Here is a 72,089-nt window from a genome sequence, read left to right as displayed (position 1 = left end):
AACTTCAATAAAAGCAAAATAATGGTTTTCAGGAATTCTCGTAAGAGCTATAGTTGGGGTTTTGGTGGGAAACACACCCAGCAGGTATTTGAATTCAACTATTTGGGGATCACTTTCCATTACAGGCTCCGGTGGTCTTCACACTGCGCAGCGGCGGTAAATGCCAGCAAGCTGTCTATGCAGGCCATAATGTGCTTCTTTGCAACAAGAAGTAACCAACACATCCCTTCTGCCCTTAAGGGTTTTAATGCCAAAGTTAGAGCTCAACTGCTCTATGGAATTCCAATCTGGATGTCAGGGTTTACCCAGTCAGTGGAACAAGTGCAGGCAGCCTTTCTATTTAAGATTTTCACTGTCCCACGCTGTGTACCCTATGCAGCCCTGTGTCTAGAGCAGCCTTTCTCAACCTGTGGGTTCCCAGATGTCGTTGAACTACAACTCCCATCACCCCTAGCTAGCAAGGTCAAAGCTCAGGGATGATGGGAGTTGTAGTCCAACAACATCTTGGGATTCACAGGTTGAGAACTGCTGGTCTAGAGGTGGACCAATATAAGCTAGAGACAGTTGCCTGGACGAGTTTTCTTTTATGCTGGCTAAACATTTGTTTTTCAGCAGACAAAAATACTTTACTTAGCAAAGTTCTGTCAGACTCCTTCTCTTCCCCAGAGCTACAACTGTTTTGCACAAAGATACAGCAACTTGGACTTTCAGAGGATCTCCTGGGTGCTGTGGCTTTTCCAGTCACCAATGCCATGTTAAAAACTAGGCTGTGGGACATAGACTGCCAGGAACAAATTTCAGCTGCGGAAAAATCATGTTCCCCTCTTTATTTTTTACTCTCTTGGGCACAGGAATTTAACCTCAATTATCTACAATGTTTGTTTAACCCACAAGAAGGGCTCTTTCGCTGGCTAGGTTCAGTTCTAATCCTTCTAACCTCCTTTGGGGTAGGTTCACAGGTATGGCAGAAGGATTTGCCCATGTGATGCCGACCTGGTGAAAACTCTAGCTCACATGGTCCTTAAACATAAAATGTATGATGATCTCCATCAATAATTCTTAGAGCAACTATGTATCCCAATATGGAAACCAGAGACAGAGGTCATATGCTTATTATTACAGGGGAGAAACCAGGAGCTCACCAAGACAGTAGCTAAGTTCCACTATTTGATTTTTTGCCGCCAAAGTATGCTACCTCTCTCCCCTAATAATGAAGTTTCTTTGTCTTATCATTTGGATACCCTTAAAATTCCTTGCTTCTTTTGCCTAAGGAGGAGTGCTAATGGGACTGAACAGAAGAAGAGCCCTGCTGGATCAGGCCAAAGATAAATCAGCCTCATACAGTCAATGTGTTTAACTCTAATTAATGCATGAAGGGGTTAAGTCAGTGATGGCCAAACTTGGCCCTCCAGTTGTTTTTGGACAACAACTCCCACCATCCCTGGCTAACAGGACAGATGGTCAGGCATGGTGGGGATTGTAGTCCCAAAACAGCTGGAGAGCCAAGTTGGCCATCAGTAGGTTAAGTCCATAGAGTAAGCTGTCTTGCCAAGCTTAGCTAGGTCTCATCTCTTCACCTTGGAAGGGTTATCAAACTCCTTGTTCTGTCTGTCTTCCAACACGTGAACACTACCTGGAAGGGGGATCCATGTTTGGACTGTGTAGCTTAAGCAAGCCGTCTTTATGTTTGTATACAAATAATTTAGAAACATTTGCCACTTTTGGAACGTAAATTAAACTGTCCATTTTAACCTGCTGCTGCATGTAAAAGCACATGAATCTGACGTTTGAAGAGTTTGTAAGGAAACCATTTTAAACTTGCCGAACATATGGTCTCTTTCTATGCTAAGGAAAGTGGGGACATTTGGAAGCAAACTAGAAGGGGATCTTTTAAAGCTCTAACAGCTTATATTTCCACACTTTACTTTGTTGTGTGATTTGTGATTGGAAATCTCTGCTGGCACTCTCTCAGCAAAGATTAGTAGCCCCAAACTTGGATTTAAGAATCCAGGGAATCACCTTTTTAATAGAACTAAAAGATTTATTCATTTAACCAAATACGAAACAAAAACCAACAAAAGACCCAACTTTTCCAGCATCTTGTTCTCAAAGTGGCCAACCAGATACCTCTCCTGGAAACCTGCAAGCAGGACCTGAGTACAGCAGCAACTTTCCCTGCAGGTGATTCTTAGAAACCAGATATTCAGAGGCAATAACATAACTAGAGTGTCTAGAAGCCAATGATAGGCTTATCCTCTATGAATTCAATCTATATTTTCCCTCATATTCACTTTACCCAAGAATGGACACAGATTCGTTCTTCTCCATGCCTCATCAAGAAAGAAACCAACTGATAAATGAATGAGAGGACAAAATATCCATGATGCATTGAAGTTTTTAATGGCGAAAGATAGAAAATGGATACAATTGGAGAGTGAAAAAGAATGGTTACAGAGTTTTAAAAAGCTAACATTGCTCATGTTTCAGTACAATCAATCACCTTCTGAGTGGAAGGGGGTAGGCACTTACAATGACAATATATGAGTAAACAGTAGCAAAAAGTAACTATAAACAGTAAACAATAGAAAAAAGGAAAAGGATGAAGGAACTATTGTGATGAGGAGGAAACTGAGAGAGTCACATCCAGGGAAGGTAGACCCAGAGGTCGAGGACCCAACAATCCCACCAAGATGGCAAGAGTGGAAGGTGCTCAACCCTCTGAGAAGACGATCTTATTTTGCCCAGTAACATTGCATGGTCTCCGTAGTGACTTAACATGGACCGCATTCACAGCATGAAGTGCTGACATTACCACAGTGGGCAGTGCTGCACAGGAATCCTGCTGGCATGATCACATCATAGCCTGGGTAGCACATATCGACTCTCATGCCTGTGCCATAGCCTCCATGACCCCCATGTCCACCCCCATAAGACCCAGAGCCACAGCAGGAGGGTGGGCAGCATTCGGAAGCGCACACACAGTGGCAGGACACTCTGGGGTCACAGTGACAGATGAGACGGGGTCCTGGAACTGTCAGGGAGCAACCACCGGGTTGGACGTGCACGATTGAGGTGTCACCAGTGTCAACCAAGACTCCGCCACTGCCGGCACCAGCTCCGCCCCCACCATATCCGCCGCGTCCGCCGCCATATCCGCCGCCATATCCGCCACAACACGATGTTCCACAGCAGGCCATCTTGAGTGAGAGAGAGGGATCTGAAACACACAACAGACGGACAGTGAACAAACAGGAGAGGATCAGATGGTTGGGCTTCGGACATACTCCCAGGCAAGCCGTGACAAGAAGCTTAGATTTGGTGTTAGATGTGGTCTAATCCAGCTCTATCAGTGTCACTAGGAGCACTTCCTAAGAGAATGTCAGTATTTCGGCCCCATAAAAATGCATTCTTCATGTGCTCCAGGATTCCTGATCCCATTTGCATCATGTTGTGAGGAGGGGAAGGACTGGTGTTCAGACTGGTAGCAAGATAGTCATGCTTGTGTGCATGAAGATATTGTGAATATCCAGATAAAGAAGCTTCTGGGTTTTGTGTGGCTGGAATGGAGCCTGTAGTACAGATGTGGGAACCTTTGGCTCTCCAGATGCTGCTGAAGTGCAACTCCCATCTTCCTTTGCCATAGGCTATGTTTACTGGAGCTGGTGGGAGTTTTAGTTCAGGAATATCTGGAGGTCCAGTGGTTGCTTTGTATTACAAAGAGATTAATCAATCCAATGTTTAATCATTTGGGGGGTGGGGTAGGTTTTCCACAATACATTTCACAATCCCTGTTATCTTGGAAATACCCCTCCTCTCATGCACAAATAATAGGTGGATGGGTGGGTCTGCAAATCAAAACTGGAAAATAAAAATACTATAAATTGTTCCATTCAATTTCCAATTTAGAGCACGGTACACCATGCTTCAGTTCTGGGGAACCTGAAACCCTCCAGCTCCCATCATCCCCCAGCATTGGCTGTGCTGGCCAGGGCTGATGGGATTTGGAGTCCACCAACTTCTCAGGGAGGGCAGAAATTCCCCATCCTTGATTTTAGATCTGTTGGGCTTTTGACATGTTAAGCTGCATGACAGAGTTCAGACATGGACAGGCAATGGATAATCTACTACAGGGATAAATAATAGAGGACATATTACCACGAGCTCCCTGTGTTGCTGGCCCCAGGTGGCGAACAACCAGAACTACAGGCAGGAGAGCACCATAGCAATACAGGAGGACTACAAAGTCATTTAGATCTGACTGGAACTGTGCCCGGAAAGCTATACCCACTGGATCTCACACCTACTTGAAAGCTCTCACTCAGTAGCTGCCTAGGTCGCTGTTCTGACCCATGACCTCCTTGAGACACTATATCATAAGAGGGGAACGTGTGGTCTTCCACATATTGCTATGGTATAACTCCCATCATGCTTCACTGTTGGCCATCCTGGCTGCTGGAGCTGCTAGGAGTTGGGATGCTGTTGGACTCCCATCACTCCCAGCCAGCTTGGTCATTGCTCAGGGATGATGGGAGTTGCCATCCAGCAATAATCTGGAGGACCATGGAGTTCCCCATTCTTGGAATGCATGAATACATGAAGATGGTTTGTGCAATATCTCTCCTATATTCTCTATCCCTGCTTGGAGACACCAGGGATTGAACCTGGGACTTTCTCCATGACCACTGAGCTATGGTCCAACCCCCATTCTAAATCAATGTCTTCCAGGCCTTTTAACATGCAAAGAAACACAATCTCTCAGGGCAAAAGTATTATAGAGATTATCCCTTTCCTCAATAAAAACCAAATAACGGTCAAGCTGGATGGATGAAGGTTTGCCTATTCATTGTTGCATTTCCAATAATGGAAGCATGAAAACAGCAGCTAGCCCTTGTTTCTCTCTCTAACACCTGGCCATTGAAAGTATAGCATCCAAGTTACACCTGGCCAATAAAGCTACACCTTTGCCAAATAGACAAAATGCAACACGTTACCTGGTTTGCTGAAGGTAAGTCTTGAGTGTGAAGTCAACTGAAGCTGATGAAAAGGCTCCTGAGCTCAGTGCTTTTATATACACCTGGTCAGCTTTGAAAAGCTGTGACCTTTTTACATCAGTTGCTAATTATTGACACCATGACACACGGCTATGTATGTCAATTCTTCAAACAGATTCCTTATTCACTGCCTGTGGTCTAGTGTCTGCTCCATATAATAAAGCATCTCTATTCCAATTCATAAATTCCTTTCTTTTTATAATTTTAATGGGGAATGGTCAGCCAGGTGATGAGGAAATTAACCTGGCTTCATTTATTCTGTGAATCACCCCAGCAACAACACTTTCCACACACAACTCCTCACATAAACTCAGCTTGACTCAAGAAATTCCAAAACAATGTTTTTATGGTTAACCATGAGAGGGGGCTTGTGAGTTCATGTCCTACCTGTTGGCTTTCTGGAGCAATTTGATTGGCCATTGAGAGAATAGGATGCTGGACTAAATGGGTCTTTTGTCTAACCCAGCAGTGTTTCTGTCACATGTTTTTGAAGTTCAATGCTTAAGACACTTGTCAGTCAAAGTAGACATTACAAAGCCTGGCAGATTGTACAGGTTACATCCAGTGTTAGTCCTACTCAGGGTAGACCCATTAAAATGAATAGGCATGCTCAGTTTAGAACTATTAATTTCAATATTTCAATGAGTCTACTCTGAAGATGAATTAATTGTATACAACCCTGTGTGTTTATTTCCCCTTTTAAAAATTCCCACCTTTTCTCCATCATGGAACCCAAGTTCTTATGTGGTTCCCAGGAGGTCTACCATCCAGCCCCCGACCAAACCTAGATCTGCTTAGGTCCAGCAAGGCAGTCACCTTGTTTGCCTTTAGACTAGGATCTGTGTACCTTCAGACAGAGATTCAGTGTTTTGCACTTCTATTTGTAGTTTGGGGACAGAATCAATGGAAGTACATGTACTCTTGCAGTACACTTGCAAAAGAGCACAGGTATTTGTGGGATGTGAAACACAAGAGCAGCTAAGTACAACATCCCTAGAGTGGACATAAAAGGGGATGTCTGGACCAGCCAGTCAGGACTTCCTGTTTCTCCTAGGCTGGGACAGAATTCCTCTGCATCTGACTAGAGGTGGGCGTGACCTCACCTGCCCAGGTAACAAAAGAACAGGACTGGTCAGCCATCTCTCTCTCTCTGACCACATTTGTTGAAGAAGCAACATCTGCTTAGCCTAAGATCCTCTCTTGGCTTCCAGCCAAGAGAGGACAAAGGGACTGTCTCATTTTGGGATAGTTTCCAGGTATATTACTTTTCTAACTTAAGTCTGCCTTCTGGGATCCATTTGTGAACAGAATGTGAGTGAGTAAACACTTTTTATACTTTTATGGAAGACTGTGTCATGTCTATCTTTTTATGGGGGACTAAATGGGGAATTACCAAAGAAACGTATTTTAGAGGCTTTAGCAAGCCTGAGCAAACGCATCTGCTGTTCAAGTTTAAAAAGATGAATGTTACTCTGCTAAATTGTAGAACTTGTTAACACAAGTTGGAAATGATATAATCAAGGAATATATCCTCTCCTGCATCCCTGAACATTCCCACATTATTGTCACCAGCATCTCCTGTTCTCAGATGCCATGCAAAAAGAACATGCTCCTTTACCTGATATATTGGATGCATGTTGCTAGTCAGAATAGAGAATATTGGTGAAGTGGAGCATGCACCATGATATTTAGAGGAACATTCTCCAGGTGTCAACATCAGGGAAAGTCAACCATGCGGTACTACAAGAGAGAGTTTTCAGTACAGTGCACTATTCATGGAATTCTCAGAACTGGGATTCTAGATGACCTCAACAGATTGGAGAACTGGGCTGAAACTAACAAAATGAATTTCAAGAAAGACAAATGTCAGGTTCTGCACTGAGACAGGAAGAAGCAGCTACACAAATACCGGCTTGCCAGTAGTACATGTGAAAAGAATCTGGGGCTCTTAGTAGACACCATGCTTAACACAAATCCACAGTGTGATGCAGCAACAATAGAAGCTAATGCTATTCTAGGCTGCATCAACAGAAGTAGAATAATAGACACTGGCTTGCCATGGAGGAGGCTGGAATTGCATTGCAGCTGTTCACATGGCTATTTAGAGGCTGAGATGGGGGTAAGCAGCCCCCAACTCCCCCAGGGTTGGGGGTGGCAGTCACAACTGCAGTTCACCCAACACCTACCACCAAATCTGGAAGGAATGAGGGGGCAGGGGACGCTGGATGGAAAGCACCGTGCGTTTCTTGGCAACTCTCCAAGGTCGCCTCCATGAGCAACAAACTTCCATTTCTTAAGATAAAAATTTGGATTTAAGTAATGGACATGCTCTGAACGAGGGGGGAGAAATGACTCTGCTAATCATTTCAGCCACTGAGGTGCTAAAGGATTTGAGTGGAAGAAGGATTATCATCTGCGTGGAGATTGTCTATCTGAACAGAAGGGGGGGTGAGCCTTTTTTGTTTCACTCTGATATTGCGTTTTGCTATGTTACTTGGCAAAATCTCCTCTGGTAGGATGGACTACCAGATTATTTATGAAGCAAGTGAGATTGGAGAGTATTGCATTTACTGACATAATATGGTTCTAACAATCAATAAAAATAATAATTAATAATCCACACAGAAACATATTGTTTTGATTTAACTCGCTTGCTGGACGAACTCAGAGGCTGTTAACAATGAAGGATTAACATCAGAATGACTTATGGGAATTATGTGAAATGACTATGAAAAGTAGCATAAATATGAGATGATTAGAACCCCCCAACCTTGGAGCATGGGAAGTCCTCCAAAATTTTATAATCTAGTACAATATTTGGATTGTTTGATTATTGGATAATTTGTATAATTTGGAATGTTTATATTGGATTGTTAAAATGGAAAACTTAATAAAATTTCATTTTTTAAAAAGAAGAAGTAGAATAATAGAATCATGGAATTATAGAGTTCATCTAGTCCAACCCCCTGCAATGCAGAAATATGTAATTGCTCCATATAGGAATTGAACCTGCAATCTAGCTGTTATTAGCCTCATGCTCTAACCACTTCTGTCCACGTTGTTATTACTTTGGTGCCAGATTAAGACGCCCTTGTTTACTATAGCATTTTAAGGATTTTAAAACAGCAAATGATACAGCCCTCCCTGTTGCGGTGGTATAGTTTGTTTGTTTTTAGCTCCCTTTATTTGTTCTCTTGGAATGGCACCGGAGAACCTTCTAACGACAACCTGGAGATGCTGGTGAGAATACCTGTGCTCTTCTGCAAGTGTACTGCAAGTGTACATGTGCTTCCATTGATTCTGTGCCTGAACTACCAATAGAAGATCAAAACACTGAGTCTCTGACTGAAGGTACACAGATCCTGGTCTAAAGGCATACAAGGTGACTGCCTAGCTGGACCTAAGCAGATCTAGCTCTGGTCAAGACCTGGATGGTAAATCTCCTAGGAACCACATAAGAACTTGGCTTCCATGTTGGAGAAAAGGTGGGATTTTTTTTAAAAAATGGGGAAAATAAACACACAGGGTTGTATACAATCAATTCATCTTCAGAGTAGGCTCATTGAAATTAAGAGATCTAAGTTGGTCATGCCTATTCATTTCAATGGGTCTACCCTGAGTAGGGCTAACACTGGATGTAACCCGCAGATTCTGCCAGGCTTTGTAATGTCTACATTGACTGACAAGTGTCTTAAGCATTGAACTTCCTAAAAATGTGACAGAAAGACTGCTGGATCAGACAAAAGACCCATTTAGTCCAGAATCCTATACTCACAATGGCCAATCAAATTGCTCCAGAAAGCCAACAGGTAGGTCATGAACACACAAGCCCCCTCTCACTGTAAATCATAAAAACATCAGAATTGCTCATATGATATTAGCAGGAAAGGCAACGATAGCTTTAGGTTGGAAAGATAGAGAAAAATGGAAGGTAGAGGCATGGAAGGGGCGGAGGAGGAGAAGGAAAAATCATACGGGAAACTTAAAAATTGGAAGGAGATGATATAATGTATGTAAAAATCCCGAAATAAAAATTTTTAAAAAGAAAAGAAAAAAGAGGAGCTCATCATGATCTCTGTGTGCAATGTGTTGTTGTTTGAGGTGATTCACAGAATAAATGAAACCAGGTTAATTTCCTCATCACCTGGCTGACCATTCCCCATTAAAATTATAAAAAGAAAGGAATCTATGGATTGGAATAGAGATGCTTTATTATATGGATCTGACACTAGACCACAGGCAGTGAATAAGGAATCTGTTTGGGAAATTGACATACATAGCTGTGTGTCATGGTGTCAATAATTAGCAACTGATGTAAAAAGGTCACAGCTTTTCAAAGCTGACCAGGTGTATAAAAGCAGTGAGCTCAGGAGCCTTTTCATCAGCTTCAGTTGATTTCACACTCAAGACTTACCTTCAGCAAACCAGGTAACATGTTGCATTTTGTCTGTTTGGCAAAGGTGTAGCTTTATTGGCCAGGTGTAACTTTGATGCTATACCTTCAATGGCCAAGTAGTGGAGACAGAAAAACAAGGGCTAGCTGCTGTTTTCAGGCTTCCATTATTGGAAATGGGACAATGAATAGGCAGACCTTCATCCATCCGACTTGACAGTCATTTGGTTCTTATTGAGGGAAGGGATAATCTCCTTAATACTTTTGCACTGAGAGATTGTGTTTCTTTGCATGTTAAAAGGCCTGGAAGACATTGATTTGTTCTATATTCAAGCAGATAGAATGGGGGTTGGACCATAGCTCAGTGGTCCCTATAGAAGGTCCCAGGTTCAATCCCTGGTGTCTCCAAGTAGGGGTAGAGACTATAGGGGAGATATTGCACAAAGCATCTTCATGTATTCATACATTGCAAGAATGGGGAACTCTATGGTCCTCCAGATTATTGCTGGATGGCAAGTCCCATCACCCCTGAGCAATAGCCATACTGGCTGGGGGTGATGGGAGTTGGAGTACAACAGCATCTGTAGGGCTACAGGTTCCCTATATTTGCTCCAGGGAACAGAGCCAGAGCAGAGACACTTCAGGACCTGGGAGAAGAAGAAGAAGAAGAGTTTGGATTTGATATCCCTCTTTATCACTACCCAAAGGAGTCTCAAAGCGGCTAACATTCTCCTTTCCCTTCCTCCCCCACAACAAATCTTTGTGAGGTGAGTGGGGCTGAGAGACTTCAGAGAAGTGTGACTAGCCCAAGGTCACTCAGCAGCTGCACGTGGACAAGCGGAGACGCGAACCCGGTTCCCCATTTTAGGAGTCCACTGCTCTGAACCACTACACCACACTGGCTCCACAGGAACACCACCCCTACTTCATACTGTCAGTGAACTTGCTCTTTGAGTCTGGGTCCATATGTGGCCAAAATTGATGAATCCACACAGAAGAGAAAACATCTGCCTTACTTGGAACTCCAAGTTTTGTTTTGTTTTTTAAACCAAACATATTGCAGGTGAAATAAAAACAGCCCAATGAAGATCAAGTGTACTCAGTGGGCATGCAAAGCCCACTGACTGTTGGGGAGAAGAATGGAATAGGGTGGTAGGGGAGTGGAATTTCAGTGGAGTATCATTGAAAAGAGCATGGGTGACTGGGAGCTTGAAAAGATCACTCCACACTACAAAATTTTGTATTAGGTCCCATGACTTATGTTTCTAAAGCCGAATGTTCGTGCCGTACAGGGATCACTAATTCTAAGATGTATACTAATAATTACAAAACTACTTGACTTATATATGTGGGTGGGTGGGTCTTCAAATTCACCCACTAAGGGAGTGATGCATGCAGATGTTGCTGGAGTCCAAATCCTAGCAGCTCCAGCAGCCAGCATGGCCAAGAGTGAAGCATGATGGGAGTTATACTATAGCAATATGTGGAAGACCACACGTTTCCCTCTTATGATATAGTGTCTCAAGGAGGTCATGGGTCAGAACAGCGACCTAGGCAGCTACTGAGTGGGAGCTTTCAACTTGGAGTGAGATCCAATGGGTATATCTGTCCAGGCACAGTTACAGTCAGATCTAAATGACTTTGTAGTCCTCCTGTATTGCTAAAAAGCTCTCCAGCCTGTAGTTCTGGTTGTTCACCGCATGTGGCCAGCAACACAGGGAGCTCCTGGTGATAAGTCCTCTATTATTTATCCCTGCAGTGGATTATCCATTGCCTGTCCATGTCTGAACTTTGTCATGCAGCTTAACATGTCAAAAGCCCAACAGATCTAAAATCAAGGATGGGGAATTTCTGCCCTCCCTGAGAAGTTGGTGGAATCCAACTCCCATCAGCCCTGGCCAGCACAGCCAATGCTGAGGGATGATGGGAGCTGGAGGGTTTCAGGTTCCCCAGAACTGAAGCATGGTGTACTGTGCTCTAAACTGGACATTGAATGGAATAATTTATAGTATTTTTATTTTCTAGTTTTGATTTGCAGACTCCATCTATTATTTGTGCATGAGAGGAGGGGTATTTCCAAGATAACAGGGATTGTGAAATGTATTGTGGATAACCTACCCCACCCACAACTGTTTAAAAATTGGATTGATTAATCTTTTTGTAGTACAAAGCAACCACTGGACCTCCAGATATTCCTGAACTAAAACTCCCACCAGCTCCAGCAAGCATGGCCTATTGTCCAGGCATGAGAGTCGATATGTGCTACCCAGGCTATGATGTGATCATACCAGCAGGATTCCTGTTCAGCACTGCCCACTGTGGTAATGTCAACACTTCATGCTGTGAACCATGCTATGGCCCATGTTAATTCACTACGGAGACCATGCAACGTTACTGGACAAAATAGGATTCTCTTCTCAGAGTGTTGAGCACCTTCCACTCTTGCCATCTTTGTGAGATTGTTGGGTCCTTGACCTCTGGGTCTACCTTCCCTGCATGTGACTCTCTCAGTTTCCCCCTCATCACAATAATTACTCATCCTTTTCCTTTTTGCTACTCTTTACTGTTTATAGTTACTTCATCCTTTTTGCTACTGTTTACTCATATATTGTCATTTTAAGTGCCTACCCCCTTCCACTCAGAAGGTGATTGATTGTACTGAAACTTGAACAATGTTAGGCTTTTAAAGCTCTGTAACCATTCTTTTTCACTCTCCAATTGTATCCATTTTCCATCTTTTGTCATTAAAAACTTCAATGTATCAGGGATATTTTGTGCTCTCATTCATTTATCAGTTGGTTTCTTTCTTGATGAGGCATGGAGGAGAACGAATCTGTGTCCATTCTGGGGTAAAGTGAATATGAGGGAAAATATAGATTGAATTCATAGAGGATAAGCCTATCATTGGCTTCTAGACATTCTAGTTCTTCCCTCTGAATATCTGGTTTCTGAGAATCATGTGCCAGGAAAGTTGCTGCTGTACTCAGGTCCTGCTTGCAGGTTTCCAGAAGAAGTATCTGGTTGGCCACTTTGAGAACAAGATGCTGGACCAGTTGGGTCTTTTATTGGTTTTTGTTTCATATTTGGTTAAAAGAATAAATCTTTTAGTTCTAATAAAAGGGTGATTCCCTGCTTCTTAAATCCAAGTTTGGGGCTACTAATCTTTGCTGAGAGAGCGCCAGCAGAGATTTCCAATCACAAACCATGTAGTACTACAATAGAGAGTTTTCAGTATAGTGCATTAGAAGATCAGAGAAATCTCAGAATAGGGATTCAAGTTGACCTCAGCAGATTGGAGAACTGAGCCGAAACTAACAAAAGGAATTTCAGTAGAGACAAATGTCAGGTTCTGCACTTAGGCAGGAAGAAACAGCTACACAAATGTAAGATAGGGGACACCTGGCTTGCCAGTAGCCGCAGTAATAGTAGTGGTAGTAGTAGTAGTAATATTTAACTGCCATCGGTTCAGGAGGGAGAGAGGAAAAGCCGGATGGATTACAGAGAGCCCCCAAAGATCATGCAAAGCAGCTCCTCCTCAGCGGGGGAGAGTAACCACACCTACAGTGGAGAGGAGCTGCAGGGTTCGGAGGGGGCGAGGCGTTGCCAGGACACCTTGCCTGGGCAAAGCTGGGAGGGGAGAGGTCCACCATTACCCACACCCTCCTTGTGCAGTAAGGTTTCACGCCGAGAGGGGAGGCACAGCCTGGGGGTCAAGAAATTACTTTGCTGGGGAAAGTTGAAGCCCTGCCCAGTCACGGATTCTGCCAATGAATGAGTCAGCCACGGGAGAGTGGCGCTCTGGACAGATAAAGTTTATTTTACATCAAAAGCAAGGCTTCACAGCCGAGCAGGGAGGTATTTGCCTGCTTGCTCTCGAGTAACCCCTTGGAAACCTAACACTTAACATGAATCCACAGTGTGATGCAGCAACAGAAGAAGCTAATGCTATTCTAGGCTGCGTCAACAGAAGTAGAATAATAGAGTCATGGAATTATAGAGTTGGAAGGAACCCTAAGGATCATGTAATCCAACCCCCTGCAATACAGGCATATGCAACTGCTCCATAAGGGAATTGAACCTGCAATCTTGCTGTTATCTGCCTCATGTTCTAACAACTTGAAAATATTTACAGCAGCAAGTTCCTTCAGAAGCATCAGAAGAAAAAGGAACAAGGACATTCCTATTTCTGTTCTAATTAGGTCATCTGAAGTTGCGAGGTCCTCATAAACTTATAAAAAGAAAGGTATAATATTCAAACCTAATAATTTGGGGAGAAGAATATTTCACAAGGAATGTGTACAGCAGTTAAGTCTAGGGAGGATCTGCACAAAAACTATGAGCTATCATGATGGATCAATTGATTTAGGAGGTCATGAATCAATGGTGGATCACTCCTTCTCAGCTAGTGAACTTGAATAACCCAAACTCAAGGCTCTCTCAAACACTTATTTGTGCGATGCGGAGGGCAGGTTTTTATTCTGAAGTCTGCTCCAGGGAGAGAGAGAGAGAGAGAGAGAGAGAGAGAGAGAGAGAGAGAGGAGTTGGGAATTTTCATGAATTTTGGGGGGAGAGAAAGCACACAGATTGAAGCAGAAATGAAACAGGAAATAATTCCCCCGCCCCCATTTCTTTCTCCCCTTGCAAAAAAGAAGGCCACCTTGCATATTTTTCTATGAATTTTCTCCACCACTTTCCTTGTGTGGTGGCTACCAGAACCTCCTCCTCCTCTTCTCCTATTTCCAGGGAATGGTGAAGTATGCAAAATGGTGGCCAGTCTGATAACACAGTTTCCCCCCCACCCTCTGTATTTTTGTTGGAAGCTGCCTAGATAAATAGATAATAATAGAGGGGTATAATAAATACATCATCATCATCACCACCACCACCACCATCATCGCATTGCCAGAGATAATGATGAGAACCACCCTCAACAAAGTGTTGGAGAATTTCTCCTTACACCAGAGAAATTTCTCTCCCCACAAATAAGGTGGTTAATTTTGAAAGGACATTTTTGTACAGCTCAGATAAATATGCGTGCAGAACATTGGTCTAACAAGCCCAATGTCCTAGACTAGATGTGTGCATCACCTCTCTACCCTAATAATGATGTTTCTTTGTCTTATCATTTGGATAACCTTAAAATTTGCTGCCTTTTTTAGCCTAAGGAGGAGTGCTAATGGGAATGAATATAAGAAGAGCCCTGCTGGATCAGGCCAAAGATAAATCAGCCTCATAAAGCTAATGTGTTTAAATCTAATTAATGCATGAAGAGGAAAGGAGGGATGTCGCAAGCTCGGCAGAGTTAAAAGTACATATGTGATTTAATGTATTGTACTGTAAAAGAATGTAATAGGAAAATAATAAAAAATTATGGTTAATTAATGCATGAAGGGGTTAAGTCAGTGATGGCCAAACTTGGCCCTCCAGCTCTTTTTGGACTACAACTCCCATCATCCCTAGCTAACAGGACCAGTGGTCAGGGATGGTAGGAATTATATTCCCAAAACAGCTGGAGAGCCAAGTTGGCAATCACTGGGTTAAGTCCATAGAGTAAGCTGTCCTGCCAAGCTTAGTTAGGTCTCATCTCTGCACTTTCAAAATCTTTGTTCTATCCGTCTTCCACCATGTGAATACTATCAGGAAGGGGGATCCAGGTTTGGACTGTGTAGCTTAAGCAAAACAAAAAAATTTTTTCCTTCCAGTAGCACCTTAAAGACCAACTAAGTTAGTTCTTGGTATGAGCTTTTGTGTGCATGCACACTTCTTCAGATACCGCACGAAAGCTCATACCAAGAACTAACTTAGTTGGTCTTTAAGGTGCTACTGGAAGGAAAAAAAAATTTTGTTTTGACTATGGCAGACCAACACGGCTACCTATCTGTAACTAGCTTAAGCAAGACATCTTTATGTTTGTATACAACTAATTTAGAAACATTGTCCACTTTTAGAACCTAAATTAAACTGTCCATCTTTACCTGCTGCTGCATAGAAAAGCACATGAATCTGATGTTTGAAGAGTTTGTAAGTAAACCATTTTAAACTTACAAAGCATATGGTCCCTTTCTATGCTAAAGAAAGTGGGGAGATTTGGAAGTAACTTAAGGTCTAACAGACCATATTTCCACACTTCCCTCATATTCACTTTACCCAAGTATGGAAACAGATTCATTCTTCTCCATGCCTCATCAAGAAGGAAAACCAACTGATAAATGAATGAGAGGACAAAATATCCATGATGCATTGAAGTTTTTAATTGCAAAAGATGGAGAATGGATACAATTGGAGAGTGAAAAAGAATGGTTACAGACTTTTAAAAACCAAACATTGTTCAAGTTTCAGTACAATCAATCACCTTCTGAGTGGAAGGGGGTAGGCACTTACAATGACAATATATGAGTAGACAGTAGCAAAAAGGATGAAGTAACTATAAACAGTAAACAGTAGCAAAAAGGAAAAGGATGAAGTAACTATTGTGATGAGGAGGAAACTGAGAGAGTCACATCCAGGGAAGGTAGACCCAGAGGTCGAGGACCCAACAATCCCACCAAGATGGCAAGAGTGGAAGGTGCTCAACCCTCTGAGAAGACGATCTTATTTTGCCCAGTAACGTTGCATGGTCTCCGTAGTGACTTAACATGGACCGCATTCACAGCATGAAGTGCTGACATTACCACAGTGGGCAGTGCTGCACAGGAATCCTGCTGGCATGATCACATCATAGCCTGGGTAGCACATATCGACTCTCATGCCTGTGCCATAGCCTCCATGACCCCCATGTCCACCCCCATAAGACCCAGAGCCACAGCAGGAGGGTGGGCAGCATTCGGAAGCGCACACACAGTGGCAGGACACTCTGGGGTCGCAGTGACAGATGAGACGGGGTCCTGGAATTGTCAGGGAGCAACCGCCGGGTTGGACGTGCACGATTGAGGTGTCACCAGTGTCAACCAAGACTCCGCCACTGCCGGCACCAGCTCCGCCCCCACCATATCCGCCGTGTCCGCCGCCATATCCGCCTCCATATCCGCCACAACACGATGTTCCACAGCAGGCCATCTTGAGTGAGAGAGAGGGTTCTGAAACACACAACAGACGGACAGTGAACAAACAGGAGAGGATCAGACGGTTGGGCTTCGGACATACTCCCAGGCAAGCCGTGACAAGAAGCTTAGATTTGGTGTTAGATGTGGTCTAATCCAGCTCTGTCAGTGTCACTAGGAGCCCTTTCTCGGGGAGTGTCAGTACTTCAGCCCAATAAATATGCATTGTTCATGTGCTCCAGGATTCCTGATCCCACCTGATCCCACCAACGTTTCAGGGAGAAATTCCCCACCCTTGCTTTTAGATCTGTTGGGCGTTTGACATGTTAAGCTGCATGTCAGAGTTCAGACATGTACAGTCAGTGGATAATCTGCTACAGGGATAAATAATAGAGCACTTATTACCAGGAGCTGCCTAACTAAAACCAGGAACTCCAATATCTCTGTGTTGCTGGCCCCATGTGGTGAACAACCAGAAATACAGGCTGGAGAGCTCCTTAGCAATGCAGAGTTCTACACAATCATTGGCTTCTTCTGACCTGGAAGGACTACAAAGTCATCTAGATCTGGCTGGAACTGTGCCTGGACAGCTATACCCAGTAGATCTCACTCCTAGTTGAAAGCTCTCACTCAGTAGCTGCCTAGGTAGCTGTTCTGACCCATGACCTACTTGAAACACTATGTCATAAGAGGGGAACCTGTGGTCTTCGACATATTGCTATACTGTAACTCCCATCATGCTTCACTCTTGGCCATGCTAGCTGCTGGAGCTGCTAGAAGCTGGAATCCAGCAACATCTGCATGCATAACTCCCCTAGTGGGTGAATTTGAAGACCCACCCACCCACCCATATAAGTCAAGCAGTAATGTTATTGTTATTATTATACATCTTAGCATTAGTGATCCCTGTACGGTGGGAAGATTCAGCTTCAGAAAAATAAAACATGGGACTTGATAATACAAAATTTTGCAGTATGGAGTGATCTTCTCAAGCTCCCAGTCACCCATGCTCCATTGAAATTCCACTCCCCTACCACCCTATTCCATTCTTCTCCCCAGCAGTCAGTGGACTTTGCATGCCCACTGAGCACACTTGATGTTCATTGGGCTGTTTTTATTTCATTTGCAAAATGTTTGGTTTAAAAAACAAAACAAAACTTGGTGTTCCAAGTAAGGCAGATGTTTTCTCTTCTGTGTGGATTCATCAATTTTGGCTACATATGGACCCAGACTCAAAGAGCAAGTTCACTGACAGTATAAAGTAGGGGTGGAGTTCCTGTGGAGTCCTCCCAGGTCCTGAAGTGCCTCTGCTCTGGGCCTGTTCCCTGGAGCAGGTATAGGGAACCTGTGGCCCTACAGATGCTGCTGGAATCCAACTCCCATCACCCCCAGCCAGTATGGCTATTGCTCAGCGATGATGAGAGTTGCCATCCAGCAATAATCTGGAGGACCATAGAGTTCCCCATTCTTGGAATGTATGAATACATGAAGATGGTTTGTGCAATATCTCCCCTATAGTCTCTATCCCTACTTGGAGACACCAGGGATTGAACCTGGGACCTTCTATAGGGACCACTGAGCTATGGTCCAACCCCCATTCTATCTGCTTGAATATAGAACAAATCAATGTCTTCCAGGCCTTTTAACATGTAAAGAAACACGATCTCTCAGTGCAAAAGTATTAAGGAGATTATCCCTTCCCTCAATAAAAACCAAATGACTGTCAAGTCGGATGGATGAAGGTCTGCCTATTCATTGTCCCATTTCCAATAATGGAAGCCTGAAAACAGCAGCTAGCCCTTGTATTTCTCTCTCCACTACCTGGCCATTGAAGGTATAGCATCAAAGTTACACCTGGCCAATAAAGCTACACCTTTCCAAAAAGACAAAATGCAACACGTTACCTGGTTTGTTGAAGGTAAGTCTTGAGTGTGAAGTCAACTGAAACTGATGAAAAGGCTCCTGAGCTCGGTGCTTTTATATACACCTGGTCAGCTTTGAAAAGCTGTGACCTTTTTACATCAGTTGCTAATTATTGACACCATGACACACAGCTATGTATGTCAATTTTCCAAACAGATTCCTTATTAACTGCCTGTGGTCTAGTGTCTGATCCATATAATAAAGCATCTCTATTACAACCAACAGATTCCTTTTTTTAATATAATTTTAATGGGGAATGGTCAGCCAGGTGATGAGGAAATTAACCTGGTTTCATTTATTCTGTGAATCACCTCAAACAACAACACGTTCGACACACATCTCCTCACATAAACTCAGCTTGACTCAAAAAATTCCAAAACAATTCTGATGTTTTTATGGTTAACAGTGAGAGGGGGCTTGTGCGTTCATGCCCTACCTGTTGGCTTTCTGGAGCAATTTGATTGGCCATTGCGAGAATAGGATGCTGGACTAAATGGGTCATTTGTCTGACCCAGCAGTCTTTCTGTCACATTTTTAGGAAGTTCAATGCTTAAGACACTTGTCAGTCAATGTAGACATTACAAAGCCTGGCAGATTGTGCAGGTTACATCCAGTGTTAGCCCTACTCAGGGTAGACCCATTGAAATGAATAGGCATGACCAACTTAGATCTATTAATTTCAATGAGCCTACTCTGAAGAAGAATTGATTGTATGCAACCCTGTGTGTTTATTTCCCCTTTTTAAAAGATCCTACCTTTTCTCCATCATGGAACCCAAATTCTTATGTGGTTCCCAGGAGGTCTACCATCCAGCCCCTGACCAGACCTAGATCTGCTTCGGTCCAGCTAGGCAGTCACCTTGTATGCCTTTAGACCACGATCTGTGTGCCTTCAGATGGAGACTCACTGTTTTGATCTTTTATTTGTAGTTCGGATCATCTAGTCCAACCCCCTCCAATGCAGGGATATGCAACTACTCCATAAGGGAATTAAGCCTGCAATCTTGCTGTTATCAGCCTCATGCTCTAACCACTTCTGCCCACCTTTTTATCACTTTGCTGCCAGAATAAGTCACCCTTGTTTACTAAGGCATTTTAAGGTTTTTAAATAGAGGAGGGAGAAAGGTTGTTTTCTGCTGCTCCAGAGAAGTGGACACGGAGCAATGGATCCAAACTACAAGAAAGAAGATTCCACCTAAACATTAGGAAGAACTTCCTGACACTAAGAGCTGTTCGACAGTGGAATTTGCTGCCAAGGAGTGTGGTGGAGTCTCCTTCTTTGGAGGTCTTTAAGCAGAGGCTTGACAACCATATGTCAGGAGTGCTCTGATGGTGTTTCCTGCTTGGCAGGGGGTTGGACTCGATGGCCCTTGTGGTCTCTTCCAACTCTATGATTCTATGATTCTAAATGATAAAGCCCACTCTGTTGCAGTGGTATAGTTTATTTTTTTAGCTGCTTTCACTTGTGTTAAGTGTTTCATTGTTTTATAAATGATTAAGTTTGTTGATGAAGGGTTGGGTTATGTATATATCTTGGAGAATGAGCATAAAATCCACCCACAAAGAGGGCATTGCACACATTTCCTGGTCCATATGGATTGTGGGAAAGGTGCACAGATTGACTGAATTTTGGACAATCTCTGGTCATTATGCATAATTTCCATCTAGCCTTGGGAACATGCATGCCAATATTTTGTAGATTCTTCAGCCAGTATGCATAATCTTCTACAGGCTTGATGAATGTGGTTGTTCCTGATGTACGTTAACCACTTTCCCTCTGTCTACTGAGCTCCCTAGCTAACGATGAGAGAGCAACATTGAAGCTGGAAAGTATTCACAAAGACTGCCACCCTTAGGGAAATCACGAGGAAATGTTTACAGCAGCAAGTTCCTTCACAAGCATCAGAAGAAGAAACAAGGACATTCCTATTCTAATTAGGCCATCTGAAGTCAAGAGGTCCTCATAAACTTATAAAAAGAAAGGTATACTGTTCAAACCTAATTATTTAGGGACAAGAATATTTCACAAGGAATGTGTACAGCAATTAAGTCTAGGGAGGATATGCACATAAACTATGACCTATCATGATGGATCAATTGATTTAGGAGGTCATGAATCAATGGTGGATCACTCCTTCTCAGCTAGTGAACTTGAATAACCCAAACTCAAGGCTCTCTCAAACACTAATTTGTGGGATGTGGAGGGCAGGTTGTCTGCTCCAGAGAAAGAGGGAGAAAAATAGATATAGATATAGATATAGATATAGATATAGATATAGATATAGATATAGATATAGATATAGATATAGATATAGATATATGCCACATCTCATATTCTGAAATGCAGATTTAGTGTCAGGATTTACGGTCTCCCTCTCACACTAAGAGATGGCAGGCTAACGGTTTTATGGTTTTTCATATCTATTGGTATTTACACAGAAGCTTGGTCAGAGCACACAGTTCAGTCATCATCACTCGATAGCCGAGTTAAGCCCACTGAAGGGTGGCCTCTTCGCAAACAGGAAATACGCCATTGGCTCATCCGCTTCTTGTGGGCTTGACGCCAAGCCCACAGTCTGCCCCATCTCCGAGAGCGAGGGGAGTCCAGCACAGACTGTCTAGCTTGCCCCTCCTCCCCCAAGAGCGTGTCTGAAAGTTGTGCCTGCTCTTCCTGTCTTACGTCTCCCTGGGAATTAACGACTTGGATTCCAGGGTAGGAGGGGCTCGCTTCCCCCTCTGCCTGTGAAAAAAGCAAACCTCCATCTCTTTCTGCCTCCCCTTCTCCTAGATCCTATTTTAACAACGCTAAGGAAAGGGACCCAGCAATCGACCGTGATCTACAAGAACCTCCTGGGAATCTACCAGTAGATTGCGATCGACCTGTTGGACATCCCTGTTCTATGCATATGTATGAAACATTTATTTACTGAATGTTTGAGGTTATATATGTGTGTTTGTCTCTCCTATGAAAGGTATGGGGAACCTTTGGCCTTCCAGATGTTGTTGGATTCCTCCCATCAACTCCTGCCAACAAAGCTGATAGATATCACCATCTGAAAAGTCCCAGGGTCCCCCACCTTATCCTATGGCATTGATTATTATACAGTTCAGTATTTGTTAAAATACAATATTTGATTTTTTAAAAAATTAAGACTGCAGTTCTGTACTTACTTTCCTGGGAGTAAGTTTCATTGAACCTAATAGGAGCAAAACTACATAAGTTTTCACTGTAAGTATCTGATGGTGGCCAGGTCTGGAGGTCACTCATCTGCCATCCCATTTGGGAGAGGTCACCAATTTGCCAGGGTCCATGGAAATATTAGTTTGCTCGTTGACTTAAACCACAAATACCAACTGAAGATGGAATTGGCAAATGTATGTAGTCTAGTCTACGGAGATGGATGTTCCATCTAGTTGTTCCATCTATCTTTCAACTTCTCTGAAGGCTTTGTGAGTCTTCCAAACCAGTAATGCGAGTAAAATATCAAGGGTGGAAGATGGGATAGGGGTCAAGTGAGAGACAGCTCAGACAAGGGAATGAAAATTCTCTACTACCTGAAAATAATTCACAGATGGTATTTAATTATGAGTAGGCTTGCTAAGATGTATAAGAGTGAATTAGATAAGTGCTGGAGAGGCAAAGAGGTGGAGGGAACATTATTTCGTATGTGGTGGACATGTAAAAGGGTAAAAGAATATTGGGAAATGATCCATAATGAATTGAAAAAAAGTTTAAAAGTACTTCCCCCCAAAAACCCAGAGTCTTTTCTGTTGGGGATAATTCAGACTGAAATTCCCAGGTGTCAAAAAAGTTTATTTATATATGCCACTACTGTGGCCCGTGTTTTGTTAGCCCAAAAATGGAAATCAAGTGAGGTCCCAACCAAAGAAGAATGGCAACTTAAGTTGACAGAATATGCACAAGTTGCAGACTTAACATATAGAATAAGAGAACAAGAAGAACATACATTTAAAGAAGCTTGGAAAACATTTATTGAATATATGGGAAATAATTGTATACACTTGAAAATGTGGACAGCATTAAGATGAATTCAACAGTGTAAATAAGTTTTGATGGATGCAATAATGGAATACTGAATGGTATAGTTTTTGTAAAATATGCAGGGATTTATAGTATGTACAATGAACCATAGAAGAAGGGAAGTCCTGGTTATCTTAAGGATGTAAAATGAGTATTTTAAACTGTAAAACAGAAAATTTTGTGCTTGGGTTCTGCTTCTGGGCTTCCCATTAAGGCATCTGATTGGCAGGACTGGTGTATCCATGAGACGATGTGAGGCGACCACCACAGGGGTAGCAGATCTGGCCTCCAAGGACTGAATCACCTGCTGTTGCCACTGTAGTGGCAGTGACAGCTGTGGCAAGGCATGTTCCTTGGAGACTGGATCGGCCATCTCCTTGGCAGCCATCCCACCATGCTGCCTCTACAGCAGCCTGTTGGTGAGTAGGAGGCACTGCTAGTCTCCTCCCAGCCTTGTTCCTAATGTAGATCTTCACTCACCCTTCCTTCCCTAATGGGGAGGAGGCCATATAGCAGTCTGCCTTAGGTGCCAAAATGTCTTAGGTCAGCCCTGTGTTGGAGATTCATTCCCCGTGTCTGCAGTCATGGGATTGTTGTCTATCACATGACGGTGTATGTTTTCATTCCACAGAGTGGGAAGTAACGGAGACAGGATGTTTGTGTTACTGTGTTCCGTGGAATGGGATTATTGTCCTTTGTTCTTTCTCTTTGCTGTCTGATGAGAAAGAGGAAGGAGCTAAGTCAGAATGCTCCAAGTGTTTTATATGTAAATAAAGTAGATTAGCCAAAATGCTGAGTTGCTGAGGTCTGATAAGTGAACTGCAAATACTCTGCGGATCCCTGAGTGTGCTGATGTCTGTTGACATCAGTCACTGTGATGTTCAGGCAGAAGAAAGCTTTTGAAGCTCCTGAATGATCGACCAGGAGGGAGAGAACATGCCAGTCAGGCATTTGTCTCTGCCAGGGTCCTACACAAGAGTAGGATGATCCTAACCCCCTGCTGGCTGGCCACTGTGAAAACATGATGCTAGACTTGATTAGCTTGATCCAGCAGGTATCTTCTGATCTTTTTTTGGGAAATTTTACATCAAAGTTACATTATTACCCCTTGTACTTTTGATACATTTACTTTCACTGTTCTGTTTTCCCTGTCTCTCCAGATACCCTTCTCCCTCCCAGAATATGGCCTGCTGCCCACCATCATTTAATTGCATCAGCCTGGCTACAATTCAAGACATATCTACCCAGTTGTGGTCATATTGGCTGAGCTGTCCTGTGATATCTCAATGTATCCCTATAGAGCACCTGCTTTGCCTGCAGAAGGTCCTAAATTCAATCTCTATCTAGCACCTCAAGGTAGGTCTGCAAGGATGCCAAGTTGGCTACCCCTATCTCAGACCACTGGATATCTTATCCACTTCATACTTGACTGTGACATGTATAAAGATATTTGTCTTCAATCCATCTTTCCATTGCAAGCTTCTAAAATGGGGATTATCTTCCAGAAGACTATACTGCGTTCTTATTTTCTGCTAATAAAAAGCTAGTTGCATTCCATGCCTCCCATGTATGTGCCTGCCCTGTGGTTGACCTGACCCGCTCGACAGCTCCTTGAAAACATCTGACTCTGGCAATGTTGGAATGTAGCCTACTGTACATAGATGAGTCGTGTCCATTGCTCTGCCCACATCTGCATCAGGACCAGCCATTTGTCAATGGGGAGCTGTGACTTTTGTTCTCACTTCAACCCCCTGTATTGCAATGATGTTTGAGCAATGATGACCATCCATTTTCTTCCATTTTTCCACTGCAAAGGCCATGTCTGCATTAGTTAGACACTCTGTCAGTGTAGTTTTGTGTCTCTGAGTCTAAAAAGTCATCTATTGCACAAGTCATCTATTTTACAGGGCACCACAGGTACAGTGGTACCTCGGGTTAAGTACTTAATTCGTTCCAGAGGTCCGTTCTTAACCTGAAACTGTTCTTAACCTGAAGCACCACTTTAGCTAATGGGGCCTCCTGCTGCCCCTGCACCACCGGAGCACGATTTCTTTTCTCATCCTGAATCAAAGTTCTTAACCCGAGGTACTATTTCTTGGTTAGCAGAGTCTGTAACCTGAAGCGTCTGTAACCTGAAGCATATGTAACCCGAGGTACCACTGTATATGTTTCTTGGGTTCACTTATCCCTCTGGTTCCTCTTCTTCACACTGTACATGAAATTCTCTTCCACAAGAAGTAGCAATGGCCACTATCTTGGATGGCTTTAAAAGAGGATTATCTAATTCAATTCATGGAGTAGAAGACTATCAATGACTATAATCCACAATAGCTATGTTCTCAGAAGTGCTGCGTCCTTTGTTGGCACCCGGGGTGTGCGCGCACACATGCGCGTACACCAGGCAAGATCAGGGGATGGGTGCGGAGGGGGGAATGAAACCCACCGTGCCAGCCCAAACCTTGCCACCGCTGCCAGGTAGACATGGGGCATGGATGCAATGTGTCCTTGAACCCTGATAATGCTTCTTGCTTGCCTGAATGGAGGATAGAGAAGGGTGCGAGAGTATGTGTAGAAATTAGTCTGCTGCAGAAAGGTAAAATTCACATTACTCAGGGCTCCTTTCATCAGCTTTGCTAGAGGCCCAGCTCCACTGGGTATCTTCTGCCCCTTAATTGTGTCAGCTGGTCAATATGGGAATAACTGTTTAGAAATCAAAACTGTTTTGGCTTTGATATTTCTATTTGCTCCTTGTCCCTTGTGTGTCGTTGGTTTTTATTTTAGATTGTAAGCCTGCAGGTAGAGACTGTCTTGTTTTGATAGTGTGTAAGCCACTCTGGGAGCCTTTTTGGCTGAAGAGTGAGATACAAATGCTCTGAATGAATGAATTGAATTGAATGACTGAATGAATGAATGAACCAGAAATAGTTGCTCACAAGGCAATGTGGCCCACATGTAGGAACAGTTCCCCCATTCTTGGGATAAATGATGCTCCGAGACTGAAGTTTTGATGCTGTGTGAAAGTTTAATACACAAAAGAAACTAAGAGAGCAATTGCAAATTTCAGAATAGAATAAGCAATACATCCATGTAATAAGCAAGTAAGCATTGTGAGTGTCTCCCCCTGACAGTGGCTCCATCATCGCATGGAGATGCCTTTTGGAGTAGCCCACAGAACAGTCTCTGACTGACACATCCTTCTCCCCAACTCTTTGAATATCATTTAGCTGCTTTCAAAATCAGGACAAACCATTAAACCCTTTATCGAATTATTTTGCTTTCTATTAGAATCCCCTAGCAACCGTGTCCCTGGAGACAAAAGAACAAGCAACGTCAAATCTAGCATGTTGAATGGACAGAGTATGGTAGAACATCTGCTTTGCATGCACAAGAACCCAAGGTCATTCCTCAGCGTCCCCAGGTAGGAGGTGGGAAGGAACCCTTCCTGAAACCCTACAAGTTATGCAGTAAATAGAAGTGCAGCTTAAATGGTTTCTATGACACATTTAAAAAAAGCTATTGCAATGAGTGTGTGCATGTGTGTTTAAAAGGACACATCAATAAAAAAGAAACTGGAGCAGATATGTGGATCAGTAGGTTAAGCAGAGAGGAAAGAATGGATGATGTTCAATGTATGGTGAGATATTCTGAAAGGAGAAAGAAATCCAGAAACGTTCATTGCACTCTGTACCTACTGGTTTCAATAGGATCAGTATGCAATCATCCCCTCTGGAGGTTGTGCCTATGATATTTGTCGTTTGTCCATGCCTTGCATTTCATGTCCTGGTTGCTCCACAATTCCATGTTGAAGTTTAGCATGGCCCACAGCATGGTTCACAGCATGAAGTGTTGACATTACCACAGTGGGCAGTGCTCAACAGGAATCCTGCTGGCATGATCACATCATAGCCTGGGTAGCACATATCGACTCTCATGCCTGGGCCAGAGCCCCCATGTCCACCCCCAAAAGACCCAGAGCCACAGCAGGAGGGTGGGCAGCATTCAGAAGCACACACAGAGCGGCAAGACACTCGGGGGTCGCAGTGGTAGACGAGACGGGGTCCTGGAACTGTCAGGGAGCAACCGCCGGGTTGGACGTGTACCATTGAGGTGTTGCCAGTGTCAACCAACACTCCGCCACTGCCAGCTCCAGCTCCGCCCCCACCGTATCCGCCAGATCCGCCGCCAGGTCCGCCACCACACCCGCCACCACACGAAGTTCCACAACAGGCCATCTTGAGTGAGTGAGAGGGATCTGAAACACACATGAAGGTTAACAGTCAAAGTACTTCAGAGGAGATGATTGGATACATGGACCTTGGACACACTCGCAAGCCATCCATGAACAAATCTGTTCAATGCATTGATGTGCGTCTCCCTGAAATAATCCTTACATGCTTGTCTCACCCTTAACTTGTGCATTCACTGCAGGGGTAGGAAATCAGAGCACCCCCACGAAGCAAGTAGGCGTGCCTGCCAACCTTTGCTATTCCTGACCATTAATCTTCTGTCAGTTGAACCGTCGTACAAGATGCACAAATCCAACAGCTACAGCTTTCTTACAGAATACACGTTCCACGATGGGAAGCTTTGGCTGTTGGATGCATGTCTGTCATTCAATTTTTTTATTTTCATTTTTGAATGTGTTGAAGTCTAGGTAAGGCATACGGAGAAATAATACCAAAGCAGAACACCTAGCCATGCCTTGCCACTTCACAGGAGAAGACTGAATGAATTGACCTGGGGCACAATCCCAAGCGATCCATGAAGAAAGTATCTCACAGGAGAAGGTTGGATGAGTAGACTTTAAGTCCAGCATCCTGCTTCCCCCAATGGCCAATCGAGTGTCTCCAAGAAGCCCACAAATTAGAGAATGGAGGAAACAGCTCTCTCCTACTGCTGCTCTCCAGCTATTAAACACTGGAGGCATAATTCCCCTGAGTTTGGAGGTTGCATGTAGCTTGGAAGCAAAAGGAAATGTATTCCACAAAACTCACCTGGTTCCACAAGAAGCACAAATTCAGAGGAGTGAGTGGAAGAGGATGTGATCTGTTGGGAGAGTTCTGAGTTTTGAGCGTTTATATATACTTTTAGGGTGTCACATAGAATAAATGCCTGCCTCCTCTGGTTCTCATAAACCATAACCTATAAACCACTTATCTCTCTCCCTTTCTCTTTCTCTCCCTCTCAGTATTATTACTAGCAATAGTAGTTTTTCTGGAAAACTCCTCTGTTTTATTGGCTACTCATGGTCTATTCTCAGCCCCATATAATAAGGTGTAGATATTGCACACTCTGAAGAGTCCTTTCTTTTAATACTTTTATGGGATCTAGTCATTCCAAGGAGCGAAAGGGAAAACAATTGTGTGCTCAGGTGCAGTGAAACCACACGCACCCCCCAACCTGCTGCCTCCCACCATGCACAAAGATACACAGGGCTATATTATTGGATCAAAGAAAGGCCACAACTTTGCTGATTACAGGTGTAAATGATTTGGCTCAGGCACTGGGTAATTTTTCCATTCAGTCCACCTGCTTGCTGACTTCTTCCTAGGGGGTCAGTTCTGGGAAAGGATTGCCCTATGACTTACATCAAATAGCAACAGCCCATCAGAACAGCCTTGGGGAGTGTTATGGCCCTCAACCCAGATCCCCTAGGATCCTTGTAACAGGATATCCCAATTCCTGGGATGGGAATGGAAAGCCATACACCCACTCTTCCAATTAATTACTATTAATCCCACCCAATGCCCTAACTGCCAAAGTTGTGACGATTCCTAAGTGGGAGGCAAAAATCTTGAGGCAAACCACTCTGTCTGGAGATAAAATTCCTTCCTGGCCCCAAAATACAGCGACCGAAAAATTTCATAGCAAGGTCATTAACAAAACACTAAACTGCAAAAACAAATAAAGCACAGAAATGAGGGTGGGAGGGCAGGTGGCCCAAAAGCCAAGTACAGTGCCAGGTTAGGAGGCAAGGCCCTTTTTATCCTGAAGGAGCAGACCCAAGTGGAAAGTGGCACAGACTTTCCACCTGGCTCTGCCCTGTTAGGATTGTTTTTATTACATGACAGTGTATGCTTTCATTCCACATTGTGGGAAGTCACGGAGACAGGATGTTTGCATTACTGTGTTTCCGTGATTCAGGACATTTGTCCTTTGTTCTTTCTCTTTGCTGTCTGATGCTGAAGAGGAAGGAGCTGAGTTACGATGCTCCAAGTGTACATAAACATAGTTTAGCCAAATGTTGTGTTACTGAGTCTGTATGCTGACTGCCTATACTGTGCTGATCCTGAAATGTGCTGGTGCCTCTAAGGTATCAGCCGCTGTGATGTTTGGGCTGGAGAAAGATTTTGATTGTCCTGAATGAATGACCAGGAGGGAGAGAACATGCCAGTCGGGCATGTGTCTCTGCTAGACTCCTACTTGTGTGTAGGACCACCTGACAATGGTTATGGGCCCATGAATTGTGGCTACAGAGGACAGCAGGCTCAGTGCCAGCAGGGAGGACCGGGAGCCGTTTTTGTCCCAGTTGAAGCTTCTGGTAACCGCTTGTGCTGGGCCCAGGGGTTAACCTGAGCAATGCGGTCCAGGTCCAGTCCCGAATCCAGGGATTCCACAAGGAGTCAGTCGGACAGGGCCAAGGCAGGCCACAAGGCAGGAAACCAGGCTAGGTCAGGCACAGGGTCTCTCAGGCAGGTTCTAGCACACAGCAATGTTGCTCCCGCAACCTGGGGTGGGTTCCAACAGCCTTTTATCTCTGTCAGGGTAGCGGTCGGTCCTGATCCCCCGGTGGCTCACCTCCCTGTCTTGCCTGAAGGCAAGCACTCCTCCTGCGAGTACTCAGGTCTCTCCTTCTCTCAGACCTAAGTCTCTGCAGCTTGGGAGTTGTCGGTGGGTTACTAGACCCAGAGGGTGCCTCAGCCTCTCCTGACCCAACTGGTAGTGGAGCATCTGTAAGTGATTGCCCAGCAGAGGGCAATGAGGTAATCCCTGCATCTTGAGCCAGGCCAGGCTCAGGCCCCTGACTCGGCCCAGCTGGTGCTTGTTGCAGGGGAACCTGTGCAGACTGGGACTCTTCAGAATCCGGCCCCAGACTTGACTCAGATGCCGCCTGAGGCAGAGGATCCGGTGAGGACTGAGACTCCTCTGGTTCCGAGTCTGAGCCCAAGTCCCAGGCCATCACACAGCTGATGCCTCCTAAACCCCACCCATGATTGACCATATCGGAATACGCCAGGGGGTCCACGCAGCCCCCGAGATGAGACAAACCTGTCTGGGCGTGTTCCTGAAGTTGCACAGCTCTGGGATGTCCATAAATCATCAGTCCCAGCACATTCCAGTGACACATAGCAGGTGCCTATGAGCACACACACTCAGCAGCGTTTAGCAGAAACAAAGTGGAGATTGGTGTGCTCATTCTAAGTTTTTATTAAGCAGTATATACAGGACAAGCGATCATGGTGTCTCTCACTTCAGCTCCGAGAGAGAAAAGAAAGTAAAAAGTACAAAACCACAACAGAGCGGAAGAGATAAGGCTAGCTTCCCTTCTCAGGCTTTCCAAGCCTAGAAAGTAAAGACAGACATGTGATGTACAATCACACATCCAGCAACGGAGGAGTGAAATGCTAACAGACCAATCTTCAGAAGTGGGTAAATTTGAATTTCCCCACAGAGAAAGGGAGAGGAGAACATCTCCTGTTGGCCATTGGGGGGGTCCGAAATAGCCCGGCACCAGCGGCGAGCTGTGTGGCACCACAACTTTCACCCGCCAACAAGGTGAGGGGAATTTGCATAACTATGATGTTCTCTTGAAACGACTTAATCATGGAAAGGTTCAAGTCATCAGATCCATTCATGGCTCCTGATATCATTCTTCTCCCCAAATGGCCATGCTGTTGGATTCCGACTCCCACCAGACCTAATTAACATAATGTCCAACAATATATGGAGGAAATTACACTGGCTACCCCTGCAGGATAAGTTCCCGGTTTGAGTGAGCCTTGGGTAAAATCCTCTCCACGCTTACTGAGGCAGATGGGAGTTGAAGTCCAGCAACATCTAATGCGTCCCCCACCCCTGGAGTAGAGATACCTCTGGGTGTGATTACCGTGGATAGATCAGGGTCTCAATTCTGATTTAGCATAATGCAACTCATTATGTCAGGGGTGGGAAACCAGCGGCCCTCCAGATGTTGTGTTATTCCAACTCCCATCAACTCCAACCAACTTGGCCAAGGGAGGTGGAGTCCAGCCACACCTGAAGGTCCACAGCAGCCTCCATCCCTGACCTACATAGACCTTAGGAGTTCTATTTTGGTCCTCCAGGACCTACTTATATGTATGAATGACTTGCCATGATAGAAATAGTTTATTGCATTCTGCACCATTTGGCTAGCTTGCTGGAAGCTAATTGCTTTTACTGTGGCTTGGTTTCAGAGCGTTGCCAATAACTGTAGGACAGTCTCCACTTGTAAAGAAGTGACTGAGTTAGCAATGCTACAAATGCCCAGCCTACCATTCCTGGACATCTGATGGATCTACATTAACAGACTCAAGTGGTATAGATTTAGTGTTAGTTGTGCAATTCAGGTTAGGTGCCCTATGAGCCGCCATGCTCTACTATATTTGACTGAGAATATAGGCCACATTTTCACAAGCACTGAATCACACTCCTTTCCAGTAATGGATGCATAGAAAGCCTGGAAACCAATTCCATTGCTTAGTTTCAAAGGATGGTTCCAAGACCTATAATTAAAACTCCACATGAAAAGTCCTGTATAAAAGTACCCGGAACCCAGAAGATCGTTCAGTGCCTCTAATAACGTCTGTCTGCAGCTACAGTTGAGAGCACAGGGTAAGTTCTATTTTGCTCATTCTCTTCTCAAAGCTCTTATTGGGAGTTGACAAAAAAGCTTGCTCCATCACAGGGGTCGGGAAATCTGAGGGCCACATTCATTCCTGGATAGTATTTTGAGGGCCACATGCCAGTGGTTGGTAGAACCACAGGCAAAATTTGTTGAAGCAACAAATGCAGACTTTACCTTCTGCGCAGTAGGCTAGTTCCTACACAGTCTCATAACCCCATCTCTGTTCTCCATCCAGGCTAACAAGGACTCAAAAGACTATGTCTTAGCCAGGAAGAAATGCTCAAGGAGGGTGTGATGCAAAGCTGGTTAAGGAGCATGGAGGAGTAATTCCATAATATTCTTGGATTGCCATCAACCCCAGTCAATGTGGCCTGTGGTCAGTGATGATGGGAGTTGTAGTTTCATAATGTCATTGGATTCCATTGCCCAGCAGCTTCAGCCAGCAAAGCTAGTCTTCAGGGATGATGGGACCTGTAGTCCAACAACATCTGGAGGGCCACAGATGTCCCTCGTCCTTGTTTTGCAACATGGGTTCTGCGAATTTCTACTTTCATTCCCCCTCCCCGGGAGTTTCCAAAAGTAGACAATACGGCTTTGATTATTTCATTTCATCCCTCCCTCCCTCTCTCCTTCCCTCTTGTGTTCAGTAGGATCCTGAAAGTCCCACAAGATGACATGCTGCATTTCTCCAGGAGTTTCCAGAGATGGTGGATTTTATGGGAGCAACAGTGAAGTGCTTGTTGACATTGCTCCTGAGAGCAGAGTGCGGGTCCAACCGGGACACTGTGCCCTCACACTCCCTCCAGCCCAAGTCAGCACCACCAATGAACCCTTCAGAATATCTTGCCACTATGTAAGTTATACCAAAAAGGCAGAGATAAAGTGTGTGTGTCTGTCTGTGTGTGTGTGTGTGTGTGTGTGTGTGTGTGTGAGAGAGAGAGAGAGAGAGAGAGAGAGAGAGAGAGAGAGAGAGAGAGAAAGCAGACTGAGCAACTGAGCAACTGCAACTTGATTGACCACGATCTACAATGTCCACCATTTGTGGCTACTGTGGCCTAGTGTCAGGGCTGGAATCAGACACAGGTCAGCCCTAAAGGAAGCACGTCTCCTTGTCAGTGAAGTTAATGCTTTAATCGAGGAAACAAACATGCAACTCAGCCTAGTGGTCTCAGCAACACTTCCCAGTAGGTCTTGCCCCTATGGAGCAGTTGCCAGGACTGCAGGTCCCTGCCTTAAATTCTTCTCTAAGGTGCCTCCACAACCGGATGTTTCCCAAGCAGTCTTAAACTGCACCTGCACACCTCTGACCTCTGTTCTGCTCTTCTCATTACCCTGTGAATTCTTGAAGACCAATGGGCGGCGGGGGGAGGGAGCTTGTTGCAGCAGGAGAGGGAGACTTCCTGGATTTTTCAGGAGTCCTTAGACCTCCTCCTTTGCTTCAGTCTTGGAGTATGAACTGCTCCCTGTCACAAACTCTTTCTGCTCACTAAACCCTGTTGCCCCTTCGGCATCCAACACCTCCTCCCAATCTTCTCCCTCTGACCTCTCCTCGTTCTCCCACCACCAATTCCTTGGCTCTGAGCCTTCCTCATCCTCTTTGTCCAGCCAGTCCATGCCATCTAGTTCTAACAGAGGTGGTAAACATGTGTCTTAAATAAATACCAGCCAGTCAGGGAACCACATCACCACCATGGTGGTGTTAAAAATGTCCAGTTAGTAGACAGAAGAACCTGCTAAAGTTCTAAGAAGAGCCTGCTGGATTAGGCTAGTGACCCATTTATTCCAGCATTCTGCTCTCATGGTGGCTGCCCAGATGCCCCAATGGGAAACCCAGAAGCAGGATCAAACACAAGAGTCCTCTCCATTCCTGTGCTTTCCAGCAACTGGTCTTCTGAGGCAGGACTGCCTCGAACTGTGGAGACAGGGCATAGCCATCATGACTAGCTTAGACTGCAAATCGGCTCATTCCTGAGATCATCCCTGGCTATTTACTCCCCACATCCAAGTCAATAACTAACAGGTGATCAGGAAATACTATCATCAGTTAATTGCACAGCTCTGCAGTGTACAGCTCCAGAGTGCCTTGTGGATACTTTCAGACATGCCTGAGTTCTGTTGTGGGGAAGGCACTTGTGAAAGTGCACTTTGCATACCTGAAGGTGGCTCACAGTGAGCTAGACAGCTGATAGCTCAGTGCTAGAGGTCAAACTTCAACAACATCTCCAGGTAGGGCTGTGAATGTCCTCTGCCTGAAACCCTGTAGTCTAAACTGATAGTGCAGAGCTAAATGGACCAATGATATATCTCAGCATAATGCACTTTCTTAAGCTTCAGTTTAGGCATGAATATTCCAACTCTACAGTTCTATGATTTTATGTGTGGTACTTTTTATTTATTTATTTAAATGAACCTGGATGCAAAGTAACTCCTGCACAAGGTTAATGGCAAATAATCCAGAATCCAACCAGAATTCTGACTGATGTGGTGAGTTGAGAGACTGACTTGTCCTGCCCTTCCCTTGTTATAGAAGGAAGCCAGCTGCAACATGCTTCCCGCTACGAAGTCTTGCTGCTCCCCAAACAATTGGATGTGTCCCTCTCGTACTGGATCCTGCAGAGGATGGACTGGTTCATCAAGTCTTGGGACGCGAGTAGGAATACAGCCACAAAGCTGTGAAGTGGTTTTCCCAGGGGGATATCTGTGTAGCAATGTTCATAATGGAAAAGTCTCCTGCTGCCAGGCCTGCAAACCATGTTAGTCCCCAATGCAGTCTACGAAACACACAATAAATGGGACATGTAAAATGCTCATCTGTAAAGGCTCTGCTCTTATAAAGTGCATGTCATGTAAATTTTATTTTATTTTATTTTTAGTTGAATTTTCCTTAAGCCAGTTATGGGGAACTTTGTGACTCTCAAGATGCTGTTGAATGTCACTCCCGTCATTCCTGGTGGGATACTGATGTGAAGTGAATGTCAACAACATCTGCCAGGAGCAGGTTAACTTATTTTTGCCTTAAACTCCAAACCCTATTTCTTTGCACCTGCTTCAATGCCCTTTCCTCTCTTGGGGAATTGGTGCTACTTCTTTCTGGGAGGTGATTCCAACCAATAAGGGATCATGCCATCAGTCCCAACCACTCAGGGATCACAGTATGATGATGTCACAATGACAAGCCAATTCAGATTTGAACAAGTGGTGATGTAGTGTAGGCACTTGTGTTGTATACCATCTTACTAAACATGGGATGAACTGGATTACCCAATGTGATATCCCAAGTACCATGACTTTTTTTTAAAAAAGGACCCTCCCAGGCAAATCCATCATTGCAGAGATATACCTCACTGTAAAAATATGTAACTTTCTAATGCAAAGATTCCCTGTCTCTCTTACTTGGGGGTATGTATACAACTGAGTGCTTCAATAAAATCCTTGTACTTTTTAATTGCTTTTGCATGTCTAATTCATTCCATGGCTCCTATTCCCTTTCCATTGTGAACCAAATTAATGAAAATATCAGGTATCCGAACATCAATTCCTCACCTTCAGAGCTACTGGTATTTAAATCTACAGTGTGGTCAGGACTGGGATTGGGTTGGTGGGCTGTGATGCAAGAGGAGGGGGGGAAAGAAACAAGGGGGGGCTGACTGCTGATAATCTTAGTTGGAGGAGAAGACAATGCCCTTTTGAACCACTTTGAGACTCCTTAGGTAAAGGTAAGGGGACCCCTGACCATTATGTCCAATCGTGACCGACTCTGGGGTTGCGGCGCTCATCTCGCTTTATTGGCTGAGGGAGCCAGCGTACAGCTTCCAGGTCATGTGGTTAGCATGACTAAGCTGCTTCTGGCGAACCAGAGCAGCGCACGGAAACACCGTTTACCTTCCTGACGGAGAGGTACCTATTTATCTACTTGCACTTTGTTTTTTTGTTTTTTTAAAAGATATTTATTGAAATTTTCAACTTTAATACATTAAAAAAGAATCAAAAAAGGAAAAACAAAAAGGTTTAAAAACACATAAAGTTCACAATCCTTATTTTTCTATAACATATTTCCCTGACTTCCCCACACCTCCCCTTCTTATATTCCAATTCAAAATGTTAGTTCAGCAAGTTCTTATCCCTAATTTTAACCTTTTTCTATTTAGTTCATTTTAAAAAAGCAATTTTGCCTTATCCAAACTTAAACACAATACTTATGCATCAATACTCGTTCTTAAAACATTTTTCTAACGTCGACCCAATTTCCCTTCCACGAATTCCCCAATTTTCATACAAATAACAAAATAAAATAAAAATAAAACAGATTGTAATTATACACCCTTTGGATTCCCAAACTCCACCCCCCCTTTCCCGGTTTCAATCCCCAACAAATGTCCATCAGTCTTAGTCTACTATCAGCCTGGAGATCTCACGTCCGAGGCTCTTAATTCTCTCTCAATTCCTCTCTGCCGGTTTTTTTTATAGTCCTTAATATTAAACACCAGATCTCGGAGAAGCTCTGGCTCAACGGGATCCATGTTTCTTCCAGCCAGACCTCCTTACTTAAAAGTGGAGCCCGAATCATGTTTCTTATTCCTTTCAAGTCCAAATGTCCCCAAAGCTCCAACTTCCACCTTAAGCAAATTCACCTTAATCAAATTTGTAATCCATAGGTCTTCAGATCTCCACATAAGGAGATCTCTCCATTCTTCAATCTTCAATTCAAAACAGATTTTCATCATCCAGTACTTATTTTCCTTTGTAGCCATCATGTCAGGCCTCTGGCTCTCCTTTGTCATCTGCAACATTACATCTCCTCCTGCCTTTTCCTCAGAAACAACATATATCTCTTTCTCCACACTCTCAAATCTTTCAAGTTTCTCTTCTTGTCCAGCTGCATGGACTTCATGAGTCAAGTCCTTATCAAATTCAATGGATTTGTTTACTGTTAAGTCCAGAGTTGCAACATTTGTAGCCAAAACATCAATTTGGCCTTGTAACTTTCCCAAGAGAAGAAACACTCTGTCCAATTTAGCTTGAATTTTTCCTCCTTCAGCCATTCTTGTCATGTCCCAAAATCCCCTCTAGAGGGATTTTGGTTACTTTATCTTCCTTCCAGTTCAAATCCAAAAATCAAGTTAGTTTGTACCAGTTCTTCCTTGTTTTCAACAAAATATAACCAAATTGTAGCAAATATATCCAGCAGAGATAGCAGAAACAAAGTTCTCTTTTTCCTTCTTGACAGCTAATTTGACAGCTGTCAAACTCTTCTATATCTCCTCAACAGGCTCTCTCGCGGATCACTCCCGGGTCCGGGGGGGGTGGCACTTCAGCTCTCAAAATTAGCTCTTATCCTCCAGTGAAATTACTTATACTGCCAACTCGTGAAATTAATGTCTTTTACCCAATAAAGAAGAAGAAATTCTCTCGACCTTAGTTAGCTAGTCCTTGCTTTAGATTATTTATAAGACGGGGAGACGGACTTCCTGTTTGCGCCTTCCCCGATCGTGCCTGATTCAAAAAAAAAAATTTCTTTACAAATCCAATTTCCGTATTACTCATGGGTTGTTGCTTTTAGAGTCCAATTGTTGACAAGAAGAAGTCAGCGCTCTCTGACCACGGCATGCGGCTTCACTCCGCAGGAGAAGCAGTCGACTCTCAGCACCGCGCCGCTCACCCCGTCCCCCGTTCCGAAGCCTTTAAAAAGGCTCCTTCGTGGGTCGGGGGCGCAAATGGTGCCCGCCGAGTCACCAAGTTCACAGGCTTCAGCGCCTGTGATTTCTGAGGGTCCCCGCGTCGCCGCAGCGGCAAGACCCGGATCCTGCGGAGCCGATTCCCTCCGGAGCTCAGAGGGAATCCGCCATTAGCCGATGGCGCTAACCCAGAAGTCCGATGGCGCTAACCCGGAAGTCTATCTACTTGCACTTTGACGTGCTTTCGAACTGCTAGGTTGGCAGGAGCTGGGACAGAGCAACGGGAGCTCACCCTTTTGCGGGGATTCGAACCACCGACCTTCTGATCAGCAAGTGCTAGGCTCTGTGGTTTAACCCACAGCGCCACCCGCGTCCCCTTGAGACTCCTTAGGGTAGTGATAAAACGGGATATCAAATCCAAACTCTTTCTCCTCCTCCTCTTCTTCTTCTTTTCCTGACTTCAATTGCTTGGAAAGAGGGAGCAGGGATGCCAACCCTTCCCTCCCTGACTCCTGTTGCCCCCAGAGAGGAGAACCTCAGTGGAGGCTCAGGAGAGCTTGGAGCAACTGGGAGGGGGCACTGGCTGAATAAAAGCCTGAACAGGAGGGTTCAGTCTTGTCACCTAGAACCAGGCATCACCTGGGCAGAGAGGAGCAAACCCATCCAGCCCAAAGGAGTGCGCATCTGCGGTCCCAACATTCTCAGAGAGGGCAATCAACTTTTGTGCATGACAGCACCATGCCTGATTTCTAAAAAAACTTTACAGGCGGAGCATGGAAACTTGAGGTATTAGAAGATGTGGTATGGAAGGGACAGGGTGGAAATCCCCCCTCCCTCGGTGAAATAAGCAGTCTGTCAGGATCTCAGGCATACACGAGCAAGCTCTGACAATAATTAAGGTGTCTCTGGCAGATTTATGGTACGTTTATTTACAACAGGGGTCAGCAAACTTTTTCAGCAGTGGGCCGGTCCACTGTCCCGCAGACCTTGTGGGGGGCCGGACTATATTTTGAAGAAAAAAATAATAAACCAATTCCTATGCCCCAGAAAGAACCCAGAGATGCATTTTAAATAAAAGCACACATTCTACTCATGTTAATACATGCTGATTCCCGGACCGTCCGCAGGCCCAATTTAGAAGGCGATTGGGCTGGATCTGGCCCCCGGGCCTTAGTTTGCCTACCCATGATTTACAATTAACACACAGAAAGTGGCATGGAGCCATCCACCCTTGGTCACGAATTGCTCACTCTGAACCTCTGTCCCTTCTACAGCATGGAGCGCAGCGTGCCAATGTCCCTTCCTCCCTCCCTTGTACTTCCCTTGCATTTTAACCCTTTCAGCTCTCCTGGAGCAGGGGAGGGTGGATGGACTTCTTCTCCACTATCAAACAAAGAGGCCTTCCTTCTGGTTGCATAGCAACCCCCTCAGGGCTGCCTGTTTCCTCCCCCAGCCCACTGCAAGCCTTCTGAGCATAGCTGTCAAGCGTCCCTTATTCCAGCGCCATGTCCCGCTGCTGTCCCTTATTGATGGATGTCCCTTAAATGTCCCTTAAATGATGTCCCTTAAATTTCAAATGAAGCAGCTCCTCTCCCTCCCTCCCTGCCGGCCAGGGAGGAGGGAGGCTCCAACTGTGTTGCTTTGCTGTGTTGCTCACCCAATAAGAAGTCTAAGAATGACTGGGGGGTGGAGCTTGCATGCCTTGTGCTGATCAAATCGACTGCGTTGCCTGGGGACTCGCCTTTGATCAGCGCTTCCCAGCGGAGAGGTGACGGTGGTTTTCCTTGAGGCTTCGTTTGGTTGCTGGCTGGGCTTTCTGCCTTTGGCTCAGAGGGGCTCAGAAGTTGAACATACCTGTGCTGAGTGCTCGGATCGGAATCGGATGGATACGTCATTGACGGCCCACTCACCCTTGCTAGTGAAAAGGTCTGTCTGGAGCGGGGGCACATGGTGGAAGAAAAGGAAAGGAGATCTTGTGGGAGGGGGGGCTTTTGAATTTGTTTTGGAGGCTCCTTCAATTGACTTATGGGGGGAAAGAAAGGAGCTGGTTGACTAAAATGGTGGGTGACTGGAGATCTCATGGCGAGGGGGGGGAGGCTGCGTGTGTGTGGCTAGTTAATGCAAGCTGAGGGGGGTTTTGAATGCTGGACGCCATTTTGTTGCACGTGCTGCTGCAAACTTTGCAGTGCAAAGCCCGGCTGGGGAGCCATCTTAAGCTGAGGCTGCATAGGCCTTGTGGTGCATGGGATTCAGATTCTATTCAGTTGAACCTCTGGTTACAAAGTTGGTTGGACAGTGTTCTTGAAGCTACCAGCATGAGTTTGACCAGACTGCAGGAGGACAGGAAGACTGGAGAGCCTGGAACAGGTTAGGCTGCAGTTCCCTTATTTTGGCTGCTGATCCCTTATTTTCAAATCTGTAAGTTGACAGCTATGCTTCTGAGTCTACTTCTCCATCTGCGGCTGGAAACCCTGGAGGACGTGGGGACAAACTAATCCATTCTTGCTTTGACTATGACTGCAATCCCTCATCTCCAGAGTCTGACTCTTCCCAGGGGTCTTACTCAGCCGTGACTCTGACACCCATTCATGTTTTAGGGCTAGCTATTAGAAAGAATGAAAGCCATGAAGTGTAGGAAAGGCCATAGATTAGTTCTTCCTACTTATCATGTTTGATGACAGCCTCAGTAGGTTCTAGATTGTAGGGCTAGGTGGAGAACCTTTTTTTTTAGTTGCGGGGCTACATTGGTTAATTCAATATTGGATTAATGCAGAGGTTTTCAACCTTTCTGAGTCCATGGCCCCCTTGACTGACATTCTTTCTGCAGCACCTGAACAATGGGGGTGGAGACGCTCCTTCAGGTATACTGGGCTGAGGCCGTTGAGGACTTTAAAGATCAGCACCAGCACTTTGAATTGTGCTTGGAAACGTACTGGGAGCCAGTGTAGGTCTTTCAGGACCAGTGTTATATGGTCCCGACGGCCACTCCCAGTCACCAGTCTAGCTGCCGCATTCTGGATTAGTTAAAACATAATAAAACGCTACAGCACCCAGTATTCCCAGGAAGTCTCCCATCCAATTACTAACCAGGCCTGACCCTGCTTAGCTTCCGAGATCAGATGAGATTGGATGTGTTCAAGGTAGCATGGGGATAGTATAGTACTAGCACTGTTACCAGTGTCACACAGTACCCATTCTGTATCTGCAATAAATCAATATTTTTGTGTGGTAGCACAACACTTTGGAACTTCCTGCCTATTGGTATCAGGCAGGCACCTCCACTGTACTATTTTTTGGCACCTGATGAAAACATTTGTGTTTAGATAAGCATATCTACATGCAAGATGGTGGGTTTTTTGGCTAGGTTTTTTTTTTAAAAAAATTGATCATTTTAATTGTTTTTAGTAATAATTTTATTCTTTTTTATTCTTTTTAAAAACTGCTTTGAGGGTTTGTTTGTTTTTTACAATCTAGTGGTGTATGAATTTTATAATATTAAATAAATAAATGCCCTTGTGGAAACTTTCCAGGGACCACATGGGTGGAAACAGAAGTAAAAGTGGACAGAAATGAATGCCAATTTTTCCTTTTGCACATACACTCTGACACACTGATCTCTACCCTCCCTCCAGGCAAGCAAGCGGCTTTGTCGGAGTTTAAAGAGATATTCAGGCAAAAACACTTTGTTTTTTTATAAGATATTTATTAAAGTTTTCAATATTAATACAATAAGAAAAAAAAATCAAAAAGAAAAAATAACAAAAATACAAAAAATTAAGAATAATTAAAAACACACAAAATTTCCATTACTTATTTTCCATTAACTTATTTCCCAGACCTCCTCGTACCTCCCTTTTTTGTATTCCAATTCAAATTGTTAATTCAGCAAATCCTTATCGATAAATTTTAACCTGCTTCTAAGCCTTTTTTTCCATATTCTCTTAAAACATTACAGCCAGAAACCACTTAATTTCTATCCGACATCATTCTAACATTCATTAATTTTACAGTGTTTCTGTAGATAGTCCTTAAATTTCTTCCAATCTTCTTCTTCTGACTCTTCTCCCTGGTCTCGGATTCTGCCAGTCATTTCTGCCAGTCCCATATAGTGTATCATCTTCATCTGCCATTCTTCCAGAGTGGGTAGATCCTGTGTCTTCCAGTACTTTGCGATGAGTATTCTTGCTGCTGTTGTAGCATACATAAAGAAAGTTCTATCCTTCTTTGACACCAATTGGTCGACCATGCCCAGGAGAAAGGCCTCTGGTTTCTTCAGGAAGGTATATTTAAATACCTTTTTCATTTCATTATATATCATTTCCCAGAAAGCCTTAATCCTTGGGCACGTCCACCAAAGGTGAAAGAATGTACCTTCATTTTCTTTGCATTTCCAACATTTATTATCGGGCAAATGATAAATTTTTGCAAGCTTGACTGGGGTCATGTACCACCTGTAAATCATTTTCATAATATTCTCTCTTAAGGCATTACATGCTGTAAACTTCATACCTGTGGTCCATAACTGTTCCCAGTCAGCAAACATAATGTTATGTCCAACATCTTGTGCCCATTTAATCATAGCAGATTTCACCGTTTCATCCTGAGTGTTCCATTTCAACAGCAAGTTATACATCTTTGACAAAATCCTAATTTTAGGTTCTAACAGCTCTATTTCTAATTTTGATTTTTCCACCTGGAAGCCAATTTTCTTGTCCAAATTATATGCCTCCATTATCTGGTAATAATGAAGCCAATCTCGCACTTTGTTTTTTAATTTCTCAAAACTCTGGAGTTTCAGTCTGTCTCCCTTTTGTTCCAAAATTTCCCAATACTTCGGCCACTTGGCCTCCATATTGAGCTTTTTCTGAGCTTTTGCTTCCATTGGTGACAACCACCTTGGGCAGGCAAAAACACTTTGGCTGTGTGTGAAGGAGAGCTAGTAAGGGGTGTTAGGAGAATTATAAGGTCTAAGATATAAAATAAATGTTCATAAATGTACCAGGCAAACATGTACATAAGCATATAAACCACATGTCTGAAACAGTACAGGAAAAAAAGTCCTGAAACCATTTTGTCTCTCCCAAATTGACTTCAAATGTTTTTCTGAAAGGACAAAGGAAATGAGAAAACCTCTCCATTGCATAGCTGTCAAACGGCCCTTATTTGGCGGGAAAGTCCCTTATCCCAGCGCCGTGTCCCGCTGCTGTCCCTTATTGATGATGTCCCTTAAATTTCCCAGGTTTCAAAGGAAGCAGCTCCTCTCCCTCCCTCCCTGCCGGCCAGGGAGGAGGGAGGCTCCAACTGTGTTGCTTGGCTGCGTTGCTCACCCAATAAGGAGTCTAAGAATGACTATGGGGGGTAGTGCTTGCATGCCTTGTGCCAATCAAATCGGCCGCGTTGCCTGGAGACTCGCCTTTGCTCAGCACTTCCCAGCGGAGAGGTGACGGTGGTTTTCCTTGCTGCATCCTCTTTGCCAGGTTGCTGCGCTGTGGGAACCACTGCTTGAGGCTTCGTTTGGCTGCTGGCTGGGCTTTCTGCCTTTGGCTCGGAGGGGCTCAGAAGTTGAACATACGTGTGCCCAGAAAATCCCTTATTTTGGCTGCTGATCCCTTATTTTCGAGGCTGCTGGTCCTTTATTTTCAAATCTGTAAGTTGATAGCTATGCCCCATTGTCTCTGTCCCACGAATCCTTTCTTAAGGGGTATCAGTGCATGAATAGGTTGAGCCTGTGACCTGGATTCAGGAACTGAGTATTTACCATCACAAAAGAATCGCCAGACTGCCCAAGTAATGCAATCAATGATCATTCTCAGGTAACCTGGTAGACAGGTTTTCTGCTGTAGACTGCCTCTTCTATGATGTATGTATGATGTATTGTGGGGGGGAGGGTCTTGGTCTGCAGGGTGGACCAACACCAGCTGATGACATGACTCCCCAAATCAACACAGACTGTGGAAACTTCACACTGGACTTCAGGCATCTGGCATTGTGTGCCTCCCCATTCTTCCTCCAGATTCTGGGTCCTTGGTTTCCAAATGAGATTCAAAAGCTGCTTTCATCAAAAAAGAGATTTGGGGAGCCATGTCATCAGCTGGTGTTGGTCCACTGTGCTTCATTAAGTCCAGGGTCAACACAGCCATCTACCAGGAGATTTTGGAGCACTTCATGCTTCCTTCCGCAGATGAGCTTTATGGGGATGCTGACTTCATTTTCCAGCAGGACTTTGGCACCTGCCCACACTGCCAAAAGTACCAAAACCTAGTTCAATGCCCATGGGATTTCTGTGCTTGATTGGCTAGCAAACTTGCCTGACCTGAACCCCATTGAGAATCTATGGGGCATTGCCAAGAGACAGATGAGAGACATGAGACCGAGCAATGCAGAAGAGCTGAAGGCTGCTATTGAAGCTTCCTGGTCTTCCATAACACCTCAGCAGTGCGGCATTGAGGCAGTAATTGATGCAAAAGGGGCCCAAGCCAAGTACTGAGTACATGTGCATGCTTCTACTTCTCAGAGGTCCAATATTGGTCTATTTGCAATCCTTGTTTTGCTGATTTCATTTAATATTCTAATTTTCTGAGATTGTTAATTTGGGGTTTTCATCAGCTGTATGCCATGATCATCACAATTATAACAAATAAAGGCTTGACATACCTTGCTTTGCACGTCATGAGTCTATCTCATATATTAGTTTCACCTTCTAAGTTGAATTACTGAAATAAATGAACTTTTCCACAATATTCTAATTTTCTGAGTTTCACCTGTATGTGTTTGCCTTGTACATTTATGTACATTTATTTTATAAGACCTTAGAATTCCTATAACACCTCTGAATCTCATTTTAAAAGAACCGCCTTGCATTTGGCAAGACACCAGGGACAGCATGAAAAGCAAATGCGTTGCTACTGAGAAGGCCAGCCAGAGACATTTTGCTGCCTGAGGTGAAAGGGAAAATTGTGTCTCCTCACCTTCCAGCCTCTTGCCCATCTTCCACCTCCAGTTGCATGTGTGGTGTTGGAGCATGCTATCCCCTCCTTGTTCTCTCCAGCACACTACACAACCATCTGAAGGAGAGCCAGAAAACCTGCCTGCCTGCCCCCTCAGTGGGCAGGGAGGAAGCCAGCCTGGGGCTAGCTTGACCCAGTATGAGCCAGAGCCAGGGTTTTTCAGCAGCCTCCTTCTTACTTTGGACTAATAGGCTGGTGTATTGTTAAAGGGATGCGGGTGGCACTGTAGGTTAAACCACAGAGCCTAGGACTTGCCGATCAGAAGGTCGGCGGTTTGAATCCCCGTGATGGGGTGAGCTCCCATTGCTCTGCCAACCTAGCAGTTCGAAAGCACGTCAAAGTGCAAGTAGATAAATAGGTACCGCTCCGGCGGGAAGGTAAACAGCGTTTCCGTGCTCTGCTCTGGTTCGCCAGAAGCAACTTAATCATGCTGGCCACATGAGCCGGAAGCTGTATGCTGGCTCCCTTGGCCAATAAAGCGAGATGAACGCCACAACCCCAGAGTCGGTCACGACTGGACCTAATGGTCAGGGGTCCCTTTACTTTTTAATTGTTAAAAAAAAAGAGCTATTGGCATCCCTGAGGAGAGAAAGGCTGGTTCTGCCAAATATCTCCCAATGATTGATGTTCTCTCCATTGCTGGCTGCCTAATCCCTGAAGACAAATTATCCATGTGGCCCGCACTTGGCAGAAAAAAGGAGTCTTGTGATCTTCTGTTTCCCTGCCTCCTCCCTGAAGCTCCTGCAAAGCCCCCCCCCCCATAGTAGCTGCCTATTCCCAAGGAACCTCATACTGGGTGCTTGTGCCCCCAACACCATTGCTTGTTCTCCCCAGGGTACTCAGAGTGCAGGTGCTAGGCTTGGTAACCTGTTGGTGGTCCCCTATGTCCCCTGTTGTGGGAAGGGGTGCTTTGCTTGCCAGGATCATGTGAGCCAGACACAACAGGGACAAAAGACAAATTAGCCACCCCTCTCCCAGCTCCCCCACAGTGCTACTTATAGCAACTGCCTCAGCAAGCCTCAAGAGCATACTGGCTGTGACTATTGTGCTACAGCCCTTCATAAACCATTGTGATTTCTATAATGATGGACTACATCTGGGTCTGATTTCAACACTCCTCTGAGAATTTTGCAGGGAAAGCCCCACACAAATCTGGCCGGGAATACATTCTCCAGGCTTTCCGATAAATGAACCACAGGGGAGGAAATCATTTGCTTTGCTGAAGATTTTAATGACAGAAAAGAAGAGATGAGTACAATCTATTGAGATGTTTGTAGGAAGCAACCATCCCCTTCCACAGTGGAGAGGGTTATGGCTTTACAGTGGAGATATTTGAAAGAAAAGAGTGAATGATAAGAGCAGGAAAAGATACAAGGAAAATGTTGGAATAGAGGCAGAGAAAGACATTGCCAGGCAAAGTAGACACAGAGGCTGAGGACCCAGCAATCCCACCAAGATGGCAAGAGTGGAAGGTGCTCAACCCTCTGAGAAGACAACCCTATTTTGCCCAGTAATGTTCCATGGTCTTCTTGCATGTTCGGTGATCCACAGATGACACTTCATAATGGCTTAACATGGACCACAGCATGGTTCACAGCATGAGCTGGAGACCCTACCACAGTGGGCAGTACTGGACAGGCAAGCTGCTGGCATGATCACATCATAGCCTGGGTAGCTCATGTCGACTCTCATGCCTGGGCCAGAGCCCCCATGTCCACCCCCAGAAGATCCACAGCAGGAAGGTGGGCAGCATTCGGAAGCACACACACAGCGGCAAGACACTTGGGAGTTGCCGTGGGAGACAAGACGGGGTCCTGGAACAATCAGGGAGCAACCACCGGGTTGGACATGCACAGCTGTGGTGTTGCCAGTGTCAACCAACACTCCGTCACTGCCGGAACCAGATCCGCCACCACATCCAGAACCGCACGAAGTTCCACAACAGGCCATCTTGAGTGAGAGAGAGGGATCTGAAACACACAACAGAATAACACTTAACATACAGGAGAGGATTGGATGGATGGACCTCAGGCATACTCCCAGGCAATCCATGAGTACATATACACAGTGGATGATTGTGCATCACCCTCCCCTCCCCTATAGTCCTGCCATACTTGTCTGATCCTTAAGAAATTAAGCAATGGAGCTGAGAAATCAATGTATACCATTGAAGAAAGAGGGATTGCCTGCCAACCTTGCTACTCCTGGGAGATCTTTAAGCTTCTGGGAGTCGAACCTTCATAGAAGAGGCACAAATGCAACAAGTACAGCTCCCCTCCACAATGTGGAAAGATCAAAGAAACAGAACACCTAGCTATGCCTAACCATATAGCATAGGAAAGCTGAACAGATTGTCTTCCATCATACTCACTTGAGTTCAGTAGTTGTAGAGATGCTGTTGGAAGTCAGCAAATGTTGATGGTGGCACTTCAGACTGCAGGCCTTTATATACGGTTCTAACTGGTCACATGACTTTGTTATTGGGGCATGACAGAGGTCTTCAATAAGTGTCCTGCAGACATTCGCTGTAAGCCTTGCACCTAAAATACATCTAATAGCTTTACTCATTACTTATGATCTATTCTCAGCTAAATTTAGTATGTTGGCTGTATTATATCACGTACATTTTCTTTTTATAGATTGGTGGAGCACACTTCTTCTAGGTGTAACCAAATCAAGTTTTCTTTCTAGAGTGAAAATGAGGACGACGAGGGCAGGTTAAAGAATGTGGATACTTGTAGACAGATAGACATTGAATTTGGGTTGTCCACAGCATGTGTTGGTGATTTTTTTTGCAGCTGAATTTTGGGCGAGCAAAAGCAGGAACTAGCTATACCACCCATTCCCTGTTTGTGGCCCTCCAATAAGCATCTGAATGGCCATGGTGGGCAGATAATTCTGGATTAAATGGGCCATTGGCCTGATCCAGCAATGTTCGCCTTAGTGCCGAATACAGATAAATGGACATTGGCTACATTTCTCCATCTGTCTCAAAAACATGGAGAAATTTCCTTTGTTTAGACATATCTTCTCTGGTTGCAGGTTTCTTTTTTTAACCTGGTTATGTTATTTATTTTATCCTACCTCACACTTCCACATATTAACATATAATAGTTGATTTAGATGTGTTATAGATTTTCTGACATTAATAGATTTGCCATACGTCTTCAATATCCCAGACATCAACGAGATTAGGCCGTTGGAAACAGTGTGCAGGCGGAAGTCACTGAAATGTCTGGGAAAATCCAGATGTATGGCATGTTGGCTTGACAACTCTGCCCCCCCCCCCAAGAAAAAACCCTTCAAAAACATTTGTGTCTGGATTTTCACTTTTTGAAATATGACAACTCTATATTATATAATGATCAAGGGTCTCCAAACTAGGCCTTATGAGGAACGTTTGAGAGAATTGTGTATATTTAACCTGGAAAAGAGGAGACTGAGATGTAATAGGATAGTAATCTGCAAATATCTAAAGGTCTATCACATGGAAGATGGAGCAAGCTTGTTTCCTGCTACTCCAAGGAGTAGGACTCAAACCAACAATGTCAAATTACAGGAAAAGGGATTCAAATTAAACATTAACAAAAACTTTCCAGTGGTAAGAGCTCTTTAACAGTGGAATGGACTCCCTCCGAAGGTTGTGGACTCTTGTTCCTTGGAGGTTTTTGAGCAGAGGTTGGATGGCCATCCGTCTGGGATTCTACAGCTGCGATTCCTGCATTGCAGTGGGGTTGGACAAGTTCACCTTAGGAATCTCTTCCAACTCTACAATTCTCTGTTTGTAACCCATCTTAGGGGACATGGGTGGCTTTGTGGTATAAACCACTGAGCCTCTTGGGCTTGCTGATCAGAAGGTTGGTGGTTCGAATCCCCACAACGGGGTGAGTTCCTGTTGCTCAGTCCCTGCTCCTGCCAACCTAGCAGTTCGAAAGCATGAAGTATAAGTAGATAAATAGGTACCACTCCGGTGGGAAGGTAAACGGCGTTTACGTGTGCTGCTCTAGTTGCGCCAGAAGTGGCTTAGTCATGCTGGCCACGTGACCCAGAAAAACTGTCTGTGGACAAACGCTGGCTCCCTCAGCCTGTAAAGCAAGATGAGCGCCGCAACCCCAGAGTTTGGGTCTCTGGCCACATAATAAAAAGCATGGTTGGGAAAGATGAAATTCTGTGCTAATACACCTTTGAACAGCAAGTGAAAGAGATACATGGGACAGATGAGAGTTGGAGCCCAGCAACATCTGGAAGACCCAGATGTTAGATCCTCCTTTATGTAAGCCAATGCAATACCCTAGGTCAGGCTTCTTCAAACTCGGCCCTCAAGATGTTTTGAAACTACAATTCCCATCATCCCTGACCAGTGGTCCTGCTAGCTACGGATCATGGGAGTTGTAGGCCAAAAACATCTTGGGGGCCAAGTTGGAAGTCTTGACCATGTAACTGCAGTGCAGATGTGTGACCTCCACATTTAGAAGCAACGACAATCATGCAATAGCTGCATTTCTAAAGACAAAAGAATGATTGCGTGTGATATAAATAGTTGATTATACTCAGTTTTAACTAGCACATGGAATCAAATTAGATTTTATTAGAACAGAACACGTTTCAAAGGGTACAATGGTAGTAGCTCTTAGTAAACATATATACTTAAAGACAAATATAACATACATGCTTCACAAACTTTGTTAATCTGAATCTGATTCCAGAAAAAAACTTTGTTTGATGACTCCCATAATCAATGCGCTTCACTGATTTATTTTTTGTCAAATAGGATTTAGTAGTCAACCAAGAATACGGCCATCAATGTACAAGAAGGAAGGTTTTTATGGGGTATAATAACCTGAGAATAGAACATGAGCAGTGAGTAAAGCAATTAGATGTGTTTTAGATGCAAGGCTTGAAGCCAATCTTTGCCAGCAACTAATTTAAGACCTTTGTCATGCCCCAATAACAAAGCCATGTGACCAGTTAGAACCGTATATAAAGGCCTGCAGTCTGAAGCGCCACCATCAACATTTGCTGACTTCCAACAGCATCTTTACAACTACTGAACTCAAGTGAGTACGATTGAATACAATCTGTTCAGCTTTCATATGCTATATGGTTAGGCATAGCTAGGTATTCTGTTTCTTTGATCTTTCCACATTGTGGAGGGGAGCTGTACTTGTTGCATTTGTGCCTCTTCTATGAAGGTTTGAATCCCAGAAGCTTAAATTTCTCCCAGGAGTAGCAAGGTTGGCAGGCAATCCCTCTTTCTTCAATGGTATATATTGATTTCTCAGCTCCATTGCTTAATTTCTTAAGGATCAGACAAGTATGGCAGGACTATAGGGGAGGGAAGGGTGATGCACGACCATACACTGTGTATATGTACTCATGGATTACCTGGGAGCATTCCTGAGGTCCATCCATCCAATCCTCTCCTGTATGTTAAGTGTTATTCTGTTGTGTGTTTCAGATCCCTCTCTCTCACTCAAGATGGCCTGTTGTGGAACTTCGTGCGGTTCTGGATGTGGTGGCGGATCTGGTTCCGGCAGTGACGGAGTGTTGGTTGACACTGGCAACACCACAGCTGTGCATGTCCAACCCGGTGGTTGCTCCCTGATTGTTCCAGGACCCCGTCTTGTCTCCCACGGCAACTCCCAAGTGTCTTGCCGCTGTGTGTGTGCTTCCGAATGCTGCCCACCCTCCTGCTGTGGATCTTCTGGGGGTGGACATGGGGGCTCTGGCCCAGGCATGAGAGTCGACATGAGCTACCCAGGCTATGATGTGATCATGCCAGCAGCTTGCCTGTCCAGTACTGCCCACTGTGGTAGGGTCTCCAGCTCATGCTGTGAACCATGCTGTGGTCCATGTTAAGCCATTATGAAGAATCATCTGTGGATCACTGAACATGCAAGAAGACCAAGCAACATTACTGGGCAAAATAGGGTTGTCTTCTCAGAGGGTTGAGCACCTTCCATTCTTGCCATCTTGGTGGGATTGCTGGGTCCTCAGCCTCTGTGTCTACTTTGCCTGGCAATGTCTTTCTCTGCCTCTATTCCAACATTTTCCTTGTATCTTTTCCTGCTCTTATCATTCACTCTTTTCTTTCAAATATCTCCACTGTAAAGCCATAACCCTCTCCACTGTGGAAGGGGATGGTTGCTTCCTACCAACATCTCAATAGATTGTACTCATCTCTTCTTTTCTGTCATTAAAATCTTCAGCAAAGCAAATGATTTTTTCTCTCTGCTTCATTTTTAGCATACTATTTATCAATTATATTGTCATACCACGTAGACAATGAATGCAATGTTGGGTGCACATTTCCGTGAAATTTCCTCAGAAAGGAATTGATAGCATTTTTTGAGGTGCTCCAACATTAAGACAAGCACAATTGTTGAGGAAGGGCCACAGTTCAGTGACAGTGCATCTGCTTTTCATGCAGAACATCTCAGGGTTCAATCCCCAATATCTCCACATTATGCTAGGTGAGTCGTAGTGCCAGTAACCCTGGATAGTCTCTTCCAGACAGTGCAGACAAATACTGAGATAGATGGAAAAATGTCTTTCCTTTGTAGAAAGTAGCTTCTTATGTGTGAGGGATCTGGGAGAGGGGTGGCTAATTTGTCCCTGTAGTGTCTGGCTCACATGACCCTGGCAAGCAAAGCACCCCTTCTCACAACAGAGGACATGGGGGAACACCAACAGGTTACCAAGCCTAGCACCTGCGCTCTGAGTACTCTGGGGAGCACAAGCACCCAGCATGAGGTGCCTTGGGAATAGGCGGTTTCTGTGTGGGGGTCTTGGCAGGAGCTTCAGGGTGAAAGCAGGCAAATACAAGACTCCTCTCTTCTGCCAAGCCCAGGCCCCGTCGAGAATTTGGCTTCAGATATTAGGCAGCCAGCAATGCAGAGAACTTCAATCAATGGGAGATATTAGACGGAACCAGACTTTCTCTCCTTGGAAGTGCACATGGCACTTCTCCCCCCCCCCCAACATGCCGGCCTGTGAGTCCAAAGTAAGAAGGAGGCTGCTGAAAAACTCTGGCTCTGGCTCATACTGGGTCAAGCTAGCCCCAGCCAGGCTTCCTCCCTGCCCACTGAGGGGGCAGGCAGGCAGACTCTCTGGCTCTCCTTCAGATGGTTGTGTAGTGTGCTGGAGAGAACAAGGAGGGGGTAGCATGCTCCAACACCACACATGCAACTGGAGGTGGAAGATGGGCAAGAGGCTGGAAGGTGAGGAGACACAATTTTCCCTTTCACCTCAGGCAGCAAAATTTCTTTGGTTGGCCTTCTCAGTAGCTGGGCATTTGCTTTTCATGCTGTCCCTGTTGTTTTGCCAAATGCAAGGCGGTTCTTTTAAAATGGGATTCACGGGGTGTTATGTACTGAGTTGAATAGGATCCAAAAGGCAGCAGTCTGATTGGTCCTAGAACAATAGGATCCAAAAGGCAGCAGTCTGATTGGTCCTAGAACAATAGGATTCAGAATGCAGCAGTCTGATTGGTCCTAGAACAATGCAGCGGTATGATTGGTTGGCAGGAACTACCCAATCATGCTCCAGATAGAAGTGAATCCACAACCTGATTGGCTTACAGTAGAATTCCGGAATTAACGAATCATGTGCAGCCCATTGTGTAAATAATGTATATAAAGCAGATACTTTGAGGGGACATTCATTCATTCCTCCTCACCACTATGAGCTGAATAAAGAGCATGAAATCACTTTGCGACTCTGAGTATATTTCACGGGTGTTATAGGAATTCTAAGGCCATTCTGAAGCCATTTTGACTTTCCCAAATTGACCTCAAATATTCCTCTGCAAGGAGGAAGGAAAGGGGAAAAGCTTCCCAATTCTCTTTGGACTGTAGGGGCTTACACCTCCCTGTAAATACAGTCTGGCAAGTATGTGTTAAGCTGAGCACACTATCAATATGTGTAGACATTCAGGAACTAAGTACAGCGGTACCTCGAGTTACAAACACCTCAGGTTACAAATGCTTTAGGTTACAAGCTCTGCTAACCTGGAAGAGTTACCTCGAGTTGAGAACTCTGCCCCAGGATGAGAATGGAAATCGTGTGCCGGTGGCACAGCGGCAGCAAGAGGCCCCATTAGCGAAAGCATGCCTCTAGTTAAGAACAGTTTCAGGTTAAGAACGGACCTCTGGAATGAATTAAGTTCATAACTAGAAGTACCACTGTAAGGTATTATCAGGTATCCTGGCAGACAGGAAGGAAGCAACACACTCAAATTTCTGCTGGGAACCACCTCTTTCTGTGATGTATGTATGATGTTTCTGGGGGTGGTCTTGAGCTACAGCAGGGGTCAGCAAACTTTTTCAGCAGGGGCCGGTCCACTATCCTTCACGCCTTGTGGGGGGCTGGACTATTTTTTGGGGAAAATAATAATAATAAATGAATTCCTATGCACACTGCCACTGGTGGAGGAAGAGGAGCGGGGGGGGGAGGGCACCGCCACCGGCAGCGTGATCCCAGTGGGATGCTATCACAGCTGCTCCCCCACCTGAGCTAGGCGCCACACCCCCAGGATGTGTGCCATGCCCACAGGACAAGCACGAGCCCCGCCCCGCCTGCTCTCCGCCCCCTGGTGCTGGAGCATGAAGATCCGCCACTGTACTCTGCACATATTGCATTTGTAGTGCACAAAAAACCGTGGAAAGCAATGCAATATTTAAAATGAAGAACAATTTTAATCAACATGAACTTATAAGTATTTCAATGGGAAGTATGGGCCTGTTTTTGGCTAACAATATGGTCAATAAAATTAGTTTCCTAATAGGAGGGGTTGCCCCTCCTCCACAGCCAGCCTGGAAAAGCACATCACAAGCCTTTTAATAGATTAATAAGAGCATCTGCACATTAGCCATTTTTGTGGCCTTATTTTCAATGGTGTATTTCTTCCTCAAAAAAAAAAGACTGGAAATTACCAGTATCCACTTTACTTCAGAGGCTTCTTACTCCATCAGTACACTATGCAGCTGCTCCCCCCCCCCCATATAGTAAGTAAATAAAAATACTTAAAGTAGAAATTGTAGGAAGATTTTGACAGATTTTTTTCCTCAGCACTTGAGGTCAAAAGAAAGCAATTTAAAGCAACAGTTGTTGGGCAATTTCATTCTAAATCTTGTAGACAGAGCCTGCCAGCCAGAGGATGATGACAACAGGTGGGGGTCCTGCCTGTCGGAATCTCCCCTCGGCCAAGTTGATAAAGCCTCATCTTTGGGCTGAGTCTCCGGAATCGCCTCCGACAAATAATTAACGACCTCGAGCCTGTGATGAGGCTCCAAGGCACATTCTTCATCCAGCAGAGCTCCCAGCACAGGGAAGAGACGAGAGGTTTGGCTACATGCTATGCTTTATTTCTAAGCTACACAGACAGCAAAAGAAAAGTACCGTATTTTTCGCTCTATAACACGCACCCAACCATAACACGCACATAGTTTTTAGAGGAGGAAAATCCGTAGGCATGCCACCCGTACGCATTCCCTCCATAACACGCACAGACATTTCCCCTTACTTTCTAGGAGGAAAAAAGTGAGTGTCATGGTGCAAAAAATACGGTACATCCTCTCTCTTTGAAAGCAGAGAGCAACTGAACAAAGGAACAAAGGAAACAGGAAACCACTAACGTCACATCCCGTCTCCCTTTCCCGTGAGACTGGAAGGTCTCTGGAATGTAAACAGAGTCCTGTGACTCCAAGCAGCTGCTCAGTGGCAAAACAGAAATTAACACTGCCACCCACCAAACCCCAACATAAATCCTGGCTACGCCCATGGAGAGAGATGCACCCACAAGCAATTGCATGAACTTTTATCTCTCCCCATATATGCATCTGTGAATACACACACACACACACATACACACACGTGTGTACTAGGTCACCGGGCAGATACAGACAACCGTGTGACCACCACCTGCACCTGATAGGTAGCAGATGTTCCTCGCTGTTCGGGAAGATGGGAGAGGGGCAATGCTGTACTCCTTTGCATGGTCTCCTTCAAGGGGAAACAGCCCAGAGACAAGCAGAACAGTCACACACAGCCTGCGCTTATTTAAAAGCCAGGAGAGCTGAATGGGAAGGAGCATCGTTGGGAATGCCATGTCTTCCCCACCAATTCTTTCCCCCGACCCGCCTCAGGCTGCCACCCGCTTCCCCTTCTGTGGCCACCATCACCGGAGCCCCCTGCCACCCCCTCAAAAAACTCCTCACATCAAGCCTCTTTATCTGCCACGCCAGTGCTCCTCGCTTGGCTCCACAGCAACGTCTGGTGGCCCACCAACTCCAAACTGCCGTTTCCCCTCATTACGGAGCGGAGGAGCTAAGGGAGCAGAGGGAACAGTGCTTCTACACTGAGCAAAAGCTGCCAACTGCCGAGCCTTCCGCGCGCGTGACCACAACTTCATGAATCACTTTGCATGCCGATTGGTCCCTTCAATTGCTGGCATGTGACCATGGGGCGTGTGTGTGTGTGTGTGTGTGTGTGTGTGTGTCGGTCGGTGGTTGGGAAAACCGCTGGTTGGATGGAGACTTGTCAGCTACTGTAGCGCGACCAGAAAGGAGAATTTGGCCACTGCGTGTGTGTGTATCGGCTTATGTTGGGATGGTAGAAGAGCGAGGTAAATCTAAGGCGGCTCTACCAATGAAAAGCCACATCGGTGTTTACCGAAGCACGGCGCGGGGACTGACTGAGCTGGCACCGCGGTGAGGTAAATTGTGGGAATGGCGAATGCAGCATGCGGGCACACCCCCACCTCAGCATAAGAGAAGCCACAACTTGTCTAGCCACCATGCCCACGCTCTGACCTTTGCCTCCCTCACAGAAAGCTTTGCTTAATGTTTCACTTGGCTGGAGCGTGATGAGTGGGTCAAACTTTGTCTAACGTCAAGGGAAGCAACTGTCTGACATGTGTATCACTAACGCTGGAACTGTGCCTTGCTGGAAATATGTTAAGTTCAGGGTAGTTTCACTACTGTTTCCAATTGTTGACTTCTGCTAATAAAAGAGGCTCTGCAAGGCTAGCCGGCAGCTTGCTTGCTCCAGGACAGCTCACCTGCATTAAACTCCTGTGTCGTCCTGCCTTATTTCTACATTAAATGTTGAGGTGACCTTTGAGCCTTGGATTCTTGGTAGGTTCTCAAGTGGCCATGCGGTCCAGATTCGTGACCCCTTTGGGCTGCATCCGGCCCGCAGGCCATAGTTTGCTGCCCTGTGAGCTACAGGGTAGGCAATTTCAAAATTCTATATAAGAGCTTCCACATCAATGTTCTGGGTTCCTCTCCTCCCTCCCTGAGTGGGGTGAGAGGGGACTTTCTGCACGCTGTTGGTGGTCCCTCATGTCCCCTGTTGTGGGAAGAGGTGCTTTGCTTGCCAGGGTCATATGAGCCAGACACTACAGTGAAAAAAGACAAATTAGCCACCCCTCTCCCAGGTCGCTCACAGCTTGTGCTCCCCAGAGTACTCAGAGCGCAGGTGCTAGGCTTGGTAACCTGTTGGTGTTCCCCCATGTCCTCTGTTGTGGGAAGGGGTGCTTTGCTTGCCAGGGTCATGTGAGCCAGACACTACAGGGACAAATTAGCCACCCCTTTCCCAGATCCCTCACAGAGCATAAGAAGCTACTTTCTACAAGGGAAAGACATTTTTACATCTATCTCAGTATTTGTCTGCACTGTCTGGAAGAGACTATCCAGGGTTACTGGCACTACGACTCACCTAGCATAATGTGGAGATATTGGGGATTGAACCCTGAGATGTTCTGCATGAAAAGCAGATGCACTGTCACTGAACTGTGGCCCTTCCTCAACAATTGTGCTTGTCTTAATGTTGCAGCACCTCAAAAAATGCTATCAATTCCTTTCTGAGGAAATTTCACGGAAATGTGCACCCAACATTGCATTCATCGTCTACGTGGTATGATGATACAATTGATAAAAAGTATGGTAAAAATGAAGCAGAGAGAAAAAAATCATTTGCTGTGCTGAAGAGTTTAATGACAGAAAAGAAGAGATGAGTACAAGCTATTGAGATGTTTGTAGGAAGCAACCATCCCCTTCCACAGTGGAGAGGGTTATGGCTTTACAATGAAGATATCTGAAAGTAAAGAGTGAATGATAAGAGCAGGAAAAGATACAAGGAAAATGTTGGAATAGAGACAGAGAAAGACATTGCCAGGCAAAGTAGACACAGAGGCTGAGGACCCAGCAATCCCACCAAGATGGCAAGAGTGGAAGGTGCTCAACCCTCTGAGAAGACAACCCTATTTTGCCCAGTAATGTTCCATGGTCTTCTTGCACATTCGGTGATCCAGAGATGACTCTCCATAATGGCTTAACAGGGACCACAGCATGGTTCACAGCATGAGCTGGAGACCCTACCACAGTGGGCAGTGCTCAACAGGAATCCTGCTGGCATGATCACATCATAGCCTGGGTAGCTCATATCGACTCTCATGCCTGTACCAGAGCCCCCATGTCCACTCCCAGAAGATCCACAGCAGGGGGGTGGGCAGCATTCGGAAGCACACACACAGCGGCAAGACACTTGGGAGTTTCCATGGGAGACAAGACGGGGTCCTGGAACTATCAGGGAGCAACCACCGGGTTGGACATGCACAGCTGAGGTGTTGCCAGTGTCAACCAACACTCCGCCACTGCCGGAACCTGATCCGCCCCCACTAGATCCGCCACCACATCCAGAACCGCACGAAGTTCCACAACAGGCCATCTTGAGTGAGAGAGAGGGATCTGAAACACACAATAGAATAACACTTAAGATACAAGAGAGGATTGGATGGATGGACCTCAGGCATACTCCCAGGCAATCCATGAGTACATATACACAGTGTATGGTCGTGCATCACCCTCCCCTCCCCTATAGTCCTGCCATACTTGTCTGATCCTTAAGAAATTAAGCAATGGAGCTGAGAAATCAATGTACACCATTGAAGAAAGAGGGATTGCCTGACAACCTTGCTACTCCTGGGAGATCTTTAAACTTCTGGGAGTCGAACCTTCATAGAAGAGGCACAAATGCAACAAGTACAGCTCCCCTCCACAATGTGGAAAGATCAAAGAAACAGAACACCTAGCTATGCCTAACCATATAGCATAGGAAAGCTGAACAGATTGTCTTCCATCATACTCACTTGAGTTCAGTAGTTGTAGAGATGCTGTTGGAAGTCAGCAAATGTTGATGGTGGCACTTCAGACTGCAGGCCTTTATATACGATTCTAAGTGGTCACATGGCTTTGTTATTGGGGCATGAGAAAGGTCTTCAATTAGTTGCCTGCAGACATTCGCTGTAAGCCTTGCACCTAAAACACATCTAATAGCTTTACTCACTACTTATGATCTATTCTCAGCTAAATTTAGTATGTTGGCTATATTATATCACGTACATTTTCTTTTTATAGATTGGTGGAGCACACTTCTTCTAGGTGTAACCAAATCAAGTTTTCTTTCTAGAGTGAAAATGAGGACGACGAGGGCAGGTTAAAGAATGTGGATACTTGTAGACAGATAGACATTGAATTTGGGTTGTCCACAGCATGTGTTGGTGATTTTTTTTGCAGCTGAATTTTGGGCGAGCAAAAGCAGGAACTAGCTATACCACCCATTCCCTGTTTGTGGCCCTCCAATAAGCATCTGAATGGCCATGGTGGGCAGATAATTCTGGATTAAATGGGCCATTGGCCTGATCCAGCAATGTTCGCCTTAGTGCCGAATACAGATAAATGGACATTGGCTACATTTCTCCATCTGTCTCAAAAACATGGAGAAATTTCCTTTGTTTAGACATATCTTCTCTGGTTGCAGGTTTCTTTTTTTAACCTGGTTATGTTATTTATTTTATCCTACCTCAAACTTCCACATATTAACATATAATACTTTATTTAGATGTGTTATAGATTTTCTGACATTAATAGATTTGCCATACGTCTTCAATATCCCAGACATCAACGAGATTAGGCCGTTGGAAACAGTGTGCAGGCGGAAGTCACTGAAATGTCTGGGAAAATCCAGATGTATGGCATGTTGGCTTGACAACTCTGCCCCCCCCCCAAGAAAAAACCCTTCAAAAACATTTGTGTCTGGATTTTCACTTTTTGAAATATGACAACTCTATATTATATAATGATCAAGGGTCTCCAAACTAGGCCTTATGAGGAACGTTTGAGAGAATTGTGTATATTTAACCTGGAAAAGAGGAGACTGAGATGTAATAGGATAGTAATCTGCAAATATCTAAAGGTCTATCACATGGAAGATGGAGCAAGCTTGTTTCCTGCTACTCCAAGGAGTAGGACTCAAACCAACAATGTCAAATTACAGGAAAAGGGATTCAAATTAAACATTAACAAAAACTTTCCGGTGGTAAGAGCTCTTTAACAGTGGAATGGACTCCCTCCGAAGGTTGTGGACTCTTGTTCCTTGGAGGTTTTTGAGCAGAGGTTGGATGGCCATCCGTCTGGGATTCTACAGCTGCGATTCCTGCATTGCAGTGGGGTTGGACAAGTTCACCTTAGGAATCTCTTCCAACTCTACAATTCTCTGTTTGTAACCCATCTTAGGGGACATGGGTGGCTTTGTGGTATAAACCACTGAGCCTCTTGGGCTTGCTGATCAGAAGGTTGGTGGTTCGAATCCCCACAACGGGGTGAGCTCCTGTTGCTCAGTCCCTGCTCCTGCCAACCTAGCAGTTCGAAAGCATGAAGTATAAGTAGATAAATAGGTACCACTCCGGCGGGAAGGTAAACGGCGTTTACGTGTGCTGCTCTGGTTGCGCCAGAAGTGGCTTAGTCATGCTGGCCACGTGACCCAGAAAAACTGTCTGCAGACAAACGCTGGCTCCCTCAGCCTGTAAAGCAAGATGAGCACCGCAACCCCAGAGTTTGGGTCTCTGGCCACATAATAAAAAGCATGGTTGGGAAAGATGAAATTCTGTGCTAATACACCTTTGAACAGCAAGTGAAAGAGATACATGGGACAGATGAGAGTTGGAGCCCAGCAACATCTGGAAGACCCAGATGTTAGATCCTCCTCTATGTAAGCCAATGCAATACCCTAGGTCAGGCTTCTTCAAACTCGGCCCTCAAGATGTTTTGAAACTACAATTCCCATCATCCCTGACCAGTGGTCCTGCTAGCTACGGATCATGGGAGTTGTAGGCCAAAAACATCTTTGGGGCCAAGTTGGAAGTCTTGACCATGTAACTGCAGTGCAGATGTGTGACCTCCACATTTAGAAGCAACGACAATCATGCAATAGCTGCATTTCTAAAGACAAAAGAATGATTGCGTGTGATATAAATAGTTGATTATACTCAGTGTTAACTAGCACATGGAATCAAATTAGATTTTATTAGAACAGAACACGTTTCAAAGGGTACAATGGTAGTAGCTCCTAGTAAACATATATACTTAAAGACAAATATAACATACATGCTTCACAAACTTTGTTAATCTGAATCTGATTCCAGAAAAAAACTTTGTTTGATGACTCCCATAATCAATGTGCTTCACTGATTTATTTTTTGTCAAATAGGATTTAGTAGTCAACCAAGAATACGGCCATCAATGTATAAGAAGGAAGGTTTTTATGGGGTATAATAACCTGAGAATAGAACATGAGCAGTGAGTAAAGCAATTAGATGTGTTTTAGATGCAAGGCTTGAAGCCAATCTTTGCCAGCAACTAATTTAAGACCTTTGTCATGCCCCAATAACAAAGCCATGTGATCAGTTAGAACCGTATATAAAGGCCTGCAGTCTGAAGTGCCACCACCAACATTTGCTGACTTCCAACAGCATCTCTACAACTACTGAACTCAAGTGAGTACGATTGAATACAATCTGTTCAGCTTTCATATGCTATATGGTTAGGCATAGCTAGGTGTTCTGTTTCTTTGATCTTTCCACATTGTGGAGGGGAGCTGTACTTGTTGCATTTGTGCCTCTTCTATGAAGGTTTGAATCCCAGAAGCTTAAATTTCTCCCAGGAGTAGCAAGGTTGGCAGGCAATCCCTCTTTCTTCAATGGTATATATTGATTTCTCAGCTCCATTGCTTAATTTCTTAAGGATCAGACAAGTATGGCAGGACTATAGGGGAGGGAAGGGTGATGCACAATCATCCACATGTACTCATGGATTGCCTGGGAGTATGCCTGAGGTCCATCCATCCAATCCTCTCCTGTATGTTAAGTGTTATTCTGTTGTGTGTTTCAGATCCCTCTCTCTCACTCAAGATGGCCTGTTGTGGAACTTCATGCGGTTCTGGATGTGGTGGCGGATCTGGTTCCGGCAGTGACGGAGTGTTGGTTGACACTGGCAACACCACAGCTGTGCATGTCCAACCCGGTGGTTGCTCCCTGATTGTTCCAGGACCCCGTCTTGTCTCCCACGGCAACTCCCAAGTGTCTTGCCGCTGTGTGTGTGCTTCCGAATGCTGCCCACCCTCCTGCTGTGGATCTTCTGGGGGTGGACATGGGGGCTCTGGTCCAGGCATGAGAGTCGACATGAGCTACCCAGGCTATGATGTGATCATGCCAGCAGCTTGCCTGTCCAGTACTGCCCACTGTGGTAGGGTCTCCAGCTCATGCTGTGAACCATGCTGTGGTCCATGTTAAGCCATTATGAAGAATCATCTCTGGATCACTGAACATGCAAGAAGACCAAGCAACATTACTGGGCAAAATAGGGTTGTCTTCTCAGAGGGTTGAGCACCTTCCACTCTTGCCATCTTGGTGGGATTGCTGGGTCCTCAGCCTCTGTGTCTACTCTGCCTGGCAATGTCTTTCTCTGTCTCTATTCCAACATTTTCCTTGTATCTTTTCCTGCTCTTATCATTCACTCTTTACTTTCAAATATCTTCATTGTAAAGCCATAACCCTCTCCACTGTGGAAGGGGATGGTTGCTTCCTACAAACATCTCAATAGCTTGTACTCATCACTTCTTTTCTGTCATTAAACTCTTCAGCACAGCAAATGATTTTTTTCTCTCTGCTTCATTTTAGCATACTATTTATCAATTATATTGTCATACCACGTAGACAATGAATGCAATGTTGGGTGCACATTTCCGTGAAATTTCCTCAGAAAGGAATTGATAGCATTTTTTGAGGTGCTGCAACATTAAGACAAGCACAATTGTTGAGGAAGGGCCACAGTTCAGTGACAGTGCATCTGCTTTTCATGCAGAACATCTCAGGGTTCAATCCCCAATATCTCCACATTATGCTAGGTGAGTCGTAGTGCCAGTAACCCTGGATAGTCTCTTCCAGACAGTGCAGACAAATACTGAGATAGATGGAAAAATGTCTTTCCTTTGTAGAAAGTAGCTTCTTATGCTCTGTGAGGGATCTGGGAGAGGGGTGGCTAATTTGTCCCTGTAGTGTCTGGCTCACATGACCCTGGCAAGCAAAGCACCCCTTCCCACAACAGAGGACATGGGGGAACACCAACAGGTTACCAAGCCTAGCACCTGCGCTCTGAGTACTCTGGGGAGCACAAGCACCCAGCATGAGGTGCCTTGGGAATAGGCGGTTTCTGTGTGGGGGTCTTGGCAGGAGCTTCAGGGTGAAAGCAGGCAAATACAAGACTCCTTTCTTCTGCCAAGCCCAGGCCCCGTCGAGAATTTGGCTTCAGGTATTAGGCAGCCAGCAATGCAGAGAACATCAATCAATGGGAGATATTAGACGGAACCAGCCTTTCTCTCCTTGGAAGTGCACATGGCACTTCTCCCCCCCCCCCCAACATGCCGGCCTGTAAGTCCAAAGTAAGAAGGAGGCTGCTGAAAAACTCTGGCTCTGGCTCATAGTGGGTCAAGGTAGCCCCAGCCAGGCTTCCGCCCTGCCCACTGAGGGGGCAGGCAGGCAGACTCTCTGTCTCGCCTTCAGATGGTTGTGTAGTGTGCTGGAGAGAACAAGGAGGGGGTAGCATGCTCCAACACCACACATGCAACTGGAGGTGGAAGATGGGCAAGAGGCTGGAAGGCGAGGAGACACAATTTTCCCTTTCACCTCAGGCAGCAAAATTTCTTTGGTTGGCCTTCTCAGTAGCTGGGCATTTGCTTTTCATGCTGTCCCTGTTGTTTTGCCAAATGCAAGGCGGTTCTTTTAAAATGGGATTCACGGGGTGTTATGTACTGAGTTGAATAGGATCCAAAAGGCAGCAGTCTGATTGGTCCTAGAGCAATAGGATCCAAAAGGCAGCAGTCTGATTGGTCCTAGAACAAAAGGATCCAAAAGGCAGCAGTCTGATTGGTTCTAGAACAATAGGATTCAGAATGCAGCAGTCTGATTGGTCCTAGAACAATGCAGCAGTATGATTGGTTGGCAGGAACTACCCAATCATGCTCCAGATAGAAGTGAATCCACAACCTGATTGGCTTACAGTAGAATTCCGGAATTAGCCAATCATGTGCAGCCCATTGTGTAAATAATGTATATAAAGCAGATACTTTGAGGGGACATTCATTCATTCCTCCTCACCACTATGAGCTGAATAAAGAGCATGAAATCACTTTGCGACTCTGAGTATATTTCACGGGTGTTATAGGAATTCTAAGGCCATTCTGAAGCCATTTTGACTTTCCCAAATTGACCTCAAATATTCCTCTGCAAGGAGGAAGGAAAGGGGAAAAGCTTCCCAATTCTCTTTGGACTGTAGGGGCTTACACCTCCCTGTAAATACAGTCTGGCAAGTATGTGTTAAGCTGAGCACACTATCAATATGTGTAAGACATTCAGGAACTAAGTACAGCGGTACCTCGAGTTACAAACACCTCAGGTTACAAATGCTTTAGGTTACAAGCTCTGCTAACCTGGAAGAGTTACCTCGAGTTGAGAACTCTGCCCCAGGATGAGAACGGAAATCGTGTGCCGGTGGCACAGCGGCAGCAAGAGGCCCCATTAGCGAAAGCATGCCTCTAGTTAAGAACAGTTTCAGGTTAAGAACGGACCTCTGGAATGAATTAAGTTCATAACTAGAAGTACCACTGTAAGGTATTGTCGGGTATCCTGGCAGACAGGAAGGAAGCAACACACTCAAATTTCTGCTGGGAACCACCTCTTTCTGTGATGTATGTATGATGTTTCTGGGGGTGGTCTTGAGCTACAGCAGGGGTCAGCAAACTTTTTCAGCAGGGGGCCGGTCCACTATCCTTCACGCCTTGTGGGGGGCTGGACTATTTTTTGGGGAAAATAATAATAATAAATGAATTCCTATGCACACTGCCACTGGTGGAGGAAGAGGAGCGGGGGAAGGGCACCGCCACCGGCAGCGTGATCCCAGTGGGATGCTATCACAGCTGCTCCCCCACCTGAGCTAGGCGCCACACCCCCAGGATGTGTGCCATGCCAACAGGACGAGCACCAGCCCCGCCCCGCCTGCTCTCCGCCCCCTGGTGCTGGAGCATGAAGATCCGCCACTGTACTCTGCACATATTGCATTTGTAGTGCACAAAAAACCGTGGAAAGCAATGCAATATTTAAAATGAAGAACAATTTTAATCAACACGAACTTATAAGTATTTCAATGGGAAGTATGGGCCTGTTTTTGGCTAACAATATGGTCAATAAAATTAGTTTGCTAATAGGAGGGGTTGCCCCTCCTCCACAGCCAGCCTGGAAAAGCACATCACAAGCCTTTTAATAGGTTAATAAGAGCATCTGCACATTAGCCATTTTTGTGGCCTTATTTTCAATGGTGTATTTCTTCCTCAAAAAAAAAAAAAAAGACTGGAAATTACCAGTTTCCACTTTACTTCAGAGGCTTCTTACTCCATCAGTACACTATGCAGCTGCCCCCCCCCATATAGTAAGTAAATAAAAATACTTAAAGTAGAAATTGTAGGAAGATTTTGACAGATTTTTTCCCTCAGCACTTGAGGTCAAAAGAAAGCAATATAAAGCAACAGTTGTTGGGGCATTTCATTCTAAATCTTGTAGACAGAGCCTGCCAGCCAGAGGATGATGACAACAGGTGGGTGTCTTGCCTGTCGGAATCTCCCCTCGGCCAAGTTGATAAAGCCTCATCTTTGGGCTGAGTCTCCGGAATCGCCTCCGACGAATAATTAACGACCTCGAGCCTTTGATGAGGCTCCAAGGCACATTCTTCATCCAGCAGAGCTCCCAGCACAGGGAAGAGACGAGAGGTTTGGCTACATGCTATGCTTTATTTCTAAGCTACGCAGACAGCAAAAGAAAAGTACACCCTCTCTCTTTGAAAGCAGAGAGCAACTGAACAAAGGAACAAAGGAAACAGGAAACCACTAACGTCACATCCCGTCTCCCTTTCCCGTGAGACTGGAAGGTCTCTGGAATGTAAACAGAGTCCTGTGACTCCAAGCAGCTGCTCAGTGGCAAAACAGAAACTAACACTGCCACCCACCAAACCCCAACATAAATCCTGGCTAAACCCATGGAGAGAAATGCACCCACAAGCAATTGCATGAACTTTTATCTCTCCCCATATATGCATCTGTGAATACACACACACACACACATACACACACGTGTGTACTAGGTCTCCGGGCAGATACAGACAACCGTATGACCACCACCTGCACCTGATAGGTAGCAGATTTTCCTCGCTGTTCGGGAAGATGGGAGAGGGGCAATGCTGTACTCCTTTGCACGGTCTCCTTCAAGGGGAAACAGCCCAGAGACAAGCAGAACAGTCACACACAGCCTGCGCTTATTTAAAAGCCAGGAGAGCTGAATGGGAAGGAGCATCGTTGGGAATGCCACGTCTTCCCCACGAATTCTTTCCCCCGACCCGCCTCAGGCTGCCACCCGCTTCCCCTTCTGTGGCCACCATCACCGGAGCCCCCTGCCACCCCCTCAAAAAACTCCTCACATCAAGCCTCTTTATCTGCCACGCCAGTGCTCCTCGCTTGGCTCCACAGCAACGTCTGGTGGCCCACCAACTCCAAACTGCCGTTTCCCCTCATTACGGAGCGGAGGAGCTAAGGGAGCAGAGGGAACAGTGCTTCTACACTGAGCAAAAGCTGCCAACTGCCGAGCCTTCCGCGCGCGTGACCACAACTTCATGAATCACTTTGCATGCCGATTGGTCCCTTCAATTGCTGGCATGTGACCATGGGGCGGGTGTGTGTGTGTGTGTGTCGGTCGGTGGTTGGGAAAACCGCTGGTCGGATGGAGACTTGTCGGCTAATGTAGCGCGACCAGAAAGGAGAATTTGGCCACTGCGTGTGTGTGTATCGGCTTATGTTGGGATGGTAGAAGAGCGAGGTAAATCTAAGGCGGCTCTACCAATGAAAAGCCACATCGGTGTTTACCGAAGCACGGCGCGAGGACTGACTGAGCGGGCACCGCGGTGAGGTAAATTGTGGGAATGGCGAATGCAGCATGCGGGCACACCCCCACCTCAGCATAAGAGAAGCCACAACTTGTCTAGCCACCATGCCCACGCTCTGACGTTTGCCTACCTTGCAGAAAGCTTTGCTTAATGTTTCACTTGGCTGGAGCGTGATGAGTAGGTCAAACTTTGTCTAACGTCAAGGGAAGCGCCTGTCTAACACGTGTATCACTAACGCTGGAAATGTGCCTTGCTGGAAATATGTTAAGTTCAGGGTAGTTTCACTACTGTTTCCAATTGTTGACTTCTGCTAATAAAAGAGGCTCTGCAAGGCTAGCCGGCAGCTTGCTTGCTCCAGGACAGCTCACATGCATTAAACTCCTGTGTCGTCCTGCCTTATTTCTACATTAAATGTTGAGGTGACCTTTGAGCCTTGGATTCTTGGTAGGTTCTCAAGTGGCCATGCGGTCCAGATTCGTGACCCCTTTGGGCTGCATCCGGCCCGCAGGCCATAGTTTGCTGCCCTGTGAGCTACAGGGTAGGCAATTTCAAAATTCTATATAAGAGCTTCCACATCAATATTCTGGGTTCCTCTCCTCCCTCCCTGAGTGGGGTGAGAGGGGACTTTCTGCACACTGTTGGTGGTCCCTCATGTCCCCTGTTGTGGGAAGAGGTGCTTTGCTTGCCAGGGTCATATGAGCCAGACACTACAGTGAAAAAAGACAAATTAGCCACCCCTCTCCCAGGTCGCTCACAGCTTGTGCTCCCCAGAGTACTCAGAGCGCAGGTGCTAGGCTTGGTAACCTGTTGGTGTTCCCCCATGTCCTCTGTTGTGGGAAGGGGTGCTTTGCTTGCCAGGGTCATGTGAGCCAGACACTACAGGGACAAATTAGCCACCCCTTTCCCAGATCCCTCACAGAGCATAAGAAGCTACTTTCTACAAGGGAAAGACATTTTTACATCTATCTCAGTATTTGTCTGCACTGTCTGGAAGAGACTATCCAGGGTTACTGGCACTACGACTCACCTAGCATAATGTGGAGATATTGGGGATTGAACCTTGAGATGTCCTGCATGAAAAGCAGATGCACTGTCACTGAACTGTGGCCCTTCCTCAACAATTGTGCTTGTCTTAATGTTGGAGCACCTCAAAAAATGCTATCAATTCCTTTCTGAGGAAATTTCACGGAAATGTGCACCCAACATTGCATTCATCGTCTACGTGGTATGATGATACAATTGATAAAAAGTATGTTAAAAATGAAGCAGAGAGAAAAAAATCATTTGCTGTGCTGAAGAGTTTAATGACAGAAAAGAAGAGATGAGTACAAGCTATTGAGATGTTTGTAGGAAGCAACCATCCCCTTCCACAGTGGAGAGGGTTATGGCTTTACAATGAAGATATCTGAAAGTAAAGAGTGAATGATAAGAGCAGGAAAAGATACAAGGAAAATGTTGGAATAGAGGCAGAGAAAGACATTGCCAGGCAAAGTAGACACAGAGGCTGAGGACCCAGCAATCCCACCAAGATGGCAAGAGTGGAAGGTGCTCAACCCTCTGAGAAGACAACCCTATTTTGCCCAGTAATGTTCCATGGTCTTCTTGCACATTCGGTGATCCAGAGATGACTCTCCATAATGGCTTAACAGGGACCACAGCATGGTTCACAGCATGAGCTGGAGACCCTACCACAGTGGGCAGTGCTCAACAGGAATCCTGCTGGCATGATCACATCATAGCCTGGGTAGCTCATATCGACTCTCATGCCTGTACCAGAGCCCCCATGTCCACTCCCAGAAGATCCACAGCAGGGGGGTGGGCAGCATTCGGAAGCACACACACAGCGGCAAGACACTTGGGAGTTGCCGTGGGAGACAAGACGGGGTCCTGGAACTATCAGGGAGCAACCACCGGGTTGGACATGCACAGCTGAGGTGTTGCCAGTGTCAACCAACACTCCGCCACTGCCGGAACCAGATCCGCCCCCACTAGATCCGCCACCGCATCCAGAACCGCACGAAGTTCCACAACAGGCCATCTTGAGTGAGAGAGAGGGATCTGAAACACACAATAGAATAACACTTAACATACAGGAGAGGATTGGATGGCTGGACCTCAGGAATGCTCCCAGGCAATCCATGAGTACATATACACAGTGTATGGTCGTGCATCACCCTCCCCTCCCCTATAGTCCTGCCATACTTGTCTGATCCTTAAGAAATTAAACAATGGAGCTGAGAAATCAATGTACACCATTGAAGAAAGAGGGATTGCCTGACAACCTTGCTACTCCTGGGAGATCTTTAAACTTCTGGGAGTCGAACCTTCATAGAAGAGGCACAAATGCAACAAGTACAGCTCCCCTCCACAATGTGGAAAGATCAAAGAAACAGAACACCTAGCTATGCCTAACCATATAGCATAGGAAAGCTGAACAGATTGTCTTCCATCATACTCACTTGAGTTCAGTAGTTGTAGAGATGCTGTTGGAAGTCAGCAAATGTTGATGGTGGCACTTCAGACTGCATGCCTTTATATACGGTTCTAACTGGTCACATGGCTTTGTTATTGGGGCATGACAAAGGTCTTCAATTAGTTGCCTGCAGACATTCGCTGTAAGCCTTGCACCTAAAACACATCTAATAGCTTTACTCACTACTTATGATCTATTCTCAGCTAAATTTAGTATGTTGGCTATATTATATCACGTAGATTTTCTTTTTATAGATTGGTAAAGCACACTTCTTCTAGGTGTAACCAAATCAAGTTTTCTTTCTAGAGTGAAAATGAGGACAACGAGGGCAGGTTAAAGAATGTGGATACTTGTAGACAGATAGACATTGAATTTGGGTTGTCCACAGCATGTGTTGGTGATTTTTTTTTGCAGCTGAATTTTGGGCGAGCAAAAGCAGGAACTAGCTATACCACCCATTCCCTGTTTGTGGCCCTCCAATAAGCATCTGAATGGCCATGGTGGGCAGATAATTCTGGATTAAATGGGCCATTGGCCTGATCCAGCAATGTTCGCCTTAGTGCCGAATACAGATAAATGGACAGTGGCTACATTTCTCCATCTGTCTCAAAAACATGGAGAAATTTCCTTTATTTAAACCTATGTTCTCCGGTTGCAGGTTTGTTTTTTTAACCTGGTTATGTTATTTATTTTATCCTACCTCAAACTTCCACATATTAACATATAATACTTTATTTAGATGTGTTATAGATATTCCTGAAATATTAGGGTTGCTATACGTCTGGAATATCGCAGACATCAATGAGATGAAGCCGTTGGAAACAGTGTGCAGGTGGAAATCACTGAAATGTCTGGGAAAATCCAGATGTATGTCATTTTCGCATATTTCCTTTAAAATAGCTTGACAACTTTGCCCTCCCCCTCAAGAAAAACCCTTCAAAAACATTTGTGTCCGGATTTTCACTTTTTGAAATATGGCAACCCTGTATTATATAATGATCAAGGGTCTCCAAACCAGGCCTCATGAGGAACGTTTGAGGGAATTGTGTATATTTAACCTGGGAAGGAGGAGACTGAGATGTGATAGGATAGTAATCGGCAAATACGTATCTAAAGGTCTATCACATGGAAGATGGAGCAAGCTTGTTTCCTGCTACTCCAGGGAGTAGGACTCAAACCAACAATATCAAATTACAGGAAAGAGGATTCAAATTAAACATTAACAAAAACTTTCCAGTGGTAAGAGCTCTTTAACAGTGGAATGGACTCCCTCCGAAGGTTGTGGACTCTTGTTCCTTGGAGGTTTTTGAGCAGAGGTTGGATGGCCATCCGTCTGGGATTCTACAGCTGCGATTCCTGCATTGCAGTGGGGTTGGACAAGTTCACCTTAGGAATCTCTTCCAACTCTACAATTCTATGATTGTAACCCATCTTAAAGTACTTTCTATATCATTCTTATTTTTACTTGTATGGTTGTTTTTATTTTGTTTGGGTCTCTGGCCACATGGTTGGGAAAGCATGGTTGGGAAAGAGGAAATTCTGTTCTAATAGGCCTCTGAATAGCAAGTGAAAGAGATACATGAGACAGATGAGAGTTGGAGCCCAGCAACATCTAGAAGGCCCATGGGTTACACCTCCTTGATGTAAGCTAACACATCATGATCCCTAGCTAGCAGGACCAGTGGTCAGGGATGATGGGAATTGTAGTCTCAAAACATCTGGAGGGCCGAGTTGGAGGAAGTCTGCCCTAGGTCTTGACCATGTAACTGCTGTTCAGGTGTGTGACCTCCACATTTAGAATCAACAACAATCAGGCAATAGCTACATTTCCAAAGACAAAAGAATGATTGCCTGTGATATAAATAGTTGATTATACTCAGTGTTAACTAGCACATGGAATCAAATTAGCTTTTATTAGAACACCACACATTTCAAAGGGATTGCTTGGCTATACTGAGATAGAATGTGGCACTTTATGAACTGGAAGCACAGGAGATATTGCATACCAAATTCAGGTCTTGGGTTGGGGCTTCCAGCAACAGCGAAAGGAGAGTCGGGAACCGAGTTTAAGGAATTGTGTTGGGGAGACAGCCAAGACTCAGAGCAGAAGAAAACCCATCAAAAGACATGAGAGCTAGTTCATGAGAGGCAATAAAAGGCAAATAAATACGTGTGCCCCCAAATCATCTCTGATCGTCAATGTAAACCAATAAATATACAGAAAGAGAACCTACACAATTGAAACTGACATAAAACCCCACGTACGTACCAAGTTGACAAAACAAGATAGTGTTGACAAAACAAGATACTTCCCACCCTCTACTCTCTTCCCCTGCCTTTGGATATTGTATTGTTTTACATTTTACATTGAACGTAACCAAAATACTTTATAATCTGATTTCCCCCCCCCCCCGAAAAAAGTGAAGGATGTACGTTCTCTGTAGTTCATGAAAATTTTAATAATCCCCCCCCCCCAAAAAGGGCATGGGAGCAAACATAGGAAACTGCCTTATAGCAAGTTGTCTAGCTCAGGATTGTGTACAATGGTAGTAGCTCTCTGGGGTTTCATACAGGGTCTTTCCTAGCTCTGCCTGGAGAAGGTAGGACCTTCTTCATGCAAAGTTGATGTTCTACCACTAAGCTACCTATTTCACCTCCAATCAAAAGAGGAGAAAAAGCTCTTAGTAAAAATATATGCTTAAAGACAAATATAACATACATGCGTCACACACTTTGTTAATCTGAATTTGACTCCAGAAAAAAGCTTGGGTTGATGACACCCGTAATCAATGTGCTTCATTGATGTATTTTTTGTCAAATAGGATTTAGTAGTCAACCAAGAATACAGCCATCATTGTACAAGAAGGAAGGTTTTTATGGGGTATAATAACCTGAGAATAGATCATAAGCAGTGAGTAAAGCAATTAGATGTGTTTTAGATGCAAGGCTTGAAGCCAATCTCTGCAAGGAACTAATTTAAAACCTTTGTCATGTTCAAATAACAATGCCATGTGACCAGTTAGAACCGTATATAAAGGCCTGCAGTATGAAGTGCCACCATCAACATTTGCTGACTTCCAACAGCATCTCTGCAACTACTGAACTCAAGTGAGTATGATCAAAGACAATCTGTTCAGTTTTCATATGCTATATGGTTCGGCATAGCTAGGTGTTCTGTTTCTGTGAGCTTTCCACATTGTGGAGGGGAGCTGTACTTGTTGCATTTGTGCATCTTCTATGAGGGTTCGACTCCCAGAAGCTGAAAGATCTCCCAGGAGTAGCAAGGTTGGCAGGCAATCCTTCTTGCTTCAGTGATGTACAATGGTACCTCGGGTTACATACGCTTTAGGTTACAGACTCCGCTAACCCAGAAATATTACTTCGGGTTAAGAACTTTGCTTCAGGATGAGAACAGAAATCGTGCTCCGGCGCAGCAGCAGCAGGAGGCCCCATTAACTAAAGTGGTGCTTCAGGTTAAGAACAGTTTCAGGTTAAGAATGGACCTCCAGAGTTCTTAACCCAAGGTACCACTGTACGTTGATTTCTCAGCTCCATTGTTTAATTATCAGACAAGTATGGCAGGACTATTTGAGAGGGAAAGGTCATGCACACACATACACTGTGTATATGTACCCATGGATTGCCTGGGATTATGCCTGAGGTCCATCCATCCAATCCCCTCCTGTATGTTCAATGTTGTTCTGTTGTGTGTTTCAGATCCCTCTCTCTCACTCAAGATGGCCTGTTGTGGAACTTCGTGCGGTTCTGGATGTGGTGGCGGATCTGGTTCCGGCAGTGACGGAGTGTTGGTTGACACTGGCAACACCACAGCTGTGCATGTCCAACCCGGTGGTTGCTCCCTGATTGTTCCAGGACCCCGTCTTGTCTCCCACGGCAACTCCCAAGTGTCTTGCCGCTGTGTGTGTGCTTCCGAATGCTGCCCACCCTCCTGCTGTGGATCTTCTGGGGGTGGACATGGGGGCTCTGGTCCAGGCATGAGAGTCGACATGAGCTACCCAGGCTATGATGTGATCATGCCAGCAGCTTGCCTGTCCAGTACTGCCCACTGTGGTAGGGTCTCCAGCTCATGCTGTGAACCATGCTGTGGTCCATGTTAAGCCATTATGAAGAATCATCTCTGGATCACTGAACATGCAAGAAGACCAAGCAACATTACTGGGCAAAATAGGGTTGTCTTCTCAGAGGGTTGAGCACCTTCCACTCTTGCCATCTTGGTGGGATTGCTGGGTCCTCAGCCTCTGTGTCTACTTTGCCTGGCAATGTCTTTCTCTGCCTC

The 72,089-nt window shown here is 45.1% G+C and overlaps 1 long non-coding RNA gene and 1 pseudogene across 1 annotated transcript; one reads left to right on the top strand and one right to left on the bottom strand.

The window, feature by feature from the left end:
- The first annotated feature begins 31,967 nt into the window (after positions 1-31,967).
- Positions 31,968-34,122, top strand: LOC128404283 (uncharacterized). Its single transcript, XR_008328085.1, has 2 exons — positions 31,968-32,167; positions 33,842-34,122. It is a non-coding gene; the product is annotated as an uncharacterized LOC128404283 (long non-coding RNA).
- A 5,905-nt stretch (positions 34,123-40,027) lies between these two features.
- Positions 40,028-40,146, bottom strand: LOC128404512 (uncharacterized; annotated as a pseudogene).
- Between the last annotated feature and the right edge of the window lie 31,943 nt (positions 40,147-72,089).

Source organism: Podarcis raffonei, chromosome 16 (genome assembly GCF_027172205.1).
Source record: "Podarcis raffonei isolate rPodRaf1 chromosome 16, rPodRaf1.pri, whole genome shotgun sequence".
Classification (NCBI taxonomy): domain Eukaryota; kingdom Metazoa; phylum Chordata; class Lepidosauria; order Squamata; family Lacertidae; genus Podarcis; species Podarcis raffonei.
The sequence above is the reverse complement of the archived record's forward strand: the minus strand, read 5'-3'. Positions and strand labels throughout refer to the sequence as shown.